This window comes from Oxyura jamaicensis, chromosome 7, assembly GCF_011077185.1.
Source record: "Oxyura jamaicensis isolate SHBP4307 breed ruddy duck chromosome 7, BPBGC_Ojam_1.0, whole genome shotgun sequence".
NCBI lineage: Eukaryota > Metazoa > Chordata > Aves > Anseriformes > Anatidae > Oxyura > Oxyura jamaicensis.
In genome coordinates, this window is record NC_048899.1 from 18985561 (window position 1) to 19053562 (window position 68002).

General features: G+C 45.9%; 3 long non-coding RNA genes across 7 annotated transcripts in view; all 3 read left to right on the forward strand.

Annotated features, from left to right (window-relative positions):
* LOC118169928 overlaps window positions 1–11138 on the forward strand; it is a 12849-nt gene extending 1711 nt beyond the window's left edge. Inside the window, exons 2-5 of one of the 4 annotated variants that reach the window (XR_004752366.1) lie at window positions 1908–2039; window positions 5273–5354; window positions 5473–6172; window positions 8164–11138. This is a non-coding gene — a long non-coding RNA (uncharacterized LOC118169928). Of the gene's footprint in view, window positions 1–384; window positions 3771–5272; window positions 5355–5472; window positions 6173–8163 lie in introns of those variants that run through there. The other 3 variants (XR_004752365.1, XR_004752364.1, XR_004752367.1) reach the window with 3 other exon arrangements.
* Window positions 11139–36061: 24923 nt separating this feature from the next.
* Window positions 36062–55605, forward strand: LOC118169936. Of its 2 annotated transcripts, XR_004752376.1 has the most exons (3): window positions 36062–36224; window positions 46786–51547; window positions 52850–52982. It is a non-coding gene; the product is annotated as an uncharacterized LOC118169936 (long non-coding RNA). The 2 variants fall into 2 exon arrangements; XR_004752377.1 differs by lacking the exons at window positions 46786–51547; window positions 52850–52982 and adding an exon at window positions 54628–55605.
* Window positions 55606–56254: 649 nt separating this feature from the next.
* Window positions 56255–60583, forward strand: LOC118169926. Its single transcript, XR_004752362.1, has 2 exons — window positions 56255–56415; window positions 57143–60583. It is a non-coding gene; the product is annotated as an uncharacterized LOC118169926 (long non-coding RNA).
* Window positions 60584–68002: the final 7419 nt, after the last annotated feature.

Consider the following 68002-nt stretch of genomic DNA (forward strand, 5'->3'; position numbering starts at 1 on the left):
ATCCAGAAGGTTTTCTTCGAGTCTGCGCAGATCTCTGTGCCCTGGTTATGCTCTGTTACGTTTTCAAACCTTCCCAGCTAGCAGCAGTATTTTTGGAACAGCATCCGTGAAATTATGGTCTTGCTTCACTGCACACACTTGGACGATAGCTGGTTATGGTTGCATCTTATCCTTAGCTCTTTAAATCCAGTGCCATGCATTTAAGTGCATTTCATTTATTAAAATTTCATGATACATAACCCTTTCCATAACAAAAAATCAGTTTTTTTTTTTTTTTTTTTTTAAATGAAAACCTGTTTTGCGGTTTAGTATTTTTTTTTTTTTTTTTTTTTTTTTTTTTAATTAAGACCTTTTGTGTGGTTTTTTTTTTTTTTTTTTTTTTTTTTTTTTAGTTGTAATTCAGCATTTCAGCTAATTCTCCTTTTAAAAGTAATATGTGCTAGTTATTTATGTGTGTACAGACCAGATTTGTGTGGGCTCAATGCTGACTGGCTGCATGTGTGTTTACAATAGCCCTTGTGTTATCCCAGACGGCAGCCTAAAAACACTTCCAAATTATTCCACATCAGAAGCAAAGAGGGTTTGGATAGACTCCTAGGGGAAAGTCTTGAAGTGTTGCCCAAACCTCAGTCCCAGTGCTGTAAGTCAGGCACGTGGCTGATATTTTATCCACCCAACTTGGACTTTTGCAAGCTGTTTTGTATGTGGAGGGAACAGGAACTTGGGAGCAATTTTAATCAGTGATTTTTTGGAGATGGGCTTCCTCCTATCTTTTGTCCTCTTTCCTCTTGACACACATGCGTGCACTCCGTCTGTCCGTGTTTTCTCAGAAATGATGGAAAATATGTGCACGTAAGCACAATGGAGAGGCTGTTCTGTAACAACCCCCCACAGTGGGTAGGGACTGACCTGGTTCCAATTTATGCCTTTGGAGTGTTGCTGATTTTATGCGTAAAACACTTGAATGGCTCTAGGTGGATGTGCACTAGGGATTTCAAGTTCAACTCTGCCATTAAGGTTTGGTGTTTGTTGCTAATGTCGCTGTGGGCTGGAAAGTTCAAAGCTGAATGGTGCCGTAATCACAAGCTGGTAATGCTTCAGAAAGTGTCCCAGGCTTTGTCCTCCTAAGTGTCACAGTGGTAATGATTAAAGCTTTTAGACTGCAACATCTGTGAAGGGGAAGTGAGTTTCTGAAGAACTGCTGCTCCTCGGGGTCCTCAGCCCTTGGGCAGGGATCTCCTGGCTGCCCTGGGACTGCGGGAGCGCTGGATTTTCCAGGTCCAAACCTCCATGCTAATGCCCTAGGATGTGGTGTCTGGATGCCAAATGCTTCTCAGACAAGCTGAAATTCCCAGGAACGTGAGTCACCAGCTCTGTAGCTCTCTCTCTCTGCAGGTCAGCAGTGGCCAAGAATGTTGGGGGCTGGGGGGGAATCCTCCATCATTTGGACAAAACCAAAACAACAAAACACACATGCAAAACCAAAAACCAGTGTCTTGGTGTCTCAAAACCAAACTTCTACAGTGAGATTTCAGTTCTAGAAATATCCACACTGTCTGCATTTAAACTGAACTGAAGATGACGTTGTTTTCCAAAGCTGCTGGTATTATTGTGGCTTGGAAACTTGGTGCCTGAGCCAGCTCTGATTTTGCTCTTTGAGTTACTCAAGGAATGGCACTCTTTGCTATTTTAAAGAGTAAATATTGCTTTTTAAAATGTAATTTGAAACCTGTACACGCATTGATTTAGGAATGCAAAATGGTTTTATTACTATCTCATCTCAAAACCTTTTCCTTGACTGTCTGTTACTCTGAATTGCAAAATGCATTACAGAAACACATCTGTCATGCTTTATATTGTGAGATAAGACATGCTATGGTTGTGCTCTGTCTCTGCCTCCTCCCCAGAGCAATGCAGAAATCATATATATAATGTCAAACTTGGAAGTCAGGTGCATCACACTTTACCCATCTGAATATTGGCTAAAGCATTGAAGAAGACATGCTTTGGACCAAGAGGAGTCTTTCTTACAGAAACTGGTAATTCTTTTAGTTGAACCTTGAGCAGAGATCGTGCCCTGAGACTGAAAGAAAGAGCTGCACTTCTCTACAGGTGGCACAAAAGTTCAGAAGAGGGGCACCTGGAAGGAGCATTTTGTCACTCATGGCAACAAGAGTTATTATTGCCAGGTCGAATATTTCACGACTGTTTAGCACTTGATTTTGCAGTTCTGCCATTCTTTTAGTATTAGTTCATGGCTTGTCCTAGTACAGCCACATGGACATTGCAGCAACAGCTTTCATTACAAGCCTTAAACTGTCCTTTAAAGGAACTTTCTCCCCCAAACGCAGAGGCAGTCAGGATTCTGCGAAGTAAACTCTCAGAGTTAAATTATTTTGATAGGAGAAACCTGTAGTGATTGCCCACTGTGCTGCAGAGGCTCTGAGCATTTTGTCCACTTTGGGATACATATACTTATGAAGTCACCTCAAGGAAAACAAAACAAAACAAAACAAAACAAAACAAACAAACAAACAAACAAACAAACAAAAAAAAACAGGTAAAGTTTACCCTGGCTTGCAATGAAATTTCACAGACACTAGGCACAGCACAAGCAGAGCAACCCACTAGGCAGATCCCAAAACTTTGAGCCTGGAAGAAAGTGAACAACTAATCGCTGGACTCCCCAAGATTCACCCTATCCCATTTTTTTCCCTGCACAGTGTGAACACATCATTCTAGAAGGAAATGTATTTGATGCTCAAGATCACTTGACTCCAGGGTCTGGAGCTTTGAGACTCTTGTCTTTTACTCTGCAGCGTTTTAACAGAAATTCAGGAATCCTTCAGTGCTGAGTGACCTTAAAGAGAAAAGCAATTTTCGCTCTGGAGCGTGTGCCAATTCTTTTACTCATTAGGGCAATGAAGCTTTTATCACTCGTGCAGTAATGATGCATTTTTAGAGTATTTCACACCTACTTTAAATCTCAGTAAAGACCATGGAACTTCTTTGGTCATGGCCACATGGTATCTATTGTTAAGCAGACTGTTAAAATGAATCAACCTAGATTAAGCAGCCAAAATTACCACTTGCTATCACTACCCCAAATCCATTCCCTCAGAGACAGCCCCATAAAGAGGCTGAACACTGATTAAACACTTCTCTGCCAAGCAGAGTCCAAAAAAATCTGGCAAGAATTGTGTGCAGAAAGCTCAGAAAAAAATATGTAAGAGACGTAAAGGGCTTGATGCATCAATCTGCTTGAATCCAAACCATCCCCTGCTGCAAAATCCTTCGTTAGAGATCCTTCCATCTGCCTGATGAGAGCTTCTGTATTCTGGCCCTGAATTTTCTTGCTCTTTCCCCAGTGGCATTATCTTGTGAGTTCATTATTATTGCTGGCTGTAATTCACACTCCAGTACTCAGTGCTATTAGCAAAAAGAGAAAAAAATGCTCAGTACATGGCCTTGATTTGCCTCAGAGTTCAAAGCAGAGGCTTAAACTCCTTGGAGGATGCGGCTGCCCAGGGCAGGGGTGCAGGCAGGAGGCTCAGCCCTCGTGCCTTCAGATAGGCTTGCTGCCAGAGGGGGGCAAGGAGCATCTTTTTTTGTCACCTTTCCCAAAGCCCCACCTCAACAGAAGCATCCTTAGAAGGTCCTTTTGGACTGGACAGGCTGGATCCTCAAGTGGGAGAGTGATGCTTTGTGCTAGCCGAATTTCTGGCTCTACAGCCTCCAAAAGAAGCTCATGGCTTGTGAAAAGCTGAAGGGTGAGTACAAGTCCTGCCTACAGGGGAACATAGCTTTGCACCTTCCACCACCAGGCTGGTTGTTCTTCAACCATGGGATACACTGAATTTGGACAATTTCTTATGTCACTAAAGCCAGTTCTGAAATAAATAAATAAATAAACAAATCATTGCTTTAATTTTTCATTTTCTTCTTCTTTCCCCTGCCCTTCTCTCTCCCCATCTCTGAAAACCAGCGCATGCAAGGTCTTAAGGAGCAATCGTGGTTGTTCCCAATGACGGACTGAATCCCTTAGTAATTACAGATGGAAAATCACAATGTGGGAGTGCTTTCACTCAAACAGAAGGACTTTTCTGCCAAGACTTGGATTGTCTTGGAAGAAAGAGAGTGCTGTCAGGAGCACAGGGTGCGGACCTGCAAGCTTCAGGGGCCAGATCCCGTGGCTGGAGGAAGCGGGTGCAATGTCCCTGCCTTCAGCAGAGCTCTGATTTATGTCGGCTGAGGATGTAGCTCCCGTGAAACTCTGCTGGGATCCTGAGAAATGTTGCTGGGTAAAGGCTTGCCTTTCAAAACACAGCAGACGATGTCTGAAAACCCAGCAATCTGTTTAATATCATGTAGGGTTCCCCTCCGCCAGTGCTGTGTAGTCTGGCCCTTCAGTCCAAGTGACATCTGTTCTGAATACGTTTTATTTATTATTTTTTTTCCTGTTGTTTTGTTAAAGGCAAATGGGTTTTTGTGCCGGGGTAGTTGAGGAGCCACCATCCCAGCTGAAGGATGTGCCGGGCAGCCCAAAGCTGAAGAAAAAAGGGAAACCCCAATTGATCACAGACTACAGATCTGCCCCCTCTCTTTCTGTTTGCCTTTCAAATGGACTTACAGTGACAGCGTGGAGGTGTAGGCAGGACAGGAGTCCTACACCTTCTTTCTGAAGACAGAGTGCTTCAATAGTCTTCGAGATATTTTTAACTCCTGACAACAATTTGCCTCTGCTTGGTGGGTGAGAAGCAAGTTGGACTCTGAAGAGGAAAAATGCCTCCCTGCGTGGCAAATCCCTGAGAGCCTGCCGTAGCTTTTTGCCAAAAGAAGCTGTAAGCAGAGATAAACAGGTTGTTGATAACAGATACCCTTATTTTCCAGATAAATGTCCGTTCTCTCTTAATTTCTTCCAAGCTCCACCTCAGTATCTTGCATCCTTCAGAACTCGTTGCTTTGCTAACGGCGTATCATTACCTCTATTTTATCAGGTGTTTTTATCTGCTAGCCCAGTCCTTTTCTTTCTCCTTGCCTGCACTTCACCTCAAAAAAGACCTTGCCAAGTGTTTGAAATCCCGTGTCAATCACTAATATTTTCTACATATGAAAATGAGAAAATTTTGGATTCAAATGTGACTTCACAACTTAGACATTTGTTTCCCACCCCTGGTTCAAAAGAGGCATTAATTTAAGAGTGATTCTTATATGTATTCTGTTAAACTAAATTATAACTACTGTTTTTTTAAATTATTATTATTATTTTTAGCAGAAATTGGAAATTATTGATAATGAGACTTTTGGACAACTACATTTGAAATGCCGATACTTGAAAGATGTGAAATATATGGGTAAGGCAGACAACTTGTTTTAGAAATTAGAAAGTTAGAGATTAATTGTGATTTTTGGAAGGGACTTCTTTATCCCTACTTCCTTCTGGTTCTCTCCACCAACACACTGTGTTGTCAGTGCTGATGGAAACCCAACAATCATTATATCAAAGCCTCCTTCTTCTTCCCCCTGACATTGATGCTGGTGTAAGTCTGCTCCTGGCCCATCCCAGGCTGCTGTGTGTGCTGCTGCTGGCCCTTGCTCAGCGGAGATGCCCAGGTTTCCTTCTGAAAGCGCTGCCACACAAAACCCAAAAAGCATGTGGGTCCTCCAGCTTCCTTGGAGTCAGCCAGCCTTGCATTTTCCGCAGCGGGCTGATGCCACACTGGTTTAAAAGCTGCAATGCTGAAAGGCAAACAAAGGAGAGGATTAGACCAAACTAGCTCCAGAGCACACATCGCACATACTAATGTCGTACTGAAACAGAAGAAGGCTGCAAAAACACTGCCCGTGCTTCACTGCTTTCTGAAACCCTGCCTCCTTTTGCCCATCAGATAGGGTGTAGTCTGCATTGCTAAAGGAACCAAGCTAACGAAGTTATAGTTTATTGCTTTGGAAAATAAAACAGTACCACTGGAAGGATACAGCTTGTATAGAAATGGTGCTTGGCCATCTGTATGATCACTGGACTCTCCTCCTGAGATTGTTCAGGGGAAAGCACTCAGCCTTGCCAGTGTTCCCACACAGATGGGTCTGCATCTCCAAGCAACAGCCTCGAGCCACTTGACAGCCTGAATTTCATCTCAGCCAGGAGACAGCAGAATAGAAGTCAGTCTTGGTGAGCAACAAAGGTGCAAGATTCAGATTTGGTGTTTCAAATATCACACATCTTCTTGTATTGAACTGTCGGCGTGGCTGGGTCTGGCTGCAGGGCAGAAAATTTGCATTATTCAGGATTTTCCCCAAAGAATGCCATCATATTGCACCATCAGATGTAGGGTGTCAGAGGTAGACAGTCTGCAGAGGGGAAAACCTCTGCAGTAGTCCTCATTACTGATCCTGTGGACACCTGTAAGAAGAGTTGTGGAGTCCCCTTGCTTCTCCCCACCTCTGGAGCTGTGCAGCTCCCACCACTTTCCCCCCCTGCGCTGGCTGCAGCAGCACCATGACCCCCAAGGCACTCCGTGATAGCAAACACTTCCCAGTTCAGTGCCTGTTCCTGCCGGTTTTAAAAAAGTAGTTTCACGGTTGCATTTCTTTATCTTTGTTCTGCATGAAATCCCCTGCTATGCAGAGCAGACAGTGCTGCCAGAGAGAGAGAGATCTCTGGAAAGAAAGAGTATTCCCCCACTGCCATCGCGGCTGGGTAGTGCAGGGGCTATCTCAGCAGCCCTTAACTACTAGCTCAGCAGTAGTTCCAGTGCAGCAAGAGCAGTTGTTAGCACAACGTGCCTCTACGGTGGGCTTAGTGCGTAAGGATTTAACCAGCTGTGGTTGGTTTCCTTACTGATGCACTACAGGTCTGGCTTATGGGGTCAGGGAATACAGCAGCACACAGCATGCAGCTCCTTTCAGCCCTTCTGTGAGGAGGGTTTGCTTTTTGCCACCAGCAAAATTGGGTGAAAAGGGACTTGGGGACCCCAAAGCACCAAAGCCAGGGGCACGAGCCCCAGCACCACGCACAGCATTGCTCCCAGCTGGCTGTCAGACAGCACGTGGGCTGGGGTTTCTGCGCTGGAAATTCCTGTCATTTATGGACTTTTGACTCAGTTATTTTTGGAAAACATTAGCTCTAACTTGGAGTCCTGCCTAATGACTCCTGCTGGAGCATTGGTAATTCTCTCTGTTTGGGGAATTCGGAGGCTTCCCTCTTCTGTGTACAAGTTTTATTCAGGGGACCTGATGCCAATCTAAGAGCTAATGGTGGTGCCAGTTTTCCATTAGAAAGCTAACTGTAATCCCCCCTTCTCACCTTATCCAAACAAACCTGGTGTGCCACATTCCTGTTGTCTGGTGTTACAGCAGAGATACAGCCCTGGGAAAGCTTAAGTGTGATGTGGAAAGAAGCAAGATATGGGAGAGGGGAAACTCAGAGGTGTTCAGCTCTGGGAAAATCTGAAAGTCTGGTGCAAATGTCCTGCTGCTGGTGATGGCAGTCCTGTTATTACCTGGGGTCACATTTTGAGGGCAAATGTTCCCGTGAAGCTCCTGGAAGGTCCCGTTGGGGTTGAGGGTTAGATGGCAGAGAGGAATGAGAGTAGCTCTGTTTGTTGCCAGCGTCACGCTTGGCAGAAAGGTCTTCACATTTTTTTTAATGTTAAACGGTGCTTATTCTTTGCTGGAAGCCCCTAGCAATTTTTTCCTTTAGTTGATATCTCTGAAAGAGGGGGTATTTTCTGAGACCAAACATAACTTCAGGCTTTACAGACACCCCTGTGCTTGTTCTCTCCTCCAGAAAGAAGCTATGGATATTTATGGCTATTTCTCATCATTTTTATTATTATTATTTTATTCTTAAATGCACAGTGTGCTAAAGCCAAGCTGTGAAGCCCTGGGAGGTAGCTTCCCTTTGGGGACTCTCGCGGTCTCCTCGCCCTCAGGTCAGGAGCAGTGTTTAAAATCCCAGAGTTATCAACATGATGGGCCCTTTCTTTTCAGTTCACAGCTTTTAAAGAAGTTCTTAAAAAGATTTTTTTTTTCTCCATCGTCACAGAAAAAGACAAGTTTCTCACTTGTAAGTCGAGAACTGAAGATTTTAAAATACTCCAAGCGCAAGTTTCAAAGCTGAGTGTTGAATTAAAGGGCTTTTCCTTCTCCTCTCCCCCATAGGTCTCAGATGAAGCACGTGGGATTTCTCAGCACGTCTGAGGTTTCCGTGGTTTATCCTTGCCAGCCCTCCTGCAAACACCACCGTCCTGCTTGAGTTCTGCACTGGGAGCTATGGGATGGCAGCCAGATTTGAGGATAAAATGGTGGGAAGATGCTGAAACCAGGTCTCAGCTGGTGCAAAGCCCCGGAGCACCTTCCCTGCCCTTGCCAGGGATCTGACTGCAGGTGCCCACATCGATTTGACCTGCTGTAAATGAAACCTGCATCCTGAGGGCTGACTTTCGCCCCGGCAGACACCCATCCCGCATCCCCGGTAATGAATGGGAGGCTGCAGAGCGCCTGTCAGGGCAGAATTTGCCCTTCAGTGTCAATAACTTCTCTGACGGCCTATTTACGCTTTCATCTCCCGGCCCTTACTGCTGATTTATGCAGCTTGCGGAGCTGAGTGATGTGGCAGCTGCAGGGAGGAAGAGATGAGAACCAGAAACCCTGCAGGCTTCCTAGGAGCCGTGTTCCCCAGTAATAAATCTCCGATGGAGGAAAGCCTGCTCTGATCCCCCGTGCGTGCTCTGCTGTGCCGCTCCTGCAGCGGGGACGGGACCCAACTCCCAGATGCTGCTCTCCGAAAAGAGATGTGCCTCTTTGTTCCTTTCCTCCCCAGCTTTCCAGCAGGCTGGAGCCAACAACTCTTGGCTGGAAGATGCTGTCGACTCACCCGTCTCCTGCCGTATTCAGCTGTCAGCAGCTCCCACCAAGAGGCATTCTCCCTCTGTCACGCATGAGCACACGCGTGTAGAGCTCCCCAGGCACGGGCCGGAGCATGTGGGGATCACAAAGGAGCGGGGACCACAAAGAAATGCCGTATCTGCCAAGCCCGAGATGGGGGGTACAAATTGCTGCCGATGGAGATGTGCTTCGCCCCATAGAGCTCATGGAGCTGGGCTGCGAATCCCACCCTGGGGGCTCCGGGATGTCTCCGGCACCACCATGGGAGACTTTTGATCCTTATGTTGTGGGAGTGAGGCTGGTGGAAGCGGTGGGCAGGATGAGGTTAGGTGATTGCTGTCCCTAAAAGTGTGCTGCCTGTCACCTGAACCTGCTGTCACCCTCCTGGTGGTCCCTGGTGGATCACAGGGTGGTGGGATGGAGCCCACCTCATCATCTTCTCCTAGGACACATGAGAACAGGGATGGGGATGATGATCCCCATCATTTTCATTATTTAAGTGAAACAGGAGGGCAGCAATAATGTCCTTTAATGGGGAAACACACTGATGGAGCACAGCAGAACTAATACCAAACACACCACTTGTTGCTGTGACCGTTCCCTTTCCCATTCTCCTGAATTACCTATCGAGCATTTCCTAAATTTGCTTGCATGCTAAAATAACTGAGTAATTAACTTTTTATTTTTATTTTTATTTTTTATTTTTTTTTCCAAGGAAATGAGTTATTCTCTAAACTGGAAGGCCTTCTCCCATTTGTGGTTTTCTTTATCAGATTACCAATTTCCTTTCCCAAAGGGATTACAAGCTATATACCAGGATCTCTCTGCAGGGGAGCAGATAAACAAATGAAACATGCAAATTGCTTGAATTTTCAGTGGGTTAAAATAAGCTGTAGTGAAAAAAAAAAAAAATTATTATTATTATTTTTAACCAACTTCTTACTGAATGCACAGTCTGGCTTCTGGCATCTGAACTTTTAACATGGAAACGAAAACCTACAGCTGTTAGCACTGTTAGAGGCTGGCCATGTTTCCTCTCCTTTACAGTGTTGTTAGGTCTGTCAGCTCCTCGGGTAAGTTTGCTTGGGTCCTTGCCCCATCTCCTGACACTTCCCCATGGCCTTCTCCAATCCTGCCCTGCAAATGGGAGACGGTTTGTCTCAGAGTGAAAAAGTGGTTCTGCCCAAGCAGAAGGATGTCCATCCAGGAGGATGTTTCAAGCAGAACGTCTCTGGAGAGGGTCCTAGGGAATGTTTGCTCTCCTCTAATGGGGAATTTTGGTGGTGCTGGTGAGAAATGTGGGGTTTCATCTGCAGCCACCAGGTGTCACCTGCCAGGTTTGGTTTGTGGGGTTATACTTGGCCCAAGAATGGCCTTGGCAATGCTGGTGTGGGTCCCATGTGCATGTGGCACTAACAAGGTGACCGGGATAAAGCCTTTTTCCCACTACAAACCTGCTATCCACATCCAAACCAGAGGTGGCATCTGTAGCCGTGGCTATGGATGGGGTGCAGGTGGTCCATGTTGTGCCTCCTCCTTCTGGCTGCTGAAAATCATGAGAGGCTCCCCTGGGACTGGGATTTAACACCCGGCTCGTGCTCAGGATTGCTCAGCTCATGTGCTTCAGCTGTTCCTGCTCGTGGTCTGTCCCCAACAAACCCGTGCTCGAGGTGTGCACATCCAGCAGTGCAGGGCTGAAGACCAGGAGAGGCACAGGATGTCTTCCAGGTACTTCTCAGCTTGGGAAAGGGAAGGAAACCCCACCTTCTGAGTCCCAAATCCAGGCTTTGGGGTCTGGGCTGTCCATTTATAATAATCTATAGGCTCACTCTGCTCTTCTAGAGAAGACAGCTGGCATGGTTTCAGTGCAGAAGTTGAAGTTCAGGGTTAAGAAGCCAAGCGGAGTTAGCACCCTGATGATTTCTGATTTCTGAAGGCCTTCAGTCTATTAATTTATGAGAAAAAAAAATAAAATAAAGAAAGGTGGATTGAAATGAAGAAAAGCGATGCAGTCCAGCCCGAGCCCTGTGCCTGGGGAGCTGGGGAAAAGGTGTCCCATCTCTTGGTGTGGTGCCACGAGGCAGGCGGAGCTCATCCATCACACTGAGGCACGCACCCCAGCCTTCTAATTAGTGAATATAACCGGGGGTTTTGGAGCTCAAACTGGTTCTGACCTGTGTTTTTTAATTAAGGCATTTTTTAATATAACCCCTGCTTCGGGTCATCTGATAATACTGATCTGGATGTAATGCCTAACCTTCTTAACCCATGACTGTTACTTCTGCACTTTAATGCCAGCCTTACAGAAACATTACCCCGTAAATTAGACGCCAGGTACTCAGAGGAGCAGGGCCAGCTGCGCATTATAATGCTTTTAAGGAATAATTGGATGGGCCCTGACGATGGGCTCCCAGCTGACGGTCTGAGGCCTCCCATAAAAGCACAAAATGCTTATGCTTCCCTTGTTAATGCTGCCTTGTTCCCCCTCGGTCTGCTTGCCATGGGGTCAGAAGGGGGTCCCTGGCTTCCCTTTGGCAATCCCATGCCTGGTGGCAGCTTGCACTGCAGGGACCATCCTGAATTTTTGCTCTCAGCCAGCATCCCAAATGCCCTCACGGTCACCTATTTCCCTGGTTTCTTTGAAAGCCATGGGGAATTGGGGTTTTGTGTGGGTCTGGCTTTGGCTGCACAAAGTCCCCAAGGCACCAGGCGCAGCGAGGCTGAGCTCAGATGTTTGATAAGCTTTGCCTGTGCAAAAGCCTGGTGGAGGAGGTCTTTGTTCCTATTAGCAGATAGAGCAATCGATGAAGTCAGGGGATTAACAAAACAAAACTGAGCACTGTACAGTTTTATGGGAGCCTTTTTATGGGTTTTTACTTATCCTGTGTTATTCTGTGCGTAGCAGAATTGTGGGGAGAAATGCTAATTCAGTGTTTTATATAGGGGGAAACAGCATGCTAAGTGCATTCCTTAAGTCTGTCCAGAAACCACCTCCTGCAAAAATTCATGAAAAGCACATGTAATGCCTTGTCAAGCTTGGCTCTTTTATCTGGGATAGCTAAAATATTTTCTCTAGAGGAAGAAAGTTTGCAGGCTGGCTTTTTTGTTTACCTCTTTCTGAATAAAGATCTCCCGAAGGTGGGAAAAACACCCTGCTGCATCTGAGAGGCAAGAAGGGGCTCTCAGCCCCTCGGTGCCCAGTGGTACCAGGGGATTATAAGTGGTCTCTGGGGCTGCATTTCATTTCTCTGTCACTTGTGAGCAGGCTGCTGGTGCTGGGAGTTGTTTCTTGCCCACCAGTTCTCGTAGCATTCTTAGGAGTGGCCAGCACGGTGTAATGAGGCGGAGAAAAATTTCCTTGACATCTTAAAAAAAAAAAACACAACATAAAAACTATATATATAATTGAATGAAAGAGCCTCAACACTCCAAATCGTTCCCACCAGCTCTCCAAAGCACAGCGGTTCAAACATTCGAGGCTCAATTTACCACCTATCTGACGGAGGCAGGAGTGTTTATGACACATTCTCTGCATTCCCTTGCTGGAAGTGCTGTAAAATTGGACTTTTCCCCTTGGATGCGATGCAGAGAATGACTCACATCTGGAAAATTTACCTTACAGCTCGGCGCTGAGCTCTCCTTACAGCAGCTTACCTAAAGGAAAGCTCAGGCACGGCCGGGTCCCTGTGCACGGCTGCTCTGAGGGTGTGGGTGTGCAAATGAGCTGTGGTGTAATTAGGGCTAGTTCAAGGCAGGGTAACGGCAAAAAGTGGAGAGACATGGGCTTTTGTGGGGGCTCTGCAGGCTCTAGCAAGTGAGAACTGGTAAAAAAAGACATTAGGTGATGCTGAAGGGTCCTGTGGTTGTGGTTATCCATGCCCAGCACGGCTGGGTGAAAGCTGTTTGTGACTGCAGCAAGGTCTGCAGCCCAGCCGGCTACAGGGATGTTGAGCTGGAGGCACGATGTCTCCGTTGGGTTGGTGCTTTTTAAAGATGAGGGTTTTATCTATTAGAGTGGACGTCCAAAGGATCTTGTGCATTCGTTCTCAGCTTTCTCTCAGGTTTGTATCTGTCATGCAGAGGTGGATTCCAAGTTATTGGACTTGATGTAGGAATTTCTGGGTGAAAAGCATGACCTGCCCTAGTGCAAGGGGCCAGGCTTGCTGTTTCTAATGATTTCTTCCTGCTTCCAAAGCTTCTGATTAACTCCGTGTCCTTTCCCACAAGCTGGGAGCTGTGCCCAGGGGGTGACATTCCACGCGACTCACCGGTTAATTCCACCTCCGTTCTTGCATGCCGCTTAACTGTGAGGTCTTAATTGGTCCTGATGCCTTGCACTGGCCTCGCTGTACAGAAAGAGGAATCTCTCCTTTCCCAAACACCTTCTCTCAAGCCAGCAGCTCCAACTTCCCGTCAAACCTGCCCCTATACACAGCACAACTGCTCTTACATCTCCAGTGCAGTTGCTCCCGCGCCTCCTGATGCTCTAGGAGGCTGTCACGGCTAGTTGTGTCACGTTGGGTGATGTGGCGGAGCAACACGAGCTGATCTGACGTGTCAGCAGCCGTCCTGAAATTAAAGAAAAAGGTTCTCTGTGCACCAAAGAGCACATCTGTTTCGTGGCACAACTCAAATTAACTTGGGGGAATTCGCTGCATCTCGGGTGTCTTCCACGGTGACATGCCACGTAGAAATGTAGCCATGGAAAGCTTTTTATGAAAGTTCATCAACCAGAGAGGTTTGAAATTGCTTTTTTTAAAAAAAAAAAAAATAAATAATAATAAATAATAATAATAATGTAACAATTCTGATGGCAATTTCCTACCCTGGGCTGATTCTGCCAAATTTGTGCTTGCACTGATTGTGGTTTTATGAACAGGAATTGCAGGCTGTGTGTCGACATCACACCTCGGGACCTGCTGGAGGCTATGGAGGGTACTGACAGTGCTACAACATGAGCTGAACTGCACAAACCAGGAGCTAGGCAGGAGGATCTCCTGGGGAATTAAAAGCTTAATCCCCAAGGATGTGGCACAGGGACCTTTACCAATGCGAGGAGGCACGAGGTGGCTGCTGCTTGGGTTGTACAGATATCTTTAAGCCTGCTCCAGATGGCAGTCCAGCCTTGCAAAGCTCTCCGTCTCCCTTGCAAAGACAAAGCTGGAGGGAATAAGTATGGTGGGGGTCTGGAGGAGAGGGTTTTGCCCCTTAAACCACAGCTTGGGATCCTCTAGCTGTCACCAGGTGCTTTGCAGAAATCACTCCAGCACATCCCCTGTGTCAAAGGGCAATAAAAAGCTCTCCAAGTACTGTTTTTTTCCGCTCCTCTTCATCACAAATACATCTCTTGTGTGGCTTAAGTGCGGAAAATAAGTTCTGAGCCTCCCCGAGGTCTGTAGAGATTGCAAAACCCAGCAAATCCTCCTCGCTTAGGGCAAAGCGAGTGACACTTGCCCTCCAGTGCCTCAGTTTCCCCACTTGTTGCAATGAGAGCAATGACATGTGGGGGGTCACCCCATTCACTGCCCAGCCCATGGTGTGCCCAAAAGGCTACGTATGTGCAGGCTCTGTGTGCATGCAGGGTGAGCCTCAGCATGGCTTAGTGCTGTTAGGAACTGGGGGACACTTAGAGATGGGAGGAATTTGCAATGGTCTAAAATCCACACGAAAATATACCCTTCTTGATTTGGTCCTAGGGCTATCACCACGTTCAAGTGGCTGCTCGGTAGGAGCAAATATGATTAGGGTTAAGGTAGGAGAGACCAAGCCATATAAATCCAGCGCATTGAAATTCAATTTGAAGGAAGGGCACTAAATAAAATAATTACTCTTCTGGGTGAAGAGGGTAACTGGAGGCATCTGGTGAAACCAGCAGGAGCCAAGGATAAGACAGAACATGCTCCATTTCTATCCAAGAATGTGTTTCTTTATTTTTGAAGCTGTTTCACCATGTCTCAACCCTTCTCATTTCGCCTCTCCCCTGCTCCAGCCAGTCTGAAGCTCTGAATACGCCTTAGCAGGTTTTGTTTGTGGGGATCTCCCCTAAAAGAGTGGGGGGCAGAACAAGAGAGCATCCTGCCTCTGCTCCGATGGGAAACCTAAACTTTATGCTCATCTGCCACCCCTGTGGCTGCCCCAACCTGGAAGCCGTGTTTTTGGCAGGAGCTGGCGGTTCCCTGCTGCCCTGCAGTGGGCTGGCACCCGTGCCCACCTGCCTTCCCACCTCCCCCAAGGGAAAACATTGAAATATTTCTCCATTTTCACTCCTGCCACTCTGACCATTCCCCTCGTCCTTGCTGGATGGCTTGCGGTCTGCGTGGTGTAGTGTTGTACCCTATGATATACGGAAATACTGTGGCTAACACCCAGTTTTCTTATCAAGCCGTGTGTGGTTTCCTTCTCCCCTGTTCCCTCCACGCTCCCAGGGTTTGGGTCTGGGAGGCAGCTGGAGGCAATCTAACAGCTCCCTGCCTTAAAGAAGTGGAGGTTTCCCCTTTTTTTTTTATCATCTTCCTCTTGTCCTGCACTCCCTCTGTTTATCTCGTGCTGGCTTCAGCACTTGTCGGACCTGGCAAAAAAGAGCTCCAACAAAAACACTGAGCAGTTTTCTGCTGGGCTCGTGAGCTAAAGCAGCTCCAAGAGTCTGGACGAGGAGCCCATCTCTGGAGCCTGTTACTATTCACGTTGCTGGCAAAGCTCCTGCTGACTTCAAACGGGACCAGGCCCCGAGCAGGACTTGTGGTGTGTGTCCTTCGGCTGCCCCGAAAAGGCTGTCCCAAATTTACAGCGGGTGTCACTGAGGAAAATGTGCTGGGGCCGCGTCCTCGTCCTGCGGCTCTGCAGGAGCCTTGCTGGGGCAAATCCTTCTGCATCCACGCCGCTCCTCGACCATTTCCCTTGCTCAGCTCCCTCCTTCCCCTGACTCCTGCTCTTCTGTTCTTGTTTTTTTGGGGGGATTAGGGGTCTGCCGTGGGCTCGCAGCCATAAGCACCTGGAGCAGCGTGTTGAGCCTTGGGGTATTCTGCATGACATGCAGCTTAAAAGCAGATTTATGTCAACAGCAGCCGTGCGGTGCTCAGTTTCGCACAAATCACAGCCTTTTCCCCCAGTGCTGAGAGGCAGGGAAGGTTAAACTGTTCAAACACAGGCACCTCCGGCCATCCCCAAACCCCTGCCCCTCCACCTTTTGCAATGGGATTTAATGAGAAGCCTGTCAAGGTGACGCACTGGGAGGCTCCTGGGCTTTGATCGGGAGAGGAATGTATCCAGCCCCACCTTCAGCAAGTCCAGAAAGAGATTTATTTCTTTTTAACTACACGGGTGGTGACGTCTACTTCACCCCATGGAAAAATACCCCAAATCTTGCCCCTGGTGCACAAAGCATGGGGTTGTCTCTGGTGGCTGGGTGCAGCAACTCTCTGCCATTTCCAAACCCTCCAGAGGGTTTTCTTGGGCATGGAGGGAGCTAATTGCATCTTTTCAGCTTCCTTTTCCCCCCTGCTGTTTGCCAGCTTTGCTGTGGTGGTGATCAGAGGGTCTGAATGAGGAGGGATCCACTTTTTAAACTGGGAGATATCGCCTTGTTGGGCATGCAAACTCCTGGAGCTGGAGGAAAGAGGACTTCATGTGACACAGAAATGGCACCAAAAGGGTTTTACACTTGGGTGTACAAGCTGGTGGCAGGTGGGGCTGGCTGGAGAAAGGACCCCGTTCCCTTCTGGGTGAACATGCAAAGAAAGAGGAGGAAGAAAGGCAACAGACAAGCAGGTTTTGTTTTCCCAAGGGCCTTTCCTGGACGGAGTATTTCAGCTTCACCTTTTTCCTGATGGCTGCGGGAAGTGAGTTCAGCAGATTCCCAGGGCTTGGCTCTTCAAGTTTTCCAACAGAAAGACATTGCCTTTCCAAGTCTACTTTCCTCCTTAGATGTATTGTGTATTGCAATTACATATTGCTTAGTGTATTGCCCAGGGACAGATTTTGATTTTACACTTTTTAAGGTGGAGAAGTTCCCCTGCAGCACCTTTCTAGTGGGCTTTCCCAGCAAGTGTGCTCTCACCAGCTCCCCGGGGTGTTTGGCATTGCCCCCAAGCACGGCTCGCTGCAGCCACCTACACCCTGATACACCTCGGGTCTGGCACAGACCAGTGCCTTCACGACAATGTTACCCATAGGATAAAAGGAAGATGGGTGTCAGGCTACAATCAAGCTGCAGGGGAGTGTCATAATTACAGATACTGTTTTTACCCCTGCCTCTTTGCCCCATCCTACACCTCCAGACAGGCAGAGAAAGCCAAGTCCCCCTCGACACTTTGCCAAACTCCCCTCTTCGGAATAATGGAAAGAAGGGGGCCTCATTGGGTTTGATTCCTATGGAAATGGCACACGTTTCTCATTCTGCAGAAGCCCAGCATAAGCTCAGCTGCCAGACTTTTACAAGAGGAATTTGCTAGGCGTGTGTGATTCACGGTTCAGACTGCTGCTTCGCCCCAGCAGGGATTTCGGAGCAGCCGTTGCCGCGCTGGAGGCTGTCACGCATGGCTTGATGCGAAGGAAGGGTGTGCTTCCCTGTGGCTTGGCACTACCTTCCTCAAAGAAAATCCCGGAGCGGGGAAAGATGTGTGATATCAATCTTCTCCCATGACCATGAGGATCTAATACCCGAGGGAGTGGTCGGGCTGGAAGTCAAGCTCCAAGAGCTCCACGATTCTCAGGGTGTGAGGCGAGCCCACCTTTGCTAATTTAATTTAATCTCTGCTAATGGTGGTGGCCCTCTTCCTCTGGCTGATGACCACCTGCTCCTCTTGTCGTGTGGCACCACAAGCCATTAGATGCTGAGATGCTACGAATACCAAGGTGTTCCCCCAGTCTGGTCCAGTTCCAGCATTAAAGCAGGTTTTTTCCCTTCTGCCTGCTCCTGGAAGGATGCTGTCATGACATGCAGGCACCCTGACTCTTGGGCACCTGTGTTTTGTTCTAAGAGAGCTTCCTCCCTCTAACACATCTTTTACCTTCCTCCCTCTTCTGGGATTTTATCTGTGTATATCTAAATATCTGTATGGATATTTATATACATATATATCTGCATTATCTATCTGTATATTTATATAAAGACATATCGGCACCTATCTATCAGTATGCATATTTATATACATAGATATCTGCATCTATCTGTGTGTATATTTATATACATATATATCTTTCTCTGTGTATATTTATCTAAATACATATCTGCACATATCTATCTCTATGTATATTTATTTGCCCTCTTTCTGCCCTCCTCTGCCTTTCTCAACATGTTGAGTTTTATTAAGCTTGATGCTCCCAGGTTCCCTCCGCCAGAGTATTAAAAATACGGATAAAAGGAGTGAGGCACACTTAGACACAGCCAGGAAATGATGCTTGAGGATGGAGGAGAGACATCCAGTGCTGAGAACTGATGCTCTCTGTCCTGTTTTGGTTGTGAGAGGTCTCCTTGGCTCTTTTGGTTAATGTGGCAAAGCCCTAGAGAGCATCATCCCCCCCGCCGCCCCGCCGCCCCCCCATCTTTGCAGCCCCAGCAGGCAGAAGCTGCAGTGGATAACAGCAGCGAATGCTCCTCAACCATCCAAAACCAAGCAAAACACTCCCCAAACATGACCCCTCTGTGCTCGCGAGCCCCTTGGCTCGGCTGGAAGGAGCTGGGCAGCAGATGGTGGAGATCTCCTCGTGCAGGGAGGAAGGGGGAAAGCATTTTCTAAACAAAATCCTCCCTTGTGTCCTGCAGTTTCCTGAAACTGCTCATTTGTGAGCTACAGATATTTATATATCCCCTTGTGCCTGTGTATGTGTGTATCTATAAATATATAGATATTTATGCGTGTAAGCATGTGTATACATGTTTACATTGTATACATACAATGTTTTATTCTGCCACGAGTGCATTCGTGTCATTTCAGCAATAGCAGCAATACTGGGGGCAGAAAAAGCATTATTATCAGAGCTCAGCCTTGCAAATATTGTCATTTTTTATTTTATTTTTTTGATGTCAGAATATTGGTGGCTTCTTTAATGTCTTGTAAGGACACTTGATGCTAACCATTCGTATTATCTCATCCATATGCACTCCAGCTATCAAATTAATCTACTTTGATTCTCATGCCTTTTATTAGCCCATTAGCAGAAACCACATGCCTAATTAGATTAGAGAAATCATTTTACAGATGTTTTTCCTGTACTCCTGGGCATCCAGTCCTGGCTGGGGCAGGATAGAGGGATGCCCGCGCTGCTTCTTACCGAGGATGTAAATGTTTGAGCCACTGCCTCTTACAGGAGCCCCCCAAAAAAACAAAAACAACAACAACAAAAAACTTATGACTGTATTTACTGCAGATCGGTGCTGTTTTCTTTACTGGAACCTTGCTCAAAGCAAAATAGCAGATTCAGAAAAAAATTAGGGTTACACCACCATACCCTTCCCAAAGTTTTGCATCAGTCTTGATGGGGTGGTTCGGTGTATGTTATCACTATGGACAAAATCCAGCTGCAATATTTTCCTTATTTTAGTATGTCTGTCTCATTCAAATGCACTAAGAAGGAGGCTGAAGGGGCGTGCATTTGCCTTCGCGTGTATTATGCTAGATCAGATTATCAGTTCTTCAGAAGTGAGCATGAAACTCCTCAGTGCAGGTGTGCATGTGGTCTCAGAGGCTGTTTCTTCTGTGTCTTTGCTAAATTGATCATTTGTGTCTCGTGTCTACCTGTGCATAAGTTTCATTGAGCTGCCCGGATGTTCCTTCTCTGATAAAAAAAAAAAAAAAAAAAAAAAAAAAACAGTTAATTTCTTCAATGATGTGGAGGGCAGGACAGCTGGAGATGAGTCAATAGCCAGCACCTGACAGCACCGATGGGTGTTGGGAGGCAGTGTGGCAACACGGGGTGATTTTGGAGGGACTGAAGGCTGGGACAACATTTGGGTGGGAGAAAATAGACTTGCCCCAGCTCACAGGACTGTGCTGCAGGGCACAAAGAAGGGCTGGAGTAGGCAAGGCCAGGCAGGGAGGCAGGAGAAGCAGCGAGGAAAAGGATCTCCAACCCACAGATGAGCAAGAAGCTGGTGAGCATCCAACCTCTGTAGGGCTCATGACAGCCTGGCCTGGCTCTTTCAGGAAAGAAAACCCAAGGCCTGGCCCAGGGATGTCAAAGCAGATGCCAAGAGGAGGTGTTGCCAAGGGCATTTTTCACGTCTGAGCAAGCTCCTTTCCCATGGGGAAAGACAAGGCAATTTTCCCCCGACTTTCTCTCTGGGTCTGAGGTTTGCTCTTGTGGGTTTTGAGGCAAGTTTGTTTACTGCAGCTAATCTAAATATTGTGTTGCGTGTGTATTCTAATCTATATGCAAAAGCGGCGATTGCTTGCCTGATCTATTTTTTTCCTCCTGCAAGCAATTCTCTCACTTACTTCTGTATAAATCAGGAGTGCGTTCCCCAGCACTGACAAATTCTGGGTTCATATAACCCCTGTGGGGGAAGAACCGGGCTTTCTGTGTTTATAAACAGTGAGAGAAAATATATATCTCTGCACAGAGAGTTTACATTCCACGTGGGCTCCCTTACCATGGTGTCCAATAAAAGGAGAAATGCATTTCTTTTCAAAAAGCACTGGAAACATCTGGCTGGGTGGCACCACCACTAAATCCCATATGTAGAATCTGAAGGAGGTCAAGCTTGATACAGCAGCCCAATTAATTTTTGGGGTGTTTCCTAGGGACTAACAAGCTCCCTGATTAAATAAAATTAATCAAAACCAGGAAAATATGTGTTGGGGGCTCTCAGAAAAAGGCCTTGGACGGGTGGAACTTATTAATTAAATTGGAAGGCATTCAGCATTCTTGATTTGTCATGGTTATCTATACACAGTTGTCATCCCGTGCAATTCCTAATTCACCTGGAAGAATTTTTGGCATGTTCCTAATAGGGTGAGGTTCAGATAAATTATTTTAATCTTTTAAATATTACTGTTACCTGCTCTCCTGTCCCAGCATTTCCCCTTCCTTCACTAGGAGTCAAAGCTGTCTCAGTGCTCCGTGTTATAGAAAGGCTTCGTCTTAAGAGTGGTTAGGAACAGACTGGAGATGGGGAAAGGGAAACCTATTATCTACAATGGGGAGAAAGCAAAAACAGTTCATGTATGCATGGAGGCTAAATAGGGTCTTCTACATCTTGGGCTAGCCAGTCTGCAAAACCCTCCTGTCTTTCTGATGTGGTTTATCTTTTTGCACATAACACAACCATGATGTCCACGCTCCTTTTGGTTGCCCACAATGCTCCAAATTTTCCATGTATCTCTGATTAGATTGAAAGAATGAAAGGCCATAAACCGAATCCAATTATGTGCATAAAGACCAAAGACCTCTGTGGTCAAGTGTTGAAGTGTTCTTTCTAGCAAAAATAGGTGTAAGACCATAAAATAGACTTCCCTGAATTATTTTGAGGGCAGCTGTGTGCAAAAGGATGGAAAAGGTTGAAGAAAGTGTGTATCACTTCAACTCCACAGGGAATTTATAAGTCAGCAACTGGATGTGCAGAGGAAAAACTTCTCTGTGCCCACATGTAATTTGACGTACTGAGTACCTAAGGCCCTGTTCATGTTTAAATTTCATTTTTCCTATGTTGGACTATGGCTAACCACTCTAAATCTTTTACAAAAATCTCAGCTTTCCCACAAAAAATTGAGAAGTAAATTTAATGCTTCCCTTCCCTCCCACCCAACAAACAAACAAACACCAAGCTACTTCTGCAAAATGAAATGTTTCATTTCATGCTTGTGATTCCCCTGGCATGCCTGGATGAGACAACTCAGTGCTTATGAATGGGGCTATTCTGGCTGGAAAAGATGTTAATCAAGCTTTTTGGGCTTTATTGACTTACTGTTTCTGTAACCAAGCGGATTCATGCACTGTTAATTCTTGCTGGTTGCACAAATTCACATTTGTCACTTCTGTACTAACAGGATCATTAAAGGTACACAGAGTAGCACAACTGTCTCAGATATGCCTTCACAAAAGACGCTGCACTCAACTGTCCTTGACTTTGAGATACCCAGGGGATAAAAATATTTTTAAAGATTTCCAAATGTCCCAAGCTAGCAGAGATCTCTAATTTACCTTTGCAGGTGATGGGCAGGATCGTGATAGACTTTCTAGGTACTGCAGCAGGGTCTTGTTTTCTGCACAGTGACAGGTTAATTCGCTTGTGTCTAGCCAACATCTCAGGCCTTTTTTTTTTCATCCTTGCTTTTCTGCAATTCTAAAGTCAGCCCGATGGGAGCCAGTGCTTATCTTTCACCCCCAATGAATATTTTTCTCTGGAATTGATAGTTTGACTCCTGCTCATTTCATGGCTCTTCATCACACAATGGTGTCTTCACTGGCACATTGGGTTGGCCATCTATGATCCCTGTCCTTAGAAATGTGCAGTGGAAATCTATTTGGCTAACAAATGAGGTGATTCTTCCTTCTCTAACATCCTCACATTTTTTATTTTATTATTTTATTTTATTTTGGATTTTTTAACAGCTTGTGGATGGGAGAGAAAGCTAACTCTCCAGTGGGCACAGCCTTCCCATCCCATCACCAGCTCCCCCTACAACATTGCTGATAAATGAAACTCGATGCCGGGTGCTTGTGGTCCTGCTGGGATGACTGACCTGAGCACGCTCTCTTTTATGAATGAGGACAAAGAAGATTTAGTGGAAGTCAGCAGACTCATGCTTCTTCCCAGGTTTTACCAATAGCTGTTAAATGCACATGGGGCATTCTGCTGGTCATGAACCCTAAGGGCCGGGCCTTGGCTGCAAAGCTCCCTAAAGGAGGAATTTTCCCACTACTAATCTTTTTGGCACGGAACTTGGCCTCTCTCGATGCAATTGTTAGTTTTATCCATTGCTGAATGCTCTGCAGCACAAGCTGGGTGGTCCTTAAGATGTTGCATGCAATTAACGTGGGCTGCCCCGGGGGGAGGAGAGGTATTTTCAGGGAGGAACATGCAAGTGCGGGGCCAGCCAAATTCCTCTGAATCTGCTACAGCAGCAACGAGGGAGCTGAAGCCTCCCCGTGTGTCCTCACATGGCTCGACAAAGGTGAACTGGAAGGCAACGTCTTGTTCAGAGGCCCACATTTGCCAACTCGTGGTCTTTCATCCCGATAAAGTGAGATGTGGGGCTGTCAGTCTTGGCAGGATGGCCTTGGGTCAACAATCTTATTGGGCTGGTCTTGTCAGAAGTGGACGTGATGGTTTTGACCTCAAAGCCCCCATCTGAGAAGCCAATGTGATGACCCAGGGATCTAGGGCTGGATATGAAGGTATTTATGCTCCACTGGGGAACACCACTACAGGCATTGCTCCCTCCAGCCTGCATTACAGAAGCAAACTCTTACAACCAAAATTTGGAGGGCTTTGGCAAACAGGAGTGCTGAGCAAACCCGCCTGCCGTGGGCAGAGCTGAGCCCTTACTTTCTGAACCTAAATGACCAAGGAGAGGTGCCACCAGCCCCACGTTTTGTTGAAAGCCCCCACATCTCCTTCTTTAAATGAGAATTGAGGCTGGAAATTATCTTCAGCAAGGGACTGCTATTTTTTCCAACCCTTCTCTTCTCTTCTCTTCTCTTCTCTTCTCTTCTCTTCTCTTCTCTTCTCTTCTCTTCTCTTCTCTTCTCTTCTCTTCTCTTCTCTTCTCTTCTCTTCTCTTCTCTTCTCTTCTCTTCTCTTCTCTTCTCTTCTCTTCTCTTCTCTTCTCTTCTCTTCTCTTCTCTTCTCTTCTCTTCTCTTCTCCCTCTTCTTTCTCTCTTTTTTTTTTTTTTCTCCCTCCCCCTTCTCCCCCACTACTGAAAGCATTTTAAGCATTTTACCGACAACTGATTAAGTTTTGCAGCATCCCATGGCAGCAGTAAATGGTAATAGATCACTGCTCAATTTCCTTCTTCGTTTCTTCAGTCTGAAAAACCTCAGCTAGTCAGCAGCAAACCAGGAGGAGCAGACAGGTTAATGAAACATGTAATTGAAAAAGAAGGGGAAAAAATAAAATCTCCATCTGCATGAAAAGTTAGGGAAGACCCCATGTGCTGGGAGATGTATTAGTGGCAGGTAGGAAAAATCACTCCAGGTGTTTGGTGGCTCCTTGGGGGGATGTGGCAGCTCTCTCCAGCCTGGCCCAGCACCACTGGCAGCACCAACCCGTCCTGCTGGGGACATTGCCTTGCTATTTATAGCATTTTTTTTCCTTCTTTTCCTTCCATATAATTTTCCATCTCCCCACCAGAAAGGAAAAAAAAAGAAAAAAAGAGGGGGAAAGGGGATTTGTGGTCTTCCACATCCATCTCAGCAGCAATGGGCATGGTTAAGATGTCCCAGCAGCAGGGGAAATGGGGATTTTGGGTCAACCTTTAACTCTACACCCCAAAATGATAATCCCAGAAGTAACATTAACTCGTTCGTTGCTTCCTCCCATGAGATAAATGTTTGGCTTACAGTTTTTAAGCAGAAATATGGCAAGTTAACACCAGATCCCCAGCCCTGGCCCTGGGTGCCTTGCCCCATCCCAGGAGGAGAGCAGCTAGGAGCTGAACTCGAGGCATTTCCTCCCTGATGTCTCACTTGTGTTGAGATGAAGAATTTAAAACCTCTCTCCTGCCAATGTGTTTTGCCTGGCCAGCATAGCATAAACATTTCTTAGTTGTTCAGCACCTTGCTAAGCACGAAAGCAAGCAGGGAGGTTTGGGGAGCTTGTGTGGGCCTGGCTGGAACAGCATGAGAGGGAAGATATAATAAAAAAGGTGGAAAACACCCCAGATCCAGGAAGGCTGAAGAGCTTGGAAAGGCTTCTGCAGGTGGGGGAGGACTGGGTTAAGCAGATTTAGTGAGGAGCAGAGTAAGAGGTGCCCTGATGGGGTTTATGAAATGGTGAGCAGAGGTCAGGCAACCACTCGCACTGACCAGATCATACATTTTACTGAAAGCCTGATGCTACTCAAAGGGAGGGGGGAATATGAAATAAAATGTGCAAGGTGGGAAAAAAAAGCTGTTTTGCAAGTACATGCCTGTGCTCCAGCTGCTCCTGCTGGGTCACCCCACTTGGGGTGCAGGAGCTGGTGTGTGTTCTTTGCCCTGCTAATGATGCTGCCTCAATCCCTGCCTATTCCCCTGCCGACCCTCTGCCACTCTCTCAGCTTTGTTTTGATCTTCAATAAGAAAATAAACTTGTGCGTCTCATCCGCTGAAGCTGCTTGCTGGATTGGGGATGAGAGATGGGTTTCTCCATCTCATCCCAAACGAAGGCTTTGCTGCTTGTTGCTCTAAGATTCATATCACGGCATCTGCCTAATGAGGGCTCCCTGGGGAGGAATATCTAAAAAGAATGAATGGGAGCTTCTTGAAAGTGCTTGTTTGAGTAGTGGGTTGGGGCAGCAGCTCTGGGAGCAGTGCACAGCTGTGGGAATGGGACCCGGAGACAGGGCAGAGGGGCCACAGTGCTATGCTGAGCTGTACTGTGCCAAACTGTGTGTCTGTATTTATACCTATACCTATATCTATATCTATATGTCTATACCTATGCCTACACCTGTATCTACCTGTATCTGTATCTATACCTATACCTATATTATCTATATCTATAATCTACATCTATATCTGTACCTGTATCTATATCTATCTGTATCTATATTTATATCTATAAACTGTGGGAAATTGGCACTGATAAGACCATTCAGGTGGAGTTAAACTAAGTGTGGTATAGCCTGTCATATAGTATCTTCTTATAAAAGCTAAGCATAAATCATTTTTATGGAAGTATTTTAACTACCTGGGCCCGTTGTTCCAACACTGTGCTTAATCGAGTTCTGGAAGTAACTAACTCAGCCGGGTTTCATCTGCATCCTTTGGAAAGCTTTGACATAGTTTTGTCAGGAGCAGAAGTGAGACGATAGGTCTGTTTGTGGACAATTGTGCTCTTCACTAGGTCAGTTGTTCACCAGCAAACACCATGGAAAATCTCATGCTATAAAACCAAAAATTCTTTTCCCCAGTCATAAATTTATGGGGCCAAGTTTTGTCTTCTCCATATGCCTGGTACCTACTCTTTAGGGCAAATATTGGATTTGAATGGCTCAGCCATCAGTATCCTTCCACCTTCAGTATTAAAAAAATGTGTTGGGAGAAGATGGATGCACATTTTTATAATGACCCTTGTTTTGTTTAAAAACAAGAAGCATTTGCCAAGTGGCATTTTTTATGGCAAAACTTTTAATATTAAAAAAAAAAAAAAAAGGAAAAAAAGAAGAAAGAAATGTAACAGCCTCTGAAACCTCAAAAAATTTGTTTTTGGCAGGAAATGAAAAAAAAAAATCTTTTCCTTGATACTTTTCTCTTTCTTTTATATTTTACTTTATTTTTTTCTGAAGCCGACGTAATTTCCTGACTACCCCTAATCTGAGCAGAATAATCAAAAGGGAAAGAAGACAAACTGGGATAGCTCCTTCCTGTAAGGAAATGATTTCCAAGCTTTATTTTAATGTACTATCGCTCTGTGTGACTTATTGATGTCCTTTCAAAATAGGAAGAAGTACTATTTTGCAAAGGTCCTTGTTCTAGAGAGAGGGATGGGAATGGAGGAAAGAGAAATAATGTGGTTTTATGGGGTTATATGCAGACATACATAAGGGTATATAAGACCCAAACCTGGAGACTAGCTAGGGAGAGAAAGCCCTGATGTAATTTTTGCTTTGTTTGACTGCACGTTGATATAATCCAAGTCACTTTTAAGGTTTATTTTTTCACATCATACCCTAGCTTGTGTGTTTGGGAATATGATGCTCAGAGCAATTGCTCTTATTATCCGATTAATATGGCTGGCTCTTCCCTTAAAGGCAAAATTATGGGAGTAATTAAAACGTGCTCAGTTTGCAAAGGGAAAAGGGATCGCAGCATGCAAAACAGGCTGAAACATCACCGGCAGTTACTGGAAGGAGAGACAAGCAAAAGAAGGAAATGCTTACCCCAAAAACTGCTCTTCTCTGGGCCATCCTTCCAAAAGGATGCAAACCTTTGCCTCCAAGTCAGCTATAGAGAGCTGCTGTGGTTTAATTTGGTCAGAAATTAGGTTTCAGAAAGGATTTGGGCTCAGCCTTGTAAAGTCTTTGAAAAATGGTCTTAGACTGGACGATGACAGCTTTTGCTAGTGGTACTTGTGCTTCTTGGCTCAGACCAGGACTGCGGCAGGAAAATGTTGGAAGATCTGTTGCTGGCTTAAATTCTCAGCCACATCTGAAGTGGTATTATGAAATTCATCTGATCTGGGTTCCCACATTTAAACAGGAGTCAATTGATTCAGTTGGGCATCTCATCCAAACCACAGTTCATTTTTTTTTAAGAAGATTGGATTTGTAGCTCTAGTTTCAGGCCACTTATGATAGGAAAATGGCTTTTACTTTGGATGACCCCCAGGATTTTCTCTATCTTCCAGGCTGCTCATTTGAAGGATTGTGCATAGCATAGAGCCGGGGGGAATCCTGGCATGTCGGCTCCTAGGTTTGGTCTGCATAATCCAATTGCTTCTGCTTTCAGCTGAGTCAAACTCACCGCTAGGGAAAGCAGAAAAGGTTGCATGGGTTCTTTGGAAAGTCAAAGCAACCTGCATGTAAACAAAGCCCGTCTCCTATTGACTTGGCAAAGAAGCCCCACGCTCGCAAGCAGTGGGCCCACAGCCTGCTGCAAACACCCCTCCAGCTCCCCTTATTCAAACCCTGCTTCTTGTTATCATTTCTAGCCTCAGAAATTTCCCCCTGAGTCCTGGCGGGATCTAAAGAAAAGAAAATATAATACTTACTTAACTTCTCAGCAACACGGGTTTTGGTCAGTTCCTTGCTGTTGTTGTACGAAAAGGAGCAAACACTCAAGAAATGTTTATTTTAATGCTCTTGTGGAACCACGCTCTCATCCCTGGAAAAAGCCAGCAACAATTAATGTATGTTGCTCACATATAAGTACAAACAGGCTTATTTAAACAGAATGTTCAGTATTGGTGGATGCTGCAGAAATACGGCATTTCGTAATAGAGTGATTTGACTTGTAAAACTGCCACAAAACATCAAAAACTCTTCTGGTGTTTGCAGGGGGGAAACACATGCTTTGGATACATTTTTATTTTTTTCCTTGTTTTGCCAATATTCAAAACTCAGTGATGTATTTATGTTTGCCATATTGTGCGATTGTCTTCAGAGCCTTTAAAAACGAAGAAAAAAAAAGGGGGTGGGGGGGGTGGGGTGGGGGCTGTGTTTTCCAGACACAGGACCTCAGCTTTCTAGTTTAAACCAGGGTCTCAAAGTGGCAGCTTTTCACGGGAAGATGTGAAAACCTTCTTCCAACAAAGAAAATCAGGACAGTTATCAGTCCTGGGCCCTCCGATATGGCACAAAGAGGTACTGTGAGCAGGGTTCTCCGGAAAGCAGATGATGGATAAGCCTCGCTGATGCGAATCCCTGACCCAGTTTCCGCAGCAGACTGGCCAAGGAACATGAAAGTGCTGCTGCGTTTGGAGAAAAGGCTCTGCAGGCAGGCCAGGACATGAAGGCTCACAACAAACTCTGTGTCTCCACCACCCCTGTCTACCCTCTGCCCATCCTTTCTCCCATTGAGGTTCTTGGGAAGCACCAATTCATCCCCTGGGTTTGCACAGAGCTGGCACATCCTTCCACCCATCCTATTTTGGGTATGGAAAACGGGAGATTGAGGGGACGCCACTATTTTTCTAACCCCTACTGCTGGGCTGGGAGTCCATGACATCTGACTGAGAGCCTCCCCAAGCCACGACACATCGAGAACAGGGGCTGAGATGAAACCTGCTTTATAGCACGAGCGTAAACAGCTCCTGAGTCAGCTGCCCTGGGGGCTGGAGGCTGCTCCATCACTTGAGATCACTTGGCTCAGTGCTTGATGTGCTCTTCCAAACATAATTGTTAGTGCAGGGGCTGCTTATTGGGTTTCTCTGCGTGCATTTGTGTGGTGGGGAAGTTTAATTCTCCCTGCTGCAGGGGTCACTGCATGAGGCCATGCAGAGGGTCTCACTAGGACAGGAGGTTCAGAAAGGTGCAGGGACACCAGACCCCCAGCTCCAACATGAAAGCAAGAAGGGAAATGAGAGCCTTATCCTGCTCCCCCCTGGACTGCCACATAAATTCCAGTGTTCAGAAACATGTGGCTCTCTTTTGGCCTTGCAACATGCAAATCTAGGATCTTGCCAAGTGAAATTACTCCTTCAAGTGCCCATTTCGTGCTCCTAGAGTATTCTTCAGACCCAGCAGCAACCTCTCCTCTGACACAGATTTAGTATTAGCAGTCTGTTGGCTCCAACTCAGCAAAACACCAGGTCATCTGCCGTGCTCACGCATTCATAACTCGCTCTCTCCTTATATCATATTGAGCACAGGCCCTTGGGAGACGGCTGTTTGGAGCAAGGAGTTGGTTTTGTTCCTGTTTGTTTTGTTTGCTGTCCAAATCAATAATAGGTTAAAGATATCCTGCTGATTAGCCATAACATCCCGGCAGCTCTATTTGTTCTGTCACAGTAGAGATTGGGGTCCTGGGGTGCTAAGGAAAGAGGACACCAGCTCTGCCATGAGGAGAGGCTTCCAGTCTTAAGAAAAGGGGTGTCAAGGTTGAAGTGGCCTTAAAAAATGGTCTGGTGGCCTGGCTTTCCCCATCTATTAAGGGAGAGATGGTTGAAAAACTGTAACAGTTAGAAAACATATGGATGGGAAAATTATATGTGAATTGGAAGCCTTGAGTCCAAGAAGGAGGTGCCGTGCCCTTGGGAGAGATGTGGGTGAGAAAGGACAAGCTTGAGACATGTTATGTATGAAACCACTGAAGAAGTGCCCTCCAGCACCTGGAGAACTGCACAGAACTTCATTTAAACCTATCAAACACGTGCAAAGTTTCATGTCCCTCTGTTTTCTGTCCTGTACCCTTACTACAAACCCGAGGGTGTTCAGATCTCCTCTCTGTGCCCCATTCCCCAGCCTCTCATGTCTGAAAGCATAAGGAATAGCATCATTTTCCACAAGGAATTGGGGCTGCCCAGTGGTCTGCATCTGGCGGGCTCTGCACACTTCAGAAAAGAAAAAAAAAAAAAAAAAAAAAGACAGATCTGTCCAACTCAATATCTATCTGTGGGCATATATACACACACATAAAAAATGTGTATGTATAAATATTATATGTATGAGGAAGCTTGTCTAGAACCGCAGCATGCAACTTTTCTCTGTCAGCAGGCTTTCCCCCAAGCTGGGCTTACACATGGGAACCAGATGTGGCCATCCAACAAGATCTGTTCATTTCTATGCTCCCTCCTTTTTCCCCCTCCTGCTTAAGTACAGCATGAGACATATGGGCCAACCATCCATCTGAGGCTAAGTGGAAACCAAGAGTGATTGCTTACAATGCCATAAATAGCTAAATAGCCATTTTCAATAGTAAATGGGGATATGTGAATTCAGAATGAACTCTCCAAACAGTTTGTAGACATTCCAGTTCCTTGTTTTAATATCTTTGTGCGCCTTTTTTCCCCCACTCTTAGCTCCTCTTGGTGGGAGGTGACACATTAACAATGCTTCCCATGAGCAAGGGGCCCACTCTGGTTATCTAAAGCAGAATGAAATAAAGGCTAGGAGTCTTCAAAAGGAGCCCAGCAGAACTGGAGGCCTCAGGCATCTTGGGAGCCGTATATTCAATTCTTGAGGGGACCCTGAAAAATCCCATCCACATGATATTGGCAGTTGATGCAAGGATTGGGGGATGCGTTGCCAGCTTAGAGACTTTGGATTAACTTTCAAAGCTTTCATGAGCTGCCTCAGCCAGCCACCCTTCTTCTTGACAGCAGTGAAAACCATCCAGAAAGACAAATTCCCACCGCATGGAATGAAACTTTCTGTCATTTTGCTATTTGCTTTTGTCCCAGATCAGGAAGAAATGACAATTTTTTCACCAAGTGGAAGTTCTGGTGAAATTTGGAATCGGAAACATGGAAGCGACCTGGTTGAAATGGACTGTTTCACATTATAGTCTAAACACCATAAAAAGTTATATTAAACATGGGTGTAAGAATGATAGGCAAGGCTAGTCTAACCAACATGAGAAAGCTGGGATGAAGCTTTGGGTTTCAAACTGAGGTTTTGCTGTCCAGCTCTGTCAAAATCAAAATTCTTCCACAAATAAAATGATGTTGGCTGAATCGGAATTTACTGTTGGAAAGCTGTTCTGGGAACTATAGTATTCTGCCCTAAACACAATTTGCTGTCACATCCATCACATCTGTGCACCTCTTTGCCTTCTACACGCTGAACTTGAGATCCTGCTTTGAGGCTGGCCATGCTTGGAGCAAGAGGTTGGGTTGGAGACCTCCCCAGGTCCCTTCTGACCAACACCTTCTGACCTCAGTGATGCCAACATTTTTTGGCATGGGAAACAGAAACTTTGCCAACAACTAATGGAGGAGGAAGAGGAAGTGAAGAGGGGAGAAAAAGCAAGATGGCAGAAGAAATATGGATCTGACCACCCCTTTGGGAATGTGGCAGCTCCAGCTGCCAGAAAGGCACAGGACAGTGGGCTATGCACCTAATTAAGACATAGATAAGAGTCTTTAATTTTGATCTACAGCACAAGTCCTGCTGCAGAGAGCTGTCCCCGAGTCCCACAGCCGCTTGCATAAATAGGTTGGGCATTTGGTGTCGTAATTCCAACAGTGCTCGGTATTGGCTCGGCTCTGTTTTATTCAAAGTCAGCGGGAACTGCTGACTGTGAGCCAGCACAGCTCTCACAATCCCTTTCTCTCACTAATTACTTCTGGCTGCTGTGGAAGCCCCAAGGACTTCAAAGGGACGACACTGGATTTGCACGAGACTGTCTCTCTGGATCTTCCACTCCAGTTTCTCAGCCCATGGTGGTCCATAAGGTTTCAGAAGGGGACCCACTAAACAACTGCAGAAAACATTAAAACACATTATGCGTTCCCACAAAATGCACATTCCCACACACACAAAGGCAAGGAAAATGGAGAGAAATCAAAGGGCGAGATGAACAATAGAAATGCAGCTTTTTTGACTCTTTCTTTTTGGCTGTAAATGAAAAGGCATGTGCACAAGATGGATTTTCACTCTCAAAAGGTGAAACGGTTCTTGCATAAAATATACAGAAGAGCATAGCCTACACCAAGAGCATGAGGGGATGCTGCAGAAGTGGTCCAAGTCCCCAGGCACCATCAAATGTCCCTAGTAATTTGCCAGACTGAAGATAGGCCACTCCAAGCAGACTTTTCTTTCTTAAAATTATTAATTCTCTTCAAGGAGCTTTGTACATGTCACACCTGAGTGACTGCATCCCTGGCACTTAGCCACTCCATTCCTGGGGCCAGATTTTAAAGCAAAACAGAGATGTGCTCTCCGGACAGCTCGAGGTCAGGGTGGATGGAAGCCAAGAGCCAAAAAGGAGAAATCCTGGCTCAGGTCAGGGAGAAAAAGCACATTTTTGGTGCTTTTTTTGGTGAAGAGATTGAAGAAGATGCTTCTGCTGGGGACTGGGATGCCAGCTCGGGGCAGCGGAGGTTGGGCTGGGAGGTGATGCTCTCCATATCCCACTGTGAAACACAGCACCACAACCACAACAACAGAAGTGTTAGAGCCTTTTAAAAATATATTATTATTTATTTATTATTTTTATAGAGCATTGCCCACCTTCTCAGGACCTTTTCATGTGGAAAATAAAAACATATATAATATTATAATAATATAATTGAAATTTATTTTTAATAAAGGCTATAGAGGACATCTCCAGCACCACTGCTGTAAGCAAGCTTCCTGACAAGTCCTTAAAGAAAAAAAGGAGAGGTTTGCTTTTCACCAGAGATAATCATTGAATCATTTAGGAGTATTGAGCCCATGGCTCTCCTGGGCAATGCCCTGCATCAGGGGGCAAGGGAGAGGTGTCTGCTTGTCCCCAAAGGCTCCTCACAGCCCTTCTATTTCCATGGGGTTACTTCAGGAGGTGGAGAGGAGCAGGGCCACGGTGGTGGCTTTCTGCCACGGAAAGCCCCCAGGGTTTTCCAGCCCCAAGGCTGGATTGGCCCTGCCCAATGTGAATGTGCTTTATATGCTGTTTTTATAAAGCACGGATCTTTTACAGCCAGTCAATGAGCTGATGGGATGGCTCCAGACAAAGCAAACAAACGGCAGCATTAGATTTCAGACAAATTCAGGAGATTTTGGCCAGACTCCCCTCCTGCTTACACCAGCTGTACACTGGGCTTGCTCCATTTGCTCCACTCCCTTCCAATGACTGGAAAAACTGAGGTTTCCACTAAACCATTAAGAAAGAGGTGATTTCAAACCAGCCAGGCTGATTTGACCATGCTCATTTGAATGGGCTTTTAGTAACCTTCAGAGACTGGCAATTCGGGTGATAAACCCTCTTTATGACCTGCTATTACCTGTGCTCTGCTCAGAGGCAGCAGAACTCATTACGGGTGTAAATGGCTGGAGTGCTCCCGCATACCAGCGCAGGCAGCATTTAATGCTCTCCCTTTTCCTGCTTCTCCATGATAAAAATACATTACTCTTTAAAAAAAAAAAAAAAAGCCACGGAGTTAGCTGCCAGTTTGCCTAGTGGCTTCTGTGCTTAAGGTTTTATTTTGCTGCTGATGTCCCATGGTTGACTGCAGTAAGTGCACTTATTTTTTAGGAAGACGGCCAGTGTGGTGCACTTTCTGTTTTTTATTTAGCTGCACGTTAAATGTTCCCCTTTGCCCCACGTTTTACAAGGGAGAAATTAAAGAGAGCTTTACAAAACTGGAAACACAGAATGAAAGCAGTTGCCTGTCCATCCTGTTGGGCCAAAGAAAAGCCTCAGGAGCAGCCCTATGACATTAATCCAGTTCTCAAGACTTGATATAATTATGACCATCACAGATCACACAGGGCATGGGAACTGTAAGCATTCCTCTTGTCAAAAATCAGGGAGAAACTAAGGCTGAAAGGGACCCCAGTTAATTATTCCATCCCCCAGACTCATGACTGGTTGGATGTTTGTGCAAGCGAATCACCTCAGGTGGTGGAGATCCCTCGATGGCCCTGCACATCCTCTCCCTGTTACAAATTTACTCTCAAATAGGAAAGGTTTGATATCGCCACCAAGCAGAAGCACCAAGGTCCCCCAGTGTCCCATCCAGCTCTGCAGTGTCACTCCAGAAAAGCTCAGCAGCCAGTCCCACAGAGGAGGCCTCCAAGGAATGGAGGCCTCCAGAGGGTTTCCAAAACACCAGAGGGTTTACAAAGAGCCTGAGGGTCTGTTGGCATGTGGTACAGTGTCCTGGGTGTTGGGACATTCACACACATGCACACACACACGCACACCATCACCTTTGTTCTGCCCACCCCATTCCCTGTGCTTTGGCTCAAGGCTGTGGTGCAGCCAAAGGGCCACACATTGTGTTTGGCCTTGAAGGTGCTTGCCAGCACCCATAGCCCACCATCACCCACATAAATTTTGAAAATGTGTTTCTGCTTTAGGTTTTTGGACCATGTTATGCCTGGGACAACATGGTGTCACCTGGCTGGTGCTCTAGGAAATCACAAAAACCAGTTGTGCTTCATGGCATGTCTCCACACCCCACCTGTGCTGGAGTTTCTCTGCAGAAGTGAAAGGAGCAGATAGTGAATACCGAGAGCACCATCTGGTGGGCTGTAGGGCCGGATAACGTGGGCGGTCACAGCTGGGAGCAGGGTTGGGGCTTCAAAACCAGCCAGAAGTGCATCAGGTCAGGGGCACCAAGCAGCCATGGCCCACTTGGTCCGGATTCCTACAGCCACCAACTGGCAGCCTCAAGGAGAAGGTGGTGTCACCCCACAGCAGTGATGAGCAAACCCACAAAGCATGGTGTGCTCCAAGAACTGTGTGCCATGTCCTTGTGAATCCCCTTGGAGAAATCCCTAGCTGGGATGACTGAGCTCCAGCCATAAATACCCATCCTTTCATTGAATATGGATAAAAGTCTTAAAATCAGCTATGTCGTGGCAATGAGTTCCACAGGTTTATATATGCATGTATAGATTCCTCCCCATCCATCCATATTAAATTGACTAATTTTGGCATTACCACCCTGACAGCTTCGTCCAGAGCCCTGTGATGTCCTGCCAACAAGGCTCTGCGTTTGCTGTACTGAACAACAGTTGGAAAAGGTGACCTTCAACAAGCAGATGAACCCGATGCACATCATACACCACTTCAAAAACCTCAACCTTTTAATGACCCTTCAGCATAACTCCCAATCTCTCAAGTGCTTTGGGGTAGGGGTATCTTCTAAGATGTTTTCAGGCTTTGCTGTGGCTCCAGCAATGTGTTCCCTGCGTGCCAGCTGCTAGGAAATGCCTTTTTAGGTGTTTGTGCAATTCCATCCACCTGGGGCCTCACCTTGAGGCCCTCTGTCCCCTTCAGCCCTGTGTTGTCACCACAAAGGGAGTGGGGAGGTCTCGTCCCCTCCTTCTGGCTCCTGCCTCACGTGGGCTTCTTCAGCAGCCAGAGAGAAGGCTGGAAGAGTTTGGGCTGGAGAAATAAGGAGTCTTGGGGGGGGGAATGGTTTTCAAATTTATTATGTCTTAATGTTTTTCTGCTGAGGGTGGCACCGCCGAGCAGGCGCTGTGATTTTCTCCGGGGCTTTGCAGAACAACGCTGGTGATGTTCTGTAGCACACTTCCTGTGATTTTTTTTGCCATTACTCACTGTGTTTCTATGCAGCCATCAAATATTTCATAGAAAAGTCTCAGGCTCCACAGCCTCGAGATCTGCTGTGTCAGCTCAGCCACTTAAATCTGTCAAACGCTTTGTGGGGAGGGGGACGTGGCCACACGGAAGGGCTTCTCTGTTTTCCTGGGACTAAAAGAACTGCTGTCTTACATATAAGTCAATATATGCGTGCAATGACATGTTTCCAGCCTTTTAGAATCTCTTAGACCATTTCTATCCTGTATATTATAGTATTACTATAATGTATTATAATAATATATTAAAATAAATATTAATAAAATAATATTATAATACAATTATATCTTATACCATTTACTTGTCATGTTTTATTTTTACCTTCTCTTTGCACAGCTTTCAAGAAAAGAAAAAAATAATATCATTGGCGGAGATCAAAAAGAAATTTTGGGAGTACTTGACCCTCATCCTGATCCCTGCAAAGACTTCTGCACTCTACGAGCTCTGGCAGCCCCAAGCTGCAGTTTCGAAATTATGTAGATACACGTTCAAATCCTCCTTGGTGAGTAAAACATATAAAACATATAAATAAGTATAACTTATTTATGAGATCAGTGGATGTCAGTTTGTGCACAGCCGCTCAACTAAACGGGATGTTCTCCTGTTACACAGTCCCACCTCATTTGACTTAATAACCTGAATTAATCTGGGTGTTGCTTGTCCATTAGTAATTTGATCAATGTGGATTATTCAACAGCAGCAGCGGTCATGATGCTTTTCCATCAGCCCTCCTGTTTGCACCCTCAGTGCTTACCCTCTCTATGCTCTCCTATTGGCTGAGGCTACTCAGGACTGGTTCCCACATTTCCCAGAAGAAAAATCTCATAAGAAAACACAAGAGGTTTTCTCATAGTTTACATAGCTTAGCAGGTGGAAACATGCAAGTGGTGCAGATAAAAAAAAAAAAAAAGAAAAAAAAAAAAAAGAAAAAAAAAAAAGCCAGCTGGGTGGACCCAGCCCTCTTGTCAATGTCAAAATCTGGTTAGTAGAAACTCCTACTGCTGCTCTTCATAAGTAAACACCCCTGAGGGCTCGGCTGCATATAGCAAACACTCAGATAAGCTGCAGACATGACTAGAAACACTTGTCAGCAAGGACCTGGTGCAGTTTTCCCAACCGGAACTTGGATGTGGGCTTTCCTTTTTGAGAGGAGGTCACAGGATGTGTTATATTTTCAAGTCTGTCACCTCCTGAAAGAGAGGACTTGGCAGAGGCTCATCTGCCCAGCCCTACGTACAAACCACCCCTGGGTTTGCTCTCCCAAACGTAAGAGAATGAATGGAAGAAACCAGATTTACGCTCCATGCTGCTATTACAGCCCTTCTTTCTGTTACATTTGTGTTTTTTGTTGTTGTTGTTGTTGTTGTTGTTGTTTTGTAGTTGTGTTTATGTTGGTGGTGGTGGTTTTTTCCTCTTGTATTATTTCTCAGTTTGCTAGAGACATACACAGGGAAATAGATGCTTGGTTAAGACTTCTGGCTGATGGATGCCAACCTGTTGCAGTCCAGGCAGGCTCTGCCTCCTGCCTGCATGCCCGTGCTATGCATCCCCAGTGGTTCCTTGCCATTGTCACAGAGGAAACCAGGAGCATAACACTGCTGGGCTGCAGTTTAATGAGCCGAAATAGTAAAAATCCGTCATGCAGATGAGCTTTTCCCCATGATGTTTCCCTTCCCCCCCTTTTCAGAGGGCTCTGAATTGCAGCACCTGCTTACTTCGGCAGCTGTGATTAAAACAGGGAAAGAAAATGATCAGTGAGGCTTGCTTTCTTCTCCCCAAACAATACCGAAAATCTCCTGAAACTGGCATGCTCTGTACAATCTGAATCAAAAACTCAGCAGTAATAAGTGTGCCTTTGGACCCTAAGAAGTGTCCTTTGTGTAGGGTTCTCCCTGAATTTTAATAAGCTCAGCTTTCCACAAAGACCCCCCCCCCAAAAAAGAGGAGCAGACACACACACACCAAGACAAATTTCATTAGGCTCCTATCTCCGATGGGCAGCTCCTTTCAGGCAGATGCACTCCTGCCGCTCTCTAAGCCCTTTCAGCCCAGCCATGCCCTGTTGTTGTTGTGTTTTTTTTTGTTTGTTTGTTTGTTTTTTCCCTCTGAAATACATCTTTTTCCGGGAGGGCACAAAACACCAGACCGGACACCCGGAGTCATCACCACATCCTGGCACTAAGTGAAGCAATGCTGACAAGGGGAACAGCACATTTTTTTTTTCCCTCCTAAAGGTGTAAAGTTGTTAATGAGGTGTCCCACACAGTAGAAGACCGGCAAATCCTTTGATTAAAACCAGCCCAAGTGGCAGAGGCTGAATTATTTGTGCTAATCCCTTTGAGGAATGGCAGTGGTGGGGGCTGGAGAGAGAGGAGAAAAAGATGAGAAATAATTTATTCTGGGTAGCAGCTCACTTAATTTGGCAGCATGGTTTAGGCTAATGTCAAGAAATGGGAGGGGGTTGTTAAATGGCACCAAAGCCTGTTTTTTTATAAAGGAGGAATTGCTTCAAAACGCAGCATTTTGGGGAGGTGCTGGGGAGAACCCAATAGGACACCTTTAGCTGGGGCTCCTGGGCTGTGCTGCTCTCTGGCAGGACAGATTTTCTGCCGGGACAGAGGGACATCAGGCTGTTATTGCCCACCTCCTTGGGCCACCTGCACTCTGAAGGCTTTGGCTATGAGCTGTGAGCTCCCATACAGTCATACCAAGGAGGAAAGGAAGGCTGGGTTTTCCTGCCCTCTGCGCTTTGCATCTCCCCACCTGTAAAAGCTCCCAGTCTCTCTGTTTTATTCTCACTTTGATCACTGGAAAATCTAGTCCATCACATGCATACAGGAATGGCAAAGAAGGCACGAGGACTACCAAGGCTTAGAATCAAAGCAAAACTAGCACAAATAAATAAATCCTAATTGAAGGAGGAAAACACTCAAACTATCCAGTGCATTGCTGGAGGAGTTTGTGTTTTTGGCTGGCAGCCTTCTGGAGCATTCCTGGCATAGCTGCTCCAGCCCCAGGGGTATTTCAGTGTTTTGGGGTCTGGGCATTTGGGATGGGAAGGGTAAAACCAGGTCGTGGCTGTCTGGGAGCTTTTGCCACGGGTGTGGGATCTGGAAGGGTGGTGATGAATCAGTGCAGCCCAATCTGAGCAGCCCAAGAGCCCTGGGGCAGGATGGGGAGCCTGCAGCCTGCCGGAGGCACTGGCCCAAGGCCATTGATGGGGAATGAGCCAGGAGCCAGTGCTGGGAATGGCCAGCTGTCCGACGGGAGCAGCCGGGAAAAAAAAAACAGCCCCGATCTTTCTTGCCTTTGAGCATCGAGGCCCAAACACACTTAGTGGGAATGGAGCCCCAGTGAGCGCCAGCAGCTGCCTGCTCTTGCATCCCCCTGGCTCCTGCTGCACGCTGACAAAAAGCTTTCCTGGGGCTGAATTTGCTGGCGAGGGCAGCAGCGAAGGGCATGCATGCAGGCAGCTGCCTCCGCTCAGCTGGTAGGCAGTAACTCTACTGCCTGTGGCCCTGTATCACTCCTGGGGGCACTTTGGTGGAGCCCCGGGGTCTCCCGGTATGGAGCTGCCTGGCTCAGATCTGTGTGGATAATATGTCATGCAAAGCTCATCACATCAGCCCTCTGTAGAGCCCAGACACCAAAATAAGCAGCCCCTGGGCAGGAGAGGACAGGGGACATCGCAGCTCTGGTTCCCCAACAGTGCTGGCATATGTGCTCCCCAGGGCTTTCATGGAAATGGCTTCCATGCCCTGCAAAAATGTAATTGCAGACAGTCTGTCCAGCCCAGGAGGGATTCAAGGTCTGAAAAATGTGAGAAACACTTGGGAGAAATCCCCTGCATGCAGGAGCAGGGTGGCCAAGCACCACTCCGGCCAAGCACCACTCCAGCCAAGCCCCGATGGAGAGGTGCAGCGAGGCTCTGTCCAACCCTGAGCTATTTAACACTGATTTATTTATATTACATATATATGTAAGAAAAAAAAATAAATAAATAAAAGCCCAGCCAAGACTGAGGTTGCCCTTTCCTTGTGGGATGGGTTCAGAGTTAAGACGTGTTGTCCTGCCCACGAGCCGTGGCTGGCACAGCACAGAGGGGAGTGTGGCATTTTGCCCAGATTGAACGTGCAGCCCCTTCGTGCCCCCTGGGCCATGTCCAAAGGATGCTCCCAGCAGTTTGGTGGGAGGGGAACACAGCTGCAGCCCTGCGAGGTCTTCCCAGAGGAAACATTTTGGCCATATAGAGAAAAACTGGGGAAAAGTCTAGTAACTTGAAGTATTTCTGAGTGGGAACTTATTTAGGAGTTTCATTGGTGGAGTAAATATTTGGTCACCTAAGAGATTTCCTGCACATCATTTGTCTTTTAATTGAGCTTTTTGGCTTCGTGCTGTAGCTCTTAGTGCATGCAGATCATTTTCCCTTCCAGATCAAAAAGGAAGAAACCAGCCATGCACCCTTGTGTTTCATGCCCGCTTACAGGTGGGCTTTTGCACAAATGAAATAAATCAGGGGCTACACGAGTGGGGAGGTCTTAAAGGTTTGCTGTAGATTCCTTTTAGTGTGCTTACATGTCAAAATTGCCACCCAACAGCTAGCAGAAATCTTGCCTCATCCAGTCTAAAATCCCTTAATGGCTGCACACAGCACAAAGAAAACAGCAAATGCTCTCCAGTGATCCTTGGGCGAGCAGTCCTCCTTCAGACAGAGGGCCCGCAGAAGGACTTTTCCACTTGAAAGCTCATCTGGTTATTTTACCCAGTGACATCCTTTGGGCTAAGGGAAGACGGACCTCGCTCTGCAAAGGCTCAGCTATCCAGGCTGCAATAACACCGCTCTACACATAACAGATAACAAGGGCTTCCAAGGCAATGAGTTTGAATGCATTTGAAAAGTTGCCCATCGCTTACAAAAACAAAACTTGAGTCAAAAAGGGGAGGAAAGTTGTCAGATGCCTTCTTTACCTCCCTCTGTGTGACAGCACAGGCCCCTCTGTGCAGTACATGGCAATAGCAAGTCCATAAAATGCACATTAGGCAGAGATATTTTGGGAGGAAAATCCCAGCACCAAACATCTGCTCCTCAGTTTCCCGTGGCCAAAAAGTATAGGTCAGGCTTAGCTGGAGTCAAAGTGCTTTTTACATCCTGCTCTTCCAAGCGGCTCTGTGCAAGCTCAGTGTTGAGCTAGGGGAGAGTCTGTGCTCTTCAAATTAAACACGCACCAGCATCAGTGCATGGGGTTTGAGCTAAAGCAAATGACGGGGTCTGGACCAGACCTCACTCAAAAAGCTAGTGAGTTTCTGCCTTTGTGTGTAACGTGAAGACAATGTGCAGAAATGGCCCTTGACAGTGCACAGTTGGTACCTGTTGCCCCTCTCTGCAGCAAAGCCATCTAAAACTAACTACCTGTCCCTCCCCAGCTACCAGGCTCCGTTTTAATGGAGCCTCTGTAGGGAGGTCAAAGACTCCCCGTAGGGGAGATTATTACCAAATAAATCAGAGCAGCTCCAAGCGAGCAGCTTTTTTCCATTAGAGATCGGATATCACCAGCTCTGTCCTGCTTTGCGTGCTAGGGTAAGGGGAGGCTGCAACAAAACACGTGTTTTCTCTGCAAAACAGTAGTGGATACAGCATTCAAATATATATATATATATTTTTGGCCACGTGGAAGTGAATAATTTGGTGGATTTGATTTAATGATTTAGTGGCTTTGATTGTTAGAATGATTTAAATGGGCACTGGATGTAAACTTCTCTAAACTTCTCTCCCCTCAGCCCCATTGCAAGTTGTCTATAAAGCAATCATCCACTTGCTCATCTTTGGGAAAGATTTATGAGAACACATTGCAGCCTCGTCTTTGCTTGTGTGCAGTTCCCTGCAGGTCTGAGCCATGTCCCTCCTTCCCCCAGCCTCCCCAGGAAAATCAAAGGGTAAAAAGAAACAAAAACACCTTGGTCTTTTGGAAAAGTCAAGGCTAGCCCAGCTTCGTGGTCTCTGAGAGCTCCTGTTCTGGGAAAAATGAGGCAGGGTCAAGGTTGCTGGGCATGGAAGGTGAGTAAACTGGAAGAACAATAAAAGCGAGGGAATGGAGCGAAGGGCAAACAGAGCAAAAACCGTGTGTAATGCTTCCCTGAATCATCTGGGCCTGAAAGGCTTCTAAATATAACAAATACTGAAAACTTTAATCCTGTCCAGTATAAACAACAACAAAGAGATTTTTTTTTCCTGCCTGGCAGAGAAATAGGAAAAAATTCCATTCGGATCCCACAGGCAAATTAAGGACAGGACGAAATCCTGCCCCACGCAGTGGCACGGCCCTTCCTAACCCCTCAAGCTGCTTGGGGCGATGGCTCCGCTCCCCGGCTCACGCTGGGAATATCCCAGCATCTGCAGAGCTGCTCCTGCTGGAAGGAGCACACAGCAAAGCCCACCCTGTATCTTCAGCAAACCCTTTTAAGGCTGCATCCCAAGCCAGGGATTTTGCCTTACCAAAGGAGCACAAGGCTGAGGAAATTTGCAGGGGTAACATCTGGCCGCTCACAGCAGCTGCAATATTTTTAACTGCGTGTGGTTGTCCATGAGAACTGGAGAGACCCTGCCCCAAACAGTGTCAGCTCGGAGTTATAATAAGGTGTTGTTTTTTTTTTTTTTCCTGTGTGAATGGGAAACACAACTCGAGCAAAGGGGCTGGTGGTGTGTGGCCCAGGGCGGGGTGAAGCACTGCTGAAACCATAGAGGGGATGAGGCATTGAGCAGCTTAGTCCCAAAATCTCTGTTTTAGGGCCGGGTTCTGTGACCCCGATCAATAATGCAATATAAGTTCTCGTCTTGCAGTGGGTGGCATTAGGTACCAGCACAAAACACATTGTGCTTCTGCAGGGGGACACCTTGTCCTGCAAGGGGACACGTTGTCCACTTGGGACATGTTATCCATCTCATGGTGAAGGCAGAGAAGAGGGTCTGACCTGCAGGGAGGAATTCAGTACGTGGGTAACCCACTGTAAAGGTTAAACACCACACACTGGGAGCTTAATAAAGAGCTCCCTTGATAGAGGCAGTGCTTAAAAATGAATCAGATTCGATTGCAAAAGCCCTAATGTGATACAGAAGAAATCTGGGAGTAGAGGAGCAGCTTCTTAGCTAGTAAAAACTGCCATGGCCCTGTTGATAGGGGTGGAATAATAAGGGGTTACACCAGAAAGCTAAGGCGGAAGATATGTGAAAGAGGCAGCAGCCAGCAGAAGCCTGTGACCTGCTGTGGACTCAGCTGGGTAAAGAAATCCCTGAAAAATGAACACAGGAATTTAAGGGTCTTTTCGTGTCATCTATTTTTGATGTCCCAGAGCTGACGGTGGGAACACTACCTTGATATTTCTGGCCGATCTGGAGTGGGGAGGGGAGCATTAGGAACAGATGAGCTGCTTGTAAAACACAAAACATTACAAATAAATCATGTTTACAATAGTGCAGATGTTGGCGTGTCAATAGCATTGAAAGAAATGCACGTAAACTCCTCATTCCAGCACGATGAATTCAGGCCTGGAATAAACTACCAGGTAGTGATAAACAGCCAAATGTAGGCTGCTCTTTGCTGTGCAATGCACTGTTAGACTGTGGGTTTGTCCTGCATTGCAACAGGCTGCTCACTTGAAGTGCATTTGGCACCTCCGTAGGAGAGAAATGCCCCCAGAGCAAGACATGGCAGCAAGCTCCTGGGAATCAGACAGAAACCTTCATGGAAGAGAGGTGTAAATCAGCTTGGACCTGCAAAGCAGGAGTCTCCTCACCTCTGGGTCCAACATGGCTGGCAATGGTTGGCAGTCAGCATTTGCAGTGCCACAGATTTTGGAGGATAAGTGAGCAGTAGATGGATGGCAAAGTGTTTTTTTTCTTTCTTCTTCTTTTTTTTTTTTTTTTTTTTTTCCCCAAAAATATCTGGCCAAGACACTATCTAAGCTATAAAGGATAAACAGTGTTAACAAAGTAATGGATAAACAAAGGATGTCAATATGACCTGATTTCTGTCAGTATTTGCCAGTATTTAGTCCGCTCCCTGCCATGTGGTGTGGTTTCCTGTTTATACATGGCTTGTAGAGGAGATAGTCACAACAAAAACCATAGCGGTGGGCGTCTGTAATTTATCTCATTCCTAGAGCTAAAGCCAGCCCCCATTGTTGCAGACACGATGGAGTGGTTGGGCAGCCACCCATGGTCAGGTACTGGACTTGCTTCCCCTCTTGTAGCTGTGTCTCTTTAGTGTCTGAAATCATTCAGTTAATCCAAACAAGGGAGAAAATGTCATTTGCTGACAAGAAAAAAAAAAATACAGGAAATTATTTCTCTGTAATTTTTGTAGCTTCTTGTTTGACATCTGATGACAAGTATCTCTGGAGTCAATCTCAGGAACATATGTACAGAGCTGTTTGAGGAGAACTTCTGCCTTATCGCCTGTAATAATTTATACTCCCAAGGCTGCTTATCTTGTGCTGACTGGTGGAACCCCTATGTGCATGCTGAGCTTCTGTAATTAACCTTCTTCCAGAAGACAGATACTTTCAGTGCCTCCTGTGGTGCTCTTGACAAGAGACATCTTGATCCGTCAGTCATCACGTCCCCAGCGCAGCAGAGGGAATCTGCACAGGCCTTCACATTTCCCTGTGGAAAGAACGTGAAAAACTCACAGAATCACAAAATCACAGAATAGTCTAGGTTGGAAGCGACCTCCAAGATCACCAAGTCCAACCTCCTACCTAACGCTAACAAATCTTCCACTAAACCATATCCCTAAGCTCTACATCTAAACGTCTTTTAAAGACCTCCAGGGATGGGGACTCAACCACTTCCCTGGGCAGCCTATTCCAGTGACTAACAACCCGTTCAGTAAAGAAGTTCTTCCTAACATCCAACCTAAACCTCCCCTGGCACAATTTTAGCCCATTCCCCCTCGTCCTGTCACCAGGCACGTGGGAGAATAGACCAACCCCCACCTTGCTACAGCCTCCCTTCAGGTACCTGTAGAGTGCAATAAGGTCACCCCTGAGCCTCCTCTTCTCCAGGCTAAACAGTCCCAGCTCCCTCAGCCGCTCCTCATAAGACTTGTTCTCCAGACCCTTCACCAGCTTTGTAGCTCTTCTCTGGACTCGCTCGAGCACCTCCATGTCCTTCTTGTAGCGAGGGGCCCAAAACTGAACGCAGTACTCGAGGTGCGACCTCACCAGAGCCGAGTACAGGGGGACAATCACTTCCCTGGACCTGCTGGCCACACTGTTTCTTAAGCAAGCCAGGATGCTGCTGGCCTTCTTGGCCGCCTGAGCACACTGCTGGCTCATATTCAGCCAACTATCAACCAAAACTCCCAGGTCCTTCTCTGACAGGCAGCTTTCCAACCACACATCTCCTAGCCTGTAGCTCTGTTTGGGGTTGTTGTGCCCCAGGTGCAGGACCCGGCACTTGGCCTTGTTGAACTTCATACCGTTGGCCTCGGCCCATCGGTCCAGCCTATCCAGATCCTCCTGCAGAGCCTTCCTGCCCTCGAGCAGATCGACACACGCACCTAACTTGGTGTCGTCTGCAAACTTGCTGAGGGCGCACTCGATCCCCTCATCCAGATCATCGATGAATATGTTAAAGAGGACTGGTCCCAGTACTGAGCCCTGGGGAACTCCACTAGTGACCGGCCTCCAACTGGATTTGACTCCATTCACCACAACTCTCTGGGCTCTGCCATCCAGCCAGCTCTTCACCCAATGAAGTGTACGCCAGTCCAAGCCATGAGCAGCCAGTTTCCTGAGGAGAATGCTGTGGGGGATGGTGTCAAATGCCTTACTGATGTCAAGGTAGACCACGTCCACAGCCTTTCCCTCATCCACTAAGCATGTCACCTTGTCATAGAAGGAGATCAGGTTCGTCAAGCAGGACCTGCCCTTCATAAACCCATGCTGACTAGGCCTGATCGCCTGCTTGCCCTGCAACTCATGTAGTTTTGGTCTGGGAGACCTAAAAGAAAGAAGGAAGTCCCTGTGGGATTATGGTGATGCCAGGCAGGGGCATGAGGCCTCTCGAAAACTCCCAGCCCTGGTTTGTGCTGCTCCTGAAATGTTGGTAGGGCTTGTGGGGATGACCATCACGGGGTGCTGTTGGTTTTAAAAGATAGAACCATATACTCATAGGATCATTAGGTTGGAAAAGACCTCTAAGATCATCAAGTCCTGCCTCTCAGAGCAATCAAACTAGTCATCTACAGATGCGGATGACCATAAAACCAGGGTGATCTTACGTTTCCCGCCTGCTATTCTTCCTGGGCTGGATGCAATTTCTCTATATTTAGTCCTCATCGCATGAACCTGCACAGACCTCACAGCATGACCACCATGCTCTGGCAGTGTTCAGTGCAGAGGGACGCCCTGGGATGTGGGGAGCAGACGTTCTCCAGACCCTTCCCGGCTCTGCGTTGGGTCTGTCTGCACGTGGGCTGTGCAATCCTTCCCATCCACATGATCCCAGCTCAGGAAATGCCAGGAGAGAGTTACGTGGTTACAGCTTCTCCTTTTGGCTTTTACTGTCTGGAAAGGGAATGAAAAAGGTGTAACAAACCAAAGATATCACAGCAGCAAAACTTGCTTTAAAACACAAAAAGAGATGCTGTTATGTGGGTCCCTTTCTTGAAAATTAAGTACACCCAACTCCTGGTCCCACCCTGGAGTCTCAGAATGCTGCCATCTTCACGTTCACAGTGGGAGCTAAGCATGAAATCAAGCTTCAGACTAGAACTGCCACACGGTTTGGCAATGCTCTCACTAGATGAAAGAAGAGCAAAATAAGGAAAGATTATTTATTTATTTTTTTTTAATCTTAAATGCTGAGCTATGTGGTGAGAGCTGCTGCTATTGCCTTACATATTCCATGCTTTGTTTACCTTTGTGTCACTCTAGTGAGCATTTTGAATCTATTTTAGTGGCATATAAAGCATTTCCTGTTTGTTCCTATTTTAATGGACTTGATGAGAATTCCCATATAAAGAAGAGGTTCCAAAATAGAGGGTTTATCTTGCTGTTTCCAGGGAGGTGAAAGGTTTCTGTTTTCCAGGGTACCCCAAGATGATGCTGTGCACTTATCCACAGAAGCATCCACTTGGAGAAAGATGGTGGCCAGGTAGGGACACAGGCTGGATGATGTTTTTTCTGCTTTGAACACAAGTAGACCAACATTACCCCTGCCAAGTGGCTTTAATGTGGTATCATCAATCTATACCAAAACGAATTAGCATTGTGGCACTGCAAGACATAGTTTCAACAGGATCATTTGTGAAAGTCTAAATCAGGAGACAAAAAGGCATTAGAGCTGTCAAGCCACCACCAGTCCATTTCTTCCTCAAAAAGAGCCAGGGTTATGGCTTGAGTAATGGATTATTTTATATATTACAGAAAGTCTTGGAAAAATGAGTGACCAGGAACACCAAGAATATCATCATCTTGGAGGGCTTCCTTGAGAGAAGACCCATATGGGGAGGAAGCAGGGAGCAGATGGACAGACGGACATCCCTTCCTTAATTAATGGGGTGAAAAACAGAAGGAAAGGCTGGTGCAATGCTCGGGAGGGATTATCCACCCGGCCGAGGCCAGATGCAGTCGTGGGTACAAGGCTAAAGCTGGAGCTTTTAGCTCTGAATGAATCTTGGGTTGGGATCCTTGCAACCACAAGTTCAAAGGTCACTCTTTTGTTTGGCGTGCGCTGTGTTAATTTGTCAAGTTTTATCTCTCCCTGCTACCCAAGCAGCTGCAGCGTGTGTAAAATGCTCCTGGGTCCGCCAGCCTTCAGCTGGAAAAGCAACAAAAGCGGGGGCCTGCAGCCTTTTTCATGTAAATGCTTGTGAGCGGCATAATTGTCTCACGAACCCAACCGAAGGCACTTAAATGGCTTTAAAGGGTCGCAGCTAGGTGCTTTTGACAGCCACTGTGACAGCTCCAGTCCTACCGAGCTTGTCCTGGCATCCGTGTGCTCGTCACAAGGGTTTTACTATCAAACTGAGCCTTTTTAATTGCTTAACATCAGCTAATAGACACTTAAGATGAAGTAATTTCCTTTTTATTTTCCTACCCGAGCTCTGCTGATCAATGTCAGATGAGATCACCTGCATTTTATTTGGGGGTCAAAGGAAAAATTGGCAACGTCCACCCCAGGCTTTTTTTTTTTTTCCCCTTCCCCTTTGAACAGGGTGGGATTTCTGCAGAACAATTAACATTCATTTGCTAAGTGTTTTTGCAAGCATGTTTACAAGAAATGCAAATACCCCAGGACTATTCTGTTTTTGTTTTCTAGGGTTCACCTAAAATGAGGCCCTGATGCCGTGCAGACTTTATGTATGCCTTTAGCTCTCGGCTCATGGCAAAACTATGTGGATGGCTGCGTGCATGAAGCTGCACATTTCTGCAAGCCTCGGCGCTGAGATGCAGGGATCTTCAGCTTTCTGAAAAAGCTCTTGCATCACAGCTTAAAAATAGAGGCTGTTTAGACGTCTTGGGGTGTCATGGAAGGGAATGGGAATTTTGGTGTAGTGCTGCCGTCCCAGCGGATAAAGTGAGTCTCTGATGTCAGTCTCCCACTAAGATAACCCAAGGGCACTGACGCCTCCAGGACTGTATTGTTTCACAGCAAACCGTCTGCTCATGGAGCAAACACGATAGTGGGGTGTTGATTTATGAAGTGGTGGCTGAGTTCCCAACCAGAAGCAGCAGAGATGTTTTGCATTTGAAACACGATGGTCTGCCTGGGCTCCACAGGGTTCAGCCTTTATGTTTCAGGATCGGCCCTTCCCGCATGGATCTGGAGTTCTCAAACCCGGTGAGAGTCACCAGGAGATGTGGGGACATCAGATGAGTTCCTCTCACCTCTCTCCAAATGCCTGTTTTTTGTTTAGCTTGTAGGCACAGAGCGCCAGCGAGACAGCTCTCCTCCCTCTGTTGGCTTTGCGTGAAGTTGGTCAACACATCCAGGAGGGCTTATGGGAGGAGAGGCAAATGAACATAAGCTTTCCCTCAGAAATTAAGCTAAAAATGCATTTAGTACTTTCAAAACCAATTAATGGGCTTCAAAGAGTAAAACCGGTGGATGCCTTGGGTTGTGGAAAATATTGGGATATGATGGTGAGAAGGGATAAATTTAGCAGGATGTGACAAGCCAACCTGAAGACCCCATCCCACATCACAAAAATAGCCCCATGAGGGCATTCACTTGGAAAGTCTTTGCTTAATTGCAGCCTGTGGGTGCAGTTCTCATGCCTTTTGAAGATGTCTTGAGACTAGCCAGTGGAAAACTGCTCTAAAACTTGTTTTTTTAAGATATCGGGCCAAGCCAAACGAAATATGCCAGGGAGTCATGGAAATGATTGGAGCCTATCAAGATACAGGGACAAGGAAACTCATGTCTTTTTCTCTCAAGTGGGGAGAATTAACTGCATGTGAACAGGGATGTTGAGAGTCCTGGAAATAGTCACGGGGATGGCAGCACCAAACACAGGCACAGTTTAAGCCTTGCCCTTTTTCACTTCATTCCTTGGAGCAAAGAAACTTCTGCTTGCAAGATGATGCCCCCGCAATCACCCAAATCCCCATCCAGGGCTGAAGATGCTGCATCCACCACAGGCACGGCAGCAGGTCGGGCTCCAGCAGAGGTGCATTAATAAAATCACCCTTGTTCAAGGTTACGGTGCAAGTTGATTGCTTCTGATTAGGGATTTGTATTCAGTTGTGACATCCTGCAATTTTTATTGCCTTTACGGTAATAATTGTGAATAATAAAATGACAAATTATTGTAATTAAATTTTAATTAATTACAAATCCATTACTTTTAAGTTTATTCATGGTAGAGACAATGATACTGAAAACAATTCATTAAAGCACTTGATATGTAAATTGTGAAGTAAAGCATTAATATCAGGCAGCTCGTGTATTCACTTTCTGCTATGCAGCAGAGAATTTGCACAAGGAAAGGCACTTCTCCTGGATCATTTTAGCAGTTTGCTTGAAGGAGAAGAAAAACACCAAGTACTCTCGAGCTGAAATTATTCCCAAAGTCAGGTTCTGCATCCTCTAAAACAAAACACTGAGCAAGCAAAAAGGGAGAGTGCTGCCTGCTGCTGTGCAGGGCTGATAATTTTAACAGCCTTGTGGGGACGTGGCAGTCTTGCCGTGGGATGAGACTTTATGAAAACATTGCTGCTGGCCAGGTTTCCTGGTCACAGCATTGGCAGGGCAGCTGTTTGGGCTTCTTCTCTGAGAAGTGCTCAAAAAATGACCTGGATTCAACAGGAGCAAATGGCGCAAGGATCACCAAGCAAGGTTTTTGGAGGGATGTGTCTCTGCCCAGCATCCTTCCCCTGCAATACTCTTCTGCAGGGGCAAGTCTCCTCGCCACACCTATTTTTTTCCAGCTTTGGCCATCTAATGAAGGAAGAAGCTCTTCTGTCAAGGGGGAAGACAGGAATAAAGGGGAGACGTGATCAGACAGCAAGGCACCTCCCGCTCGGACAAGGAGAGCCTAAAGCAGGGAGGCACACCCAAGGTTAATAACACGCTGCTCCACCAGCTTCTATCTAATCTTGGAAAATGTCCTGTGCTGCAAAGAAAAATGGGAAAGTGATTATGTGACATGAAATAAGGTCTTGCTGTACTGTCTAGACAGCTTTAAAAAACATCAAGCTAGGGTGTTCCTATTTATGAAAAATGCAGCTGTACTTCTGCCTTCCTTGAGCGAGAGAAGAAAGCAGTGCACTTGAGGTCATTTGGCTGTGACAAGCTCTCTGTGCCTGTCCGTGGGGATTTATTCCTCTCTCTTTATTCTCTCTTTCTTTCTTCGTTTTGCCCCCAGTGCTGCACAGCTTGTGCTTCCAACCCTGTGCCCTGGTGGAGCTGGGTGCTGAGCCAGGCTATTGCACCCGCAGGAAGGCTGCTGGGTGCCAACCTGCATGCTTTTTCTGCAGCACTGCCCTCAGGATCACTTCCCTGAGCAAAACTGCAAGCAGCCTTCAGACCCTTAATCGAGTCTCTTATAGCCTCTCTTAAATTAGAAGCATTTCATCTGCCCTGGATGCAACCTCAGCAATTCCCTCCCCATGATTTTTAGCCATGGTAAATTATTAATAGGGATTGCATATTTTTATCTGACAGTGTCTATGTGGGTGGAATCTGAACCCCAAATGACCACATGTCACCCCATGCCAATCGGAGCTGGCACCAGCTTGCTGCCAATGCTTAGCGCTGGGTGCCCCGAGAAACCTATTGATCATGGCTCTGTGTCCTACAAAAGGGAGAAATGGGTCAGCAGATATGTTGTTAATCCCAGCTTGATCTAACGTCTTCGGGACAGGTGGCAACCTTCATTTAATGGAACAATGAGATCATTAGGAATTCATAATGAACCGTGCTGTGGCCATGAAAGTAGGTCACACTTACCCCAGGAAGACTTCAAAATGAGCCTGTCCCCATTCATGTGCTGCAGCAGAGATGGCTGGGGGCAGACTGACAGCTCTGCCTTGGGATTTGCTAACCAGACAATTTTAGGAACAAAAAGGGGCAAACGCTGTGGACATGGAATGAGTTCTATTATGCCAAACGGTATCATGACTTTCAGCTGTGGGCTGATTCAGTTTCAGGTGTCATGTCTTGCTGGCCATGGGCTGTAGCCACCCTGGGTGGGCCAGGAGGATGGGAAGTTTTGGGAAGAAGCAAGCATTTGCCAAGCCAAGTCCCTGGTCAGTGTCTGTAACCACCCTGGAGAGATCCTCCCTTCACTCATCCCCGAGGGATGCTTTGTCCACCCCCAGGTAATACGCAGGTAACCCTATTTCTGGATCTTTAAAGCCTCCCAAAAGCTTTCTCAAGATGAGGCATTTGTCGTGCAGTTGGAGGCTTTTGGATGCTTTGTCCATCAGGATCAGGGCTGAAGTTTGGATGCCTCTGGGGCTTATGTGGCACATCAGCAAACCATTTTGCTCCCTGAACCTTTTTCCCGCTCCCATTGACCCCTGCAGATGAAACCCAAGTGCTTGTGATGGGTCTGTGAATCTGAAAAGCTTCTTTTCTTCCCTCCACCTCCTTCTGCCCCCAAATCTTGATGTGCTTACAGCCCTGTGTGACCTTATTAACCACCAAGAAAGCAGTTGCTGCCCTTTGGGAGGAGCACAGGCAGGCTGGGGAGTGGGGAGGAGAGAGCTTTGCTCAGCTAGCAGAAGCCCCAGGGCTGAAGATAGGAAAGGTTACAAAAATATTTTGCCAAAGATGCAATAAGAGGTAGATTATTTTTCGGGGGGTTATTTTATTTTATTTTAAAGGGGTATTTGAAGCAAGCATTTTATAAATATTTATACACAATAAACTGTTAAAATAACACCTGGGGGCTGGTTTGAGCTCCTCCAGGAAGCCGGGTCCAGCGCTCAGCCACCCCATGAACCTCGTGTTTCTTCCAAGGATCCCTAGGAGAAGGGTTCACCCATTTCCCATATTATTTCAGCTTTTTCCACGGCAGTGTGAGCAACCCCCCGGATCTGCCCCAGCTGCTCCAGGCACCTGGTGGGATACACCATGGACAGCTTTCATCATGCCCATGTTGCTTGGTCTGTTTCTTGGGGTGCGTCCTTCCTTTCCTCTCCTGGTTTTGCTGCTTTCACTCACATTTTCCATACCTCTCTTCTCGCACGCACGGCTCCAGGCTTTCTGTACGTGCTCAGGCACTGTCTGAGCTGCTTCATGAAGACTTTCTGCTCCTGTCCTGCCAGCTGGAGTCTGAAGATAATTTGCTGGAAGAATAGAAAAGAAGCTAGAAAATGTTTCAGGTAATTTCCCTGAAAAAAAAAAATGGGCCTCTGTGAGTGAGAGGATAACCCTGGAGGGGACCATGGAGATCTGCAGCCCAGTGGGGCTTCATGAGGGGTCTCTGGCTGGGGACATGCTTTGGGGATACATGTGGGGATGAAAGGGAAAATGGGGCTGGGATCTGTTAATGATGGTGGAGTAATTTTCCCCTTATTAGAACAGTCTGATTTCTTTGGATTAGTCAGGAAAGGGCAGCCTAAATATGTACACAATCCTGTTACTCATTTAGAAGAAATGTCTTTCTTTTGGGGAAGGGAAGAGGAGCTCCCAGCCCCTGGCCGTGAACAAGGCCAGAAGACTGCCCGCTGCAATGCCAGCCCCTGACCCCAGCCCCAAAGACTTTAACAAAACGTCACGGCATAACGCAAACATCGCACCATGCCCGGCAGCTGATAAGAAATTGTCTCTTGCTTTTAATGAGGAAGCTTGACACAGCCTTAAAAAGTGTTCAGGAAAAAAGGAAAACATTTCAAAGAGAGCCTTGAAATGGAACGTTTTTAGTTCTTGAAAAAGCACAAAGTATGGTTCATGTCAGTAAACATTTTCAACTTCCTCTTAAAAATGTAACTGTGAAATTTAAATCAAAAGGGAGAAACTTTCTGTCAGTGTACAATGACTCAAAACTAGCCTGGTCTTGAGAAGTTTCTACCAGCAAGGCAGCCCCATGTGGGTTGCAAGAGTAAGCTTCTTCCCCTTATGATTTTGCTTTAAATATTCTGAGCAACCAAAAACAGTTAGTGGTGTTTCACCCGATCCAAGGAGACCTAGAAACATTGAAGTGGTTCTTCAGGGGCTCAGCCAGAAATGTAGGTCCTGATGTTTGATGGACTTGTGGGATGCTATTCATGCCTCAAGGCAACTGTTGTATCGTTGGATATTTTTCCAACCTGTCTCAACAAACTGTGGGACCAGCTGGAAGGGAGGTATTGTTCATTTATTTAGAGATCTCCCCTTGAAGTTCTGATGTCTAAATGGAGATTTTAGTAGAAGGGTGATTTGAAAGGCCAATTCCAGCATCAGCATGTCAGGGATTCACGGGAGCTCTCCAAGGTCTGCCTGGAGTGACCCGGTCCAATCTTGACCAAGGCTTGACTAGGATGGCCTGAAACCCTGCTGTCCCTTGTGCACACAAAGAGCTTATAGCTAAAAGTAGTGGGATGATGCTGGTGGGCTCTTTGTAGCTTTAAGATTGTTTATTTAAAAAGGAAATAAAGCTTGAGGTTATTTTTCAAATATGATAAATACAAAGCACTGGTTCCTGGTGCCTTTCTGCTAGAGATTTTGGTAGCAGCTGGGTTTTGTCCTATCCTGGCAATGTAGTCTCACAGTAATAAACTTACACCTCACTGCAGACAAAAGGATCACAGCAGCCTGGCTGATGTGTCAGAATAAACCTCTTACCTTCCTCTTGCTTTTTGCACCTGGACAGCCAAATTATTGTTTCTTCATTTTCAATGAGCACCCTTGAGATACACAGATGAGATAAACTGTTGTTCCACTGCTTTGCCATTCACAGTGGTTGGAAAGACAAAATATATATGAATAAATAATAGTAAAAAAAATATTCAAGCAAATAAAAACCAGTTAAAACAGTTATACAAAACTTGAGTAAGATGGGAAGAGTCTTACAGTATGCAGTGTTGACAAGTGGAGTGCTAAAGCTGCTTCCAAAACACACAAACGGGAGGGTAGCTCTATCTGTTTATCTCATGTGAAATTGGCAAGTTCTTTATATTGTTGCTGAATTATGTTTCCTTTCTGCATGCACATGGAGACTTTGAGTGATGTTATCTTACCTTCTTTTTTCATTCTTGGTGGGGCAAGAATTCATTCTGGCAATCTTCCTGCTAACTGAGGCCCTCTATAGAGATAAAAATTGGCAGCAGACTCCCACAGTTAGTATGCTGGTGTGGTAGGAACAGAGTCCAGGGCTGTGTTTTCCTGTCATTGCTTGCTGTGCAGGCAAAACTAGACACCTCCATGAAGGCGTTCATCCTCAAACATCCTCAAACTTGTAATATCTTCTATGCAGAAGGATAAAAAAGATGATCCAGACAGGCCTGCACATCCATGGCATTCCCTCTGGAGTGAGGGAAGAAGTGGACTACCTCGGGAGGTGACTGAGCCCATCTGGAAATTTCTTGCTTTTCTTCACAAGAAAATGGGAAAGACAAAACCCTTTCCTGTAAGTGAGTCATTCAGAACTTTCTGTGCAACCTGTGACAATCCATTTTCTTTTGATGTTATGGTTAGTTAGTCCTTCTGAATTTTATCTTAATAGTATGCTAGTTTGGGAAGAAAGAAGTCTTTCGAAGAACACCATGTTTCCACTTCTCCAAGAATGTGTTTCCCTTTATACCAAACAATTGGTTGACAATTTCAACTCATATGCATAAAGAGATTTCATCTCCAAATTGGATTTTTTTTTCAGCACAGTTACCATTTGCTGAAAGTAGCTTGCCTTATGCCTGATTTTTTACATGTGCTATACATTTCAGAAGCCAATTTCTCCAATAACCTCTAGATTTCATCAGATTTTGGGCAGTCTACAATACATGCTGGCAGTTAAACCTGGTTACATTGCTTCACAGACAGCGGTGAAATTTAATATAAATTTATAATTTATAGGACAGACAGACAGAGAAAACATTTTTGGTCCTGTTCAACACTTTGATGTCAATGAGAATTCTTCCTCTATGGGCATTTTGGATGAAGACCTTAGAGAAATAATATATATATGTATTTTTAAATGTTTACATCTGGGGACATGCAGACAAGTCTAGCTTAGATGTGTGTTTTATTAACCAGATGGCAATGTCTTATTTACATTTGCTGTATAAAAACATCTGTGCTTAAACTGAGGAGATGCTGTCTCTTGCTACAGTTGGGAGTTTGGCTGCAGGGGGTGTAGCATTGCTTTTGTTAGCATCCAATTTTCCTCACTCGTCAGAGCTGAATATGTAACACTAGTTTTATTTAACCATGTTATAATTAAAGGGTTACAAAGCTGCAGTTGGCTCTTTCTGCATTATTTTACTGGTACTCTGGATTTTGCTGCCTTTAAACAAAACTGAAATCTCTTGCCTTGTTTTCCCTTGATATTGAATTCACATTTTACCTCTATTTTTATCCCACAGGTATCCCAGAGTTTACCTCTGTGTAGCCTTCTCCACCACTAAATAATTCCTCTTCCTCCTTGGTGTGAAATCCTGCATATGAAGAAGTCAATGAAAGTCTTGACATCAGCTTCAACAAGGTCAGGGTTTCTCCCTGGGTGTTTATTTTCTTTAAGCGCTCATAGCCTGTTATTCTGTCCAATCCTTCCTCGAGCCAAGTTCAACACCTCCACTTCCACCATCCCTGAAAATTATAGCATTGGGTGCCCAGAAAGGAACGTGCTGTTTCAGGTGTTCTCTAACCAGTAACCTCATAGAAATAGAATTTTTCCCTTAATGACTGTGCAGTCTTCTTTATTCTTTTATTTTCCTTTTTTTCGTTTTCTTTCCCCCCCTTGTTTTACTGCCATATCATGTTGCATTTTCATGTTGTTAATAAAGACATAAAAAGTAGACCTAACACTGACCTCCCTATGGAATCCACCAGCTCTGCCAACAATGTACTCTGTTGGTTGTCTTTTTGCTTTTTCTCCCATCAAACTCTTAGCCTTCATGGGCTATTCTCATCGAAGCCAGTTTGAATTAATCTCATGTGATGTGAAGAGACACCATACTGGAGGCTTCATCATGGTAAAAATCAGAGACATGTGGGAACCAGATGCTATGTTTTATTAAAATTTTCATAATTTGAAAAGAAATTTGAGGTAAAATTTGTTTTCCTTCCATCTCAAAATGGACTATCGAATTTCCAATTTGCCTGAAAGTGATTTTTAAAAATTATTCACTGATCAAAATTGTATTATATTGAATTATATTATGATTATTTGAATTATGTAAACTTTTGTAAAACTTGAATGAAATTGACAAAATACTCTGATAAAATCAACCTTTACTGATGCAACACTGTCAAAAAGCAAGGTAGCTTCACAGAACTTAATTTCCCAGTTAAAAACTTCTTCATGAGAACTGTATAGACTAGCATCAGTAACCTATGACATGCAGTTCCTTCCCCCAAACCAACAAGTATTTCTCATTTCCTGGGGGGGAAAAAAAAAAAAAAAAAAAAAAAAAAAAAAATCAAAACAACAAAAGACACCACTTTTGCAGTGTTGTAGTCTTTCTCATCTTAAAGATCTTGTTCTTGTCATATCTGCTATAGAAAACACATATCTTCAGGAAAGAGGGGGGTATCAACCAGGCTACAATTACCCAATGAGACGAACTTATTTGTGATCCATTCTTTTGTTAATTCACTAGTTTTAGGAACTGAGTTATTGCAAGGAATTAATGTGGGTTTACTCTGAGCTGTCTCCTATGTTCCTTTTCCTCAACAGTTTTTAAATTAAAAAATGACCAGCTGTGATATCATGTTTTTGTTCATTTCGAGCATTTCCTGTTTGCTTTTCATAATTCCAATCTCTTGCTGTTCAGTTCTGAGTCAGCAGTTTATTTTTATGAAGAGCACTTCATTGCACACCTCACATGGACAGGCATTAAATCCCATTGATACAGTCACCAGCCCATGTGAAAGCACTCCAGCCTTTGGGAAGTAGACAAAAAAACATCTCTGAGATGTATGGAGGAGGTGGTTGTGGGGGCTACCTTTGGAAAAGTGGAAGAAGTGTAAAGCCCTCTCAGTGACCAGAACCCACAAATGTTTTCTTTCCCAAGTAGTCTGAAAATGTGGTAGCCAACAACTGAAGGCCTCCAAAAGGATGCATTTTAACTGTTTTCTTGCAGAATATGTGCGTGGGATGAACCAACGTGTTGCTTGGCTCCTGTATATTGGGATGTAGGAAAAGAGCCCCCATATACACACTGACTGTATGCCCTCGAGGCAAAATGAGAGATTCAGACACTAAACAATGGAAAATCTCTGGTGAATTACCTCTTGTCTCTTTACAAATGCCTTTATTGTCTCATTATAGCACCCAAGGCTGTGTTTGCTTGGGAGAATCGAGGAAAATAAGTCAAAGGGGACTGTGCTCTCATCGGCTTCCTACCTTTACATGGAAGGCATCAGGAGAAGGCAGATCCATCACATTTGTTTGTAGACCTTGGAAAAAAGCCTGGGAGTAGCAGAATCCCAGGTGATCAGGGGAAAACTTTTCCCTCAGAGCCAGAGTGAGGAAGAGATGGGAAATGTTCATCACAGGCTGCCCTTTCTTAGGGCTTTCCCATCTCATGGATTTTATTTGTGCGTCAGGATAATTCGAGATTCGCTGGAGCTTGCTTAAAGAGGATTGTGCTGGGAATCTCAGTCGGGGTCAAGGCAGACAGTTTGCTTTGGCAAGCATGGTGTGAGCATAGCTAGATGAGTGGCTGACCACCGCCTTCGCCTCGCCTACGGATGATCCTGCCCATTTACCTTGGGCGATGGCCAGCAGTTCCTGCTAGATTCATGTTACGGGGCTGTGTTTGAACTCCTCTCCATCATCCAGGCACCCAGATGTGTGGCAGACGCACACACGCACCGTGCTACAGATGCTATGCATTGGCTGCAGCTGAGGTAAATATTATTTCTATACCATGATGAGGATGAAATAATATCTCTGGAGGATTTGGAAGAAAGACGGAGGAGACTCGGTTTGTCATGGTCTGCCCTTGGGCTCCTTTGTTTTGGAACACATTGTTATACAACAAGAAATAAAACAGAAAAAGAAAATACAACCCACTAACGAGGGGGATTTCAACCCGCACGCAAATCCTGGGCAGCTCCTTCCAGGAAAACAGAGCACATTGTTTGTGATGGCATTCCCCACCAAAATGGCTCAGGGCCCGAGTTGATGCTGAGGAGGAAATTCTGCATCTCCAAAGCTGAAAGGTTTGCACGCTTTCATCCCTTGCCTCCACCAGTTCCCATTCACACCTTGCTGAGGGATGGAGGGAGGGAGAGGGTGGTGGAGAGCAAGGAGATAAACTGGACCTCGGGATGCTCCACCTTTGGAGACCTTGAGCCTACATGACACAGCAACGTGAGAGCAGCACAGCCACCCCATGCAAAAGGAGAGGGGCACGGGTTGCACTTACTTATTTTACAGATAGCTGCTCATGCAATGATGCTTGCTGGTGAAACACACACAGCTGCTGATCTCCCCAGCTCCTGCCTGGGATAAGGTTTCCCTTCTCTCCCCCTTGGTTTCCCTGTGCTATTAGGACGGCTGCCTGCCCCTCGCCTCACCTCTGAGGAACTCACAGCTGCTCAGACCCAGCTTACGCAGTGCCTGACACCAGGGGGTCCTCAGCCTGGAGGAGACAGTAGGAAAATACAGACTAAGGTAATTGGTAAAACCCCATCCATAAATTAAAAGTTCAGGATTGCAACTCATGTTTTTGAACTCTAAGCACATCTGTTTTCTCTACCAAAGACTCTTATTCTAGTAGGAAAACTATAATAATGTCAAAATCCTATATAATGGGGAAAAAAGAGAATGCGGCAGGACCATGAGGTCACTTTGGATCATATTTCTTGCCCCATACCTGGTGCTGTGTATCACATCCAAAGAACATCACAGCCACAGGAGGACCCTGTCCCTGTCCCCATCCCTGTCCCCATAAGCAGCTGTGCCATGGGGAGCAAGGGATAACCAATACCATGACAATGTGCCTTTTCCACCCTTTTCCTCTCTTACCTCCGTGTAAATATACTAAATTACCTGTGACATCCCATGCCAAGTTTTTAAACAGGGTTTTCTGAAGAAGAGACTGAGGTGTGCCTTGCTGTGAAGGCAGCCAGGGGAAGGAGAGGGTGTTTTGTGGTTCCCCCTGCCAGATATGCTCATCTCCCCTTTCCAGTGCATCCCTCCTGTGTAAAGTTACCCACCGTGAGTAATGCTTTCTCCTCACCCATGTCTTTCTAAAAATAAAGGAAAAAAAAAAAAAAAAGAGAGAGACAAAAGAAGAAACCTTCTTGTGCTGCCCACCCTTTAAATAAAACAGGAGCACGTCAGAACCCTTGCTTTGACCCCATACCCCTATTTACAGCTGTGCTCCCGGAGCTGGGACACTCAGCGCCAAAAGTCCCTCCCAGTCCGTGCTGTAAAGCACCCCTACTTACACCCCTTTTTCCCTAAACATCTAAAGCACGGGGGGGCTTTTCCACACCCTCTCCTGGTCCTCACCCTCCCAACCCCGTGAAACCTGAGTCCGGAGCTCAGGTTTCCTCACGCTTTCCATCTTCTCACTGAGCAAAGCAGCTGTGGGCTCTCCATCAGGGACCTCAGAGGCAAGGGATCCACCGAGGAAAATTTTTGTATCACCCAGGAAAACACCCACAGTCAGGGCTTTGCAGGAGCTGCTCTCTGGCAATGCCAAAAAATACCCAAAGGCAGGAGGTTACGTTGAGGTTACGTTGTCATCATTCTCCAACATCTCACCAACTGCAACGCAATAGATCACTTTGAGCAATTTTGTCAAAAAATGGCCCTTTAGAGGGAAAAAAAAAAAAAAAAAAAAAAAAAAAAAAGACACTCGAATTTGTGGCTTGATGTAAATTTTTTCAGTTGGAAATACTGCCTTTTGGGGGGAACTTTTCAATTCTTTTATTTAAACGTTCACACAAGTTGTGAAAAAGCCTGAAAATCAATTTCAAAACTGAGCTGGAAAACCTCCTCTCAGGCAGATCTGTTTCCCAGCTTGTTCACCACCACTAATAACGTGTGCCTTTCTAGCCCCGATCATCTTAAAAGCCCAGACAACTTGAGATACCATGCTTCAGCATGGTCCTTAACTGGAAATAGAAGTAGCCATGCATTTCCCATCAGGAGACGGCTGCTGGAAATCTTTCATTGCTATAATTTTCTGCCTGTAAATGTTGGTTTTACCCCATACTCCTTTCCATTTTAAAAAGGGCTGGTGGTACAAATAGTCTCTCATCCCTGAAGTAAGTGTCTCAAGGGCTGGAAGGCAAAGTAAAAGCCCTTCCAAGATCTGTGAGGGCATCCTGTCTAGCTTGGAAATTGCTCACAGGCAAGGCGGTTTTCACCACGTCCATCAAACGTGATTGAAAATCAAATGCAGAAAGACGCCATAAATGCTATTTATGGACAAGGCTTGGAAATTGGTGTCTCAAAATCCAATGTCCAACCAATTTGTGTTTGCTCCTGCTGCTTGTGGGGCTCAGTGGTTGTGGGTTTAATGTCCTGGCTCCAGTGGAGCGATGCAGTCCTGCCTTGAGCAAGCAGCACCACCGCCCCTGCGAGGTCCCCTCCATCTCTGGGATCATGCATTTCAATGGCATCCAAAGCTGACTCAGTGCTAACACGTGCTGCTATTTGGTCTTATCTATTACTATTATTTGACATCCAAAATAAACAACGCCTGAGGTCCTTCCACCCCTTGCCCTGCACGGTGCTTCATGCGGGAGTAGTGCTTGTGCTGGGACCGGGCTCCCCACACAGGCTCAGCAGGCGATGACAAATCACCTGGCATGGGCAGTGCCTTTCAGCTGAGCCCTAACCTGTTTAGTCTAAGGGGCAGAGAAAGCTGAAGGGAAAGCCTGGTTGGCAGGTCTGGTTTAAACAGCGCAACCCAGCCATCCCCTGTCCTCCTCCACAAATAAATCACAGTTCAAAGGAGCTGGCGTTGCCGCAGCTGGGATATTGTAGCCAGGCAGCAGAAGGCGATATGTGCTTCCAACCCATCCCTAACCCCTCTTAAAACACAAAAAGGAGCAGAAAGGTCCCCACAAGTGGGTCTCAGCCCTGGGTGCACAGAGGGAGGACTGGACGGGCAACTGTGGGCATGGGGAGAGGGAGAGGGGCAGGAATGGTAAAAGCCATGGGAGCACAACTCCAGCTTGCTGGCTCTAATGACATGAGTCTATGCCAAAGGGCAACTTGATGTATTTAATTTATTGCTAGTCCTGCCCTACATAATCTCTGAGAAGTGCCACTTTTAGTTTGTATATCTTTCACTGACATGTATATTTAGCACTCATTAACCACTTACCTTGGGCTAATAACTCAACTTGTTGTTCCAGGCTCTATGTTTCTTTATTTGCATGAGCTCTAGAAGCCAATGAGAACATTTCTGACAGATTAAGTTCAACTTTCTGTGAAGGTTCACTATAGCCTTTTGGTTTATTTGTACAATATTTTCCATGTTTTTCAAAGATTAGTCATTATGAAACCATCTCATTGCCTTAAACCTGTAAACAATTCCTACCCATTTCAGCTAAAAGCAAGTCCAGAATGTCAAAAATCAGTTGCTTTTTACAGGGAAAATAAAATAAAATAAAATTTAATAAATAAATAAATAAAAAGTGCAAAGAATATTACATCTGGGTGCTTTACCAAGCTGACAGCAAATAATTTTGCTGCTTCTGCCCAAATCCTTTACTGCTGTAATGTATGGATGCTATCATAGTTTTATTCTAGGTTAAATGGCCTGATGGTTTCTTTTCTGTTTATCCTCTGCCAGCACATGAACTCCCAGGAATGACGGGACCTGAGGCAAATAGCTCTTGCATACCTTTAAAAAAATATATTTAAGCACACTGCAGTGCTTAAGGACATGCTTAAACCTGAGAGCGAATCTTCAGTGAGATGTAAGCCATGGTGTCAAACCAATGCAGAGAGGATTAGGGCTGTTTCCTGGAAAACCACCTGCTATGGGAGGGTGACGGGTGTTGTCGGCACCGGCAGCCAGCGTGGTCATGTTGGGGAATCCCCAGTTGTGTGCATGAACCTGCAGCAAAGCTGCCTCGACAAGATTTCCTGCCTACACAGGAACAAAAATCAAGGTGATCAGTCAAAGCAAATGCAGACTGAACCCCTGGGGTTTTCCCCGTAAGTGCAAACCCAACTTGGCTCACAGCTGAACCCAAACCAGAACCATCAAACACAGGACTTAAGTATTTCAATGGCTCTGTTTTGCGTCTCCCAGATTTGGTGCAAACCCCATGTGGTGTCTCCAGGCTCAGAGCTGGTGGCTCCCATTCTGGGTTGTGGAGAACCTGGGGAGGTGCTTGGGCAGGAACCCACTGGGGCTCTGAATTTCCTCCGCCTGCCTTAGGGGCGTGCTTTGATTTTGGCAGATCAGCAAGCTTCTCCAGGAAGTGTTTCTTGGTTGGGTTTGGGTAGTTTGTTTGTTTTTAAGTTATTTTATTTCCGCCACTCAGCTGTAGAAATGAGGGATGTTGCACATGTACAAGGAATCCTCTGCAGAGTGCAGGGAAACAATAAACAGCCCAGGCTGGGTTGGAAATGGAAAACCCAACCCAGAAAACTGAGAAGTGAAGCATTCAGCCTTGGGGAAGGTCGCTCCCTCTGCTGTAGGACACTAAGAGCAAAACTGGCACCAGGGATGAGGAAGGATGGAAGCAAAACTCCCAAACCCCTGCGTCAAGGCTCGAGAGGTGTGAAACCCTTGGGCTGCAAAACAATCCCTGCCCCCAGGATCCCATCTGCAAAGAGGGTTTTCAAGTCGTGTAGTGCTAATTTGTGGTTTTGAGGAGAAACTATTGGAAAATAGAGTAGCTGCATGAATTCCAGCCAAACTTGCTAATTTTGGCTGGTCTTCCCTTTTCTGGGTTCCAATTACAGTTACATTTTGGGTATTTTTATTTGAAAACATGGAACTCAGTCGTAAGAAAAAAATGAATTAGATTATGAGGATTTCCGCTGACTACTATGGCCTAATACAACTGAGTTTTGCACAGCACAAGGAGACGATACCTCCACCACCACCACCACATTTTTTTGTTCTGATACTGAATTATTTTTCATATTGATACTGGGCTGAAGAGGTAAAAATCAAATTTCAGTGTCAGGCACCACAACATTTGAATTTAGACAAATTAAGAATTAGTTTCACACGTAGCATGTTCAAAACCAGCCTCTACATGAGGTCAGCTGCCTCATCGTAGGAGAAATCCCAGAACATTTAAACTCACTTTACGTTGACACAGGGCAGGAAAACACCCCTTCTGATTATTTTGGATGTGGTTTAATGTGAATGTAATGACTGAAATCCTTGTAAGCAGTGAGGCGTTTATGAGAGCTAGGGAATTCATGCTCAACCCTTTGGGGTTTTTTTTGGAGCTAGGTTACTGATTTCTGCACAGAGTCAGGAGCAAAGCTTCCCATGCCCATGTGTGGGCTGGTGGCTGGATGCCCTGGGTGGCCAAGTCATGGTGGGTACGTGTCCTTGGTGCAGCGCCTGGTGGCACCCAGCAGGCACAGGGACATGAGCTCCTCTCCAAAAACACAGCAGCTGAACTCCGTGATTGTTGGACTCAAGGTTAAGTCTGCATCTGCTCATCGAAAACAGATTTAAGATGCAGACGTAGGATGTGCCGAGATGGCAGGAATATCAAATCTGCTCAGGGAAGGGTCATTTTCCATAACACCTGCTTGTTATTGTCTTCTGCTCAGCGTGGAGTCCTTTTACAACCTTGCGTTTGGGAAGCTTGGCTGGGCTGCCAAAAAAAACAGAGGGAATCACTCTTTTATGAGCCATCCCTTCCTCCCTTTTATGTTGTTAGGAATTTCCCCGTGTGTATCTCTTTCACAAATTCCTTTTAATTATGCTGCATCCAAGCGAATGTAATCCATCCCAGTTTGGCTTCTCTGATATTAGCAAATGGAGCTCTTGGTCTCCTCTTCTTTCTCATTTATTTTTAGGGTTTCCAATACATCAGCCCAACGGCCTGCAGAAGAAAAACAATCTCGGGCGAGAACCAATTATCACCGCTGCCCGTTCTGGCTGGAAGGAGATGTTTACCTTGAATTCCTCTTAGTCGTGGATTTTTGATTAAGAAGCAGCAACACATGGGCTGAACTCACACGTGAGAACTGGGGAGAGGTGTTACTGCATGCAGCTAACACCCACCCTGGGTGAAAGACTGTCTTCACAGCTAGGGCAGCAGAGCCGTAGGTCTATGGGTGAGATAAGGGGTCAATACGGCACTGACTTAAAAGCATAATGTTGGCATCTCATCACTGTGTCACTGTGACATCTGAGACTGCAGTAAACACCGAGCCGAGGAAAAAAAGAGCTAGTTGAATGCTTTCCAAGGGAGTGATTTATTATTATTATTATTTTTCCCTGTGGCAAACTCCCCTTTGTCAAAATGAAAACTTTCCAGGAGAAAAATTAGCTTATAAAGATTTTGGTCAAGTCTTTCATTTGTTTGTTTCCAAATGTCTTTTTAATGAAGTCGTAGAGCCATATCAGATTTTGTGAAAGTCAGAATGAAAACAAGATGTATCCATTTCACCAATAAATAGGGCTGGAAATGAAGGCAAGAGATTATACAGTCCATTCCCCTGCCTCTCCATGGGATCAAGTATTTTCAGGATATGCCAAGAAATGTTGATGCTCCTTGTTGATGCCATGTTTTTATTCACTTCCCCAAACTGTGATGTCCCCTTTCACACTGCTTTGCTACTGCACATTAAATGTCATCTGTTGCCTTCTAATTTTAGCCACCCTGAATCAGAAATACACAATTATAAACCTGCACTGGAACGTCCCATCCCGCATCACAGGCCCTTTTGCAAGATGCCTTCCTCCAATTTTCCTCTGGTCCCTGGCCCACGCTCTTGTCATGCTCTGGTCCTGATGCCAAGCCAGATCCTGCCACGACCTTCCTGTGGCCCGTTCCTCACCCCCTTTCTCACTGGGGTTTTACAAGTCAATCCAGGAAGTAATTTATGGCAACGCTGGAGAAAATCTATTATATCTATTAACTGTTTAAACCGGATGCGCACTGTTGCTGCTATTGGATCTGGCCAAAAATGGCAATTTAATGAAATCCAAACATTTTGGGAGAATGTATCTATTTCACCTACAGTTTAAACAGGAAATTATGGAAACATTTCCACCCCATACAGTCAAAATGTTTCCTTTTTACCACTACATTAGTTGTTTTTCTACCACAACTATAGCATGCAGAGCAGTTGATGTTCAGATCTAGATCTGATATTTTTCAGTATAAAAGTCAAACCAAACAAAACATTTCAGCTTCATTGGTAATTTGCTCCCATTTGTACTTGGAAAAAGAAAGTCACATATTCAAATGGCTGCTTCCCTCAAGACAAATGCTTTTGAGGGAGCTTTTTCCTAACTTTAATGTTCAAAAGTGTCAAGGAAATCTGAGTAATTTGCCTGCTTTGAATCATACAGAATAAATGGGCTTCTCAATCCCCTGGGCTGTTTCAAAATCTCAGCCAGAGGCCTCTATTAATAACCCAGCTAACTCTTGCATGGCACTTTCTTGTCCCTGCCGTGCAGATGGGAAAACAGCATGGCAGTGATCCTCCAAGGTCACCCAACAGCAGGGCTGTGGCCAGGGCCCAGTCCTCCTGCTACCCATTGATGTCCTTCTTGAACCAATTAAAATGCATCATCCTCTTACCCAAAAGCTTTTCTGCTAATGCTCACCAGAGGAAAAAAAAAAAAAAAAAAAAAAAAAAAAAAAAAAAAAGGTGCTGGATTTTCTTATGGAAATTTTCTCGTGAAACCCACTCCTTCCAGTTTAGGAATGTCTTTCTTGGAAAACTCTGTTTTTCCTGTAAGCAGGTTTGAAAATGTGAGGAAGTGAGTGTTAGCTTCCAGCTCTCCTCCTCCCTCACATTTCCCAGTTAGAGAAAGGACTTCAGGCCCTACATATTTATCACTTGAAGTCTTTGCTTTTAGTAACTGGCCATCAGGGCTGGGGAAGTGATCGTCCCCTTGTACACAGCACTGGTGAGCCTGCACCTCGAATATCGTGCTCAGTTTTGGGCCCCTCTCTACAAGAAGGCTGTGGAGATGCTTGGCACATGCGGGGAAGAGCAAGGACGCTGGGAAGGGCCTGGAAATGAGTCTGTGAGGGGCGGCTGAGGGAGCCAGGGTTGCTTGTTTTGGGGAGGAGGAGGCCAAGGGGAGGCTTTGTGGCTCCTGCAGCTACTGAGAGGAGGCCTGGCAGTGCATGTCTCTTCCCCCAGGTGGCGAGGGGTGGAATGTGAGGGCACAGCCTCAGGTGGTGCCAGGGGAGGTTTAGGGTGGATGCCAGGAATAAATTTGTCATGGAGAAGGTGATCAACCATTGGAAGGGGCTGCCCAGGGAGGTGATAGAGACCTCATCCCTGGAGGCATCTAAGAGATGTGTGGATCTGGCACTGGGGAATGTGGTTTGGTGTTGGGACTTGGTGGGTCAGATTGACAGATGGACTTAGTGATCCTGAAGGTCTTCCCTAACCAAGATGATTCCATGATTGGAAGCGATGCCCTGAGGCACCACTTATGTGAGTTCTGCTGCGTGCTGGAGCAGCTTGAAAAGTGCCAGTACATTTGGGAAGCATTGCCCAAAAGAGCCAGGACAGGATAACCTGGCTTGGTCACCAAGAGCTGCAAATGCAGCAGTGTCTGCAGGCTCAGGATGAGGCTCGCTGGTGGACAGTGGCCAGAGTTAGCTTCTCGAGGGATATCCCTGATGTACAAGCAGAACTACGTGTGCAGCTGCAGTTGTTTGTCAGGCAGGGAGCAGCTCTCTCTGCCTGAGAATCAACAAAAATGCGAGCCAAAGCTATGCGACTTATTTGCACACTGGCAGCACAGGCTAATGTTAACTGTGCCGAGTGAGAGCTAGTAAAATCTTCAGGTTACACCCCATTATCATGTGTTGTTGCAAGTGCCATGGCATGTTCTCCAAAACTTCGTGTTTTGAGAATGACAAAGTCCAATGAAGTCATCCTTTTAAAATCCCCTGCCTGCGAGGCCTGGTGCATTGGCCTTCACAGATCCAAGCCCCAACGTCTCAGAGGGATAAAGAGGAAAACAACATCCTTATCCCTGAGAAACACAAAGAGCTCCAAACCCCTTTCCAATCCATCTATCAACCCAAAGGAGATTCAGGCCTGGTTTCTCTCTGCTGGCTGTTGGAAGAGGCAAGTGCTCAGCCCCTCCCGTGGCGTGGTGGGGAGTGCCACTTGGCTCATAGGGAAAATGGGAGGGAGACCACTCCAGGGGATTTCTGTTATTGCTTTTTTAGCAGCTGCTCTTGGAAAGCTGCTTTGGGTGTGCTGTGTTGGAACAAGCAGCCAGGGTGGCAAAATGGGGCCAGCTTGTCACTGATGTGACCATGCCCTCTGAAAAAGATGCGTCTCTCTGACCCCATGAGTGGGGACATCCTCATTTTATCTCCACTGCCGACAAGTCTCTGGGTGGCCACAAAATGGCCCTGTTTCTTGAGAATAAGATAGCCAAACAAGATCTTAGGAGACCAGACATTTTTTTCTGTAGGCATACTCCCCTAATGGATAGATAGATAGATAGATAGATAGATAGATAGATAGATAGATAGAT